Source organism: Coptis chinensis, chromosome 9, assembly GCF_015680905.1.
Source record: "Coptis chinensis isolate HL-2020 chromosome 9, ASM1568090v1, whole genome shotgun sequence".
NCBI lineage: Eukaryota > Viridiplantae > Streptophyta > Magnoliopsida > Ranunculales > Ranunculaceae > Coptis > Coptis chinensis.
Genome location: NC_141464.1, coordinates 49,012,762 through 49,073,709, shown reverse-complemented (window position 1 = coordinate 49,073,709; position 60,948 = coordinate 49,012,762). Strand labels below are relative to the sequence as shown.

General features: G+C 41.2%; 2 protein-coding genes, 1 long non-coding RNA gene and 2 pseudogenes across 4 annotated transcripts; 2 read left to right on the top strand and 3 right to left on the bottom strand.

The window, feature by feature from the left end:
- Positions 1-756: 756 nt before the first annotated feature.
- LOC147476452 (mechanosensitive ion channel protein 1, mitochondrial-like) lies at positions 757-10,958 on the bottom strand (annotated as a pseudogene). Its single transcript, XR_015208726.1, has 6 exons — positions 10,162-10,958; positions 9,767-10,044; positions 8,228-8,328; positions 7,018-7,125; positions 1,613-1,836; positions 757-1,002 (listed from the first exon to the last, which is right to left on the bottom strand). The product of XR_015208726.1 is annotated as a mechanosensitive ion channel protein 1, mitochondrial-like (transcript).
- A 170-nt stretch (positions 10,959-11,128) lies between these two features.
- LOC147476451 (uncharacterized) lies at positions 11,129-13,153 on the top strand. Its single transcript, XM_086583031.1, has 3 exons — positions 11,129-12,056; positions 12,265-12,807; positions 12,935-13,153. Exons 1-3 carry the CDS (start codon positions 11,214-11,216, stop codon positions 13,034-13,036), a joined length of 1,488 nt encoding a protein of 495 aa, XP_086439157.1. The 5' UTR covers positions 11,129-11,213; the 3' UTR covers positions 13,037-13,153.
- A 6,097-nt stretch (positions 13,154-19,250) lies between these two features.
- On the bottom strand, positions 19,251-20,672 carry LOC147476450 (uncharacterized). The gene is made up of 2 exons (XR_015208411.1): positions 20,441-20,672; positions 19,251-19,686 (listed from the first exon to the last, which is right to left on the bottom strand). It is a non-coding gene; the product is annotated as an uncharacterized LOC147476450 (long non-coding RNA).
- Positions 20,673-20,805: 133 nt separating this feature from the next.
- LOC147476449 (putative receptor-like protein kinase At5g24010) lies at positions 20,806-22,134 on the top strand (annotated as a pseudogene).
- A 10,168-nt stretch (positions 22,135-32,302) lies between these two features.
- LOC147476448 (uncharacterized) lies at positions 32,303-32,938 on the bottom strand. Its single transcript, XM_086585735.1, has one exon. It carries the CDS (start codon positions 32,936-32,938, stop codon positions 32,303-32,305), a length of 636 nt encoding a protein of 211 aa, XP_086441861.1.
- Between the last annotated feature and the right edge of the window lie 28,010 nt (positions 32,939-60,948).

Here is a 60,948-nt window from a genome sequence, read left to right as displayed (position 1 = left end):
GACATGTGGCCATTGAGAAAACTTGAGTGAGGTTATTTTGGGAATTTTAGGTGGGAAGGGGGTAGTGGTCGTCATTTAGGGGAAAAAAATTTAGGTTAGTTGGATTAGATGGGTGTGATGATGCCCGTGGCAATTAGATGAGTTTTGGTCTTGGGGAGTCAAAGGGTTAATTTGTCATTTTACGGTGAGGGATAGATGTGTAATTGCACATGCAGCAAGCAGACGGAATGTATTTTGGTGTGAAGTTAGGGGTGGAAGTCTAATATTGAAAAAAACTGGGGGGTGGAAATCTAATTGGCAAAGGGGGTGGAAATCTAATTCACTCGTTTTTATGCTTCGGTACCGAAAACTAAAAGCACCAGAGAATCAATTCTTTTGAGTTGGATTTGATTAGATCATGATGTTGGTTTCAGTTTTATCAATCATTTGGAAAGAGATTAAGATAACTGCTTGAAGGTATAAGCCCTTAATTGTGATTTGTGAGTATCCAACCTGTTCGCCCCAGTGAGGCGACGTTAGCTCAACTCTAAATTTAAACAACTCATTTAACTAGACACTTATACACGATATGGAATTTCCAATTGATTATCCATTCCGAAATGTTCGGCCCCAATACCAGACTACCTAAAAAGATTGGGAAACACCAGTAGTGGTCTCCTTCCTATTCTTGTTTGACCTACGGTCTATGGTACAGTTACTTCTAGTGGATACTCATCTCACTTCCACGCTAAAGTAAATAAAATGCTGAACTCAAAATTAAAGTACACCAAGAAAAGAAATTCCGTCATTGATGCTCCTGTTTTGACTTTTACATTGTAAAGATGCTAACCTTCAGTGTTCCAAAAAACAAGCATGCACCACGCACCCTATGACAAGATTTTACCGATTAACAAATTACTGATAGGACAGATCTTGCGCACCGAATGACACGCCATGTTTCTTAATAATCCGCACTGCCTCAAGTAGAATATCTTGTTCTGCAGAATATAACTCAACTTTGCTCTACAATCACAAAAGTCGAAAATTTAGTGCATGTAAGAGAAACGCATAAAAGATGAAATATATCAGATGATGCTATGAATCCCGCATCCAGTATTAAGAATACAGAAATTCCCATTCAATATTAAGAGTACAAAAATGCACTTAATTTCAACAAAGATTAAGGATTGATCATAAATAAAAAAGTGACAAGACACATTGGCCATGCCTTTATGGATATCTAATTGTCCTTTCATGTTAAAGAACCTTCTTAACTAGTTATAAGAACTAAAAATCAATAACGATAAAAAGTCTTGAAGTGGAGTGACTGTCACTTCCAAGTTTTAACCATTTAATGGCCTCAGCTGAGAGTACGGTCACAACACTGTTATGGAAAAGTGTCTTTCATCAATTTCTATCCGTCTTTTCCTGAGGGCTGTGGCTCTGTGGGAGGTTGAAAAACAGGTGAAGGGAGCATACTTATTCAAGAACTATTTTATATTAACCAGCTTTAAACACAGACCTTTACCATCTCACTCAATATGGCACCTTATTATTTGGGTTGAGCTCACTAGAACAGATAAGACTTAAAAGAAGTATTTGAACATACTCAGGTAATGGAAGGATAGCTTACCATCTGTTTAAGATTGCATCCAAGGGTCAGCTCTGCATATGAAGTTTCTATTCCAGAAAGGAAACAGTAAGGTACCTCTTTCCCCAAGAAAATCTTTGAATTCGATTTTAGCATGGACTTTATCTCATCCGTGATCTGGGGAACCTTTTCCAAACTATCAAACCTTAGAGGAATTTTGGTTACCATAGCTTGCACCCATTCGCTCGAGATTTGTTCACAATGACCTACAAAAGGTATGCGTCTTGAATATGACATAGAAGTTAATTAACATCACTTTCGGAAAAACATCACTTTCGGAAGAATATATCCACCGGAAGAATATGAGCAAAATGTGTGTAAAGTTTTAGTAATAGAGTGCGTGAAGGAGAGAAAAGTTCTTACGGTATGTATCTTTTTCGGACCGTGGACCCTTTTATATTATAGAAACAATAATGTTAAATACACCCACATCAATGATAGTTTCACCATACACATAAAGACAAGTAAATAAATAAAAGCAGAAAACTCATATCTCAACCTCCCCTCAAAGTTTGGAGCATACACATCAAACATGCCCGACTTTGAAGCGAAGGAGTTTGAAACACATGGCGAGCTAATGGCCCGTGAATATATCACCCTAATTTGGTCATTGGATTGAATATAGGGAGTAGTAATTTGTTTCTTCAATAGTAGGTCCCGCGAATGAAGTGGCAATCGACTTCGATATGCTTTGTCGTTCATGAAAGGCGGGATTGATAGCAATATAGATGGTCTTTGATTGTCACAATGCATTTGCATTGGAGTAGGAACATCGATACCCATGTCCCTCAAAGAGAGAATGAACCCACAACATTTTGAGCGATTGTGAGCCATCGCCGACGATACCTATATACGCACTAGAGCGAAACAACTACATTTTGCTTTTTACTCGCCCAAGTCACAAAGGTTACCCCAACGAAGGTGCAATAGCCAAATGTAGACCGTCTATCAAAAGCGGCTACCAGGTAATCAAGCATCACTATATCCCGTCACACACAAAGAAGGCGGTGGCTGGTACAACAAACCGCTTCCACGGGTTACCTTTCACATATCACAAAATCACGATAAATAGCATCAAAATGTGGTTGGCGTGGAGCATGCATAAAGCGACTCACGACACCAACCGCATAAGTAATATCACGGGCGAGTAAGCTGTAAGATAAATGAGCTTCCCAACTAAGCGATGCGTATGCGCCCACATCATCAAACAACTCCCCACCTTTCGCCATCAATTTGATGATAGAATCCATAGGATTATCAATAGGGGCCGAGCACCCAAAACTTTTGTCTCGAGAAAGCAAATCTAGAACATACTTCCTTTGGGATAGAGATACCACGGCGAAGCGAGCAACTTCAATCCCAAGAAAACCGAAGAGCACCCAAATCTTTAGTATGGAATTTTTGGCCCAAATACATTTTTCGGTGATGTAATTCCTTGAGAATCATCTCGAAATAATAATATCGTCAACATATACAATAAGAACAATGGTACCACCTCGAGGCGGCGCCGACAAAGGCGAGTGATCCACGGTTAGAAGCCGGAAGCCAAAGCCAATTACAACAGCACTAAAAGCGATCAAACCATGCACGAGGAGAGCTTAAGGCCATAAAGAGCCTTATCACGGTTTACAAACAAGGTGCTTCATTTGCGAAAACCACATAACCGGAGGTTGCTCCATGTAGACTTCTTCTTGTAAGTCACCGTGAAGGAAAGCATTTTTATATCAAGGCGATATAACGCCAAGAACGATTAGCGTTAAATGCGAGAAGAAGAATCCGCCGGAATTAAAGGCGAGCCACGGGAGAGAAAGTCTCTAAGTAATCAACTCCACATCGTGTGTGTATCCTTTAGCCACTAACCTCGCCTTAAAATCAATAGAACCATCGGGAAGGTATTTAATAGTGAAGACCAACGACATCCCATCGTATGTTTCCCCTAAGGGGGAGAGGAGTAAGTTCCCATGTAAGATTTTTTGTAAAGAGCACTCATTTCCTCATCCATAAAGACGTTTCCAAACCGGTGAAGACAATGCACATTCATAAGAGGAAGGAATAGAAAGCGAGGAAGAAAGAGTGAAAGCAAATGAGCGCAATGAAGAGGGAAAGGCGATGATATGACACAAAATTGCTAATGGGATGTAGAGTCAAGAGCGTGTACCTTTCCTTTTGCAATGGGCTCATTAATTGAATCGGGGGAGGAAGCAAGAGGAGCCTCGGCGGAGAAGTAGCGGGTTCGCGGGCATTAGAAACACCTTTGTCGATATTTGCGGCGTTGGTAAACACTGTAAAGGAGGGAGGATCATTTGGCGATTGCTATCGGCATCGGAAGAGTAGGTGAAGGAGGATCAACTGGGCGTGCTATATCGGCATTGGAAAGTAGGTGAAGGCAAGGAATGCTCCCCCTCACGAGATGATATAAGATCCATAGATAAACTTTGACTAGGTGATGAAAAAAAGGGCGGACTCAAAAAATAGCGTCAAAGACTCACAAAATAACGTCGATGCATCGAGATTTGTAACATCGGTACCCTTCGAGTCGCGAGTACCCAAGAAATATGCACTTGCGAGCGCGGGGAGATAACTTGTCATGACCGGGATCAAGATATGTACAAAGGCAACCCTGACCAAAAACACGAGGGGTTAGTTGAAAGGAGAACTATCGAATATAAAGAGAAAAAGGAGTTTGACTACCCGAGACTAGAGATGGCATCACGATTAATAAGGTGACAAGCGGTGAGGGCGGCATCAACTAAAAATATTTAGATGCATTACATATTAAACCTCGAGGTGCAGCGCATGACATCTAACAAATGGCCCGAAGCTTTCGTTCTGCAATCCCATTTTGTTGCGAGGTATGAAGCGCAAACTAGTCACGGTGAATGATACCTCAATCAACACAAAATGAATGCATAATAGATTGAAGGTGTATTCAAAGGCATTGTCGGATCGAATAACTTTAATTAAACGCTTACCAAATTGAGTAAAAATCTGGATTTATAGTATGCGAGAAAAATGCGAGGCAACTCGGACCGCTCTCTTTCATCATAAATAATCGAGTCGGTCGAGAAAAATCATCAACAAATATAACAAAATAAAGATATCCATTCATACTTTTTGGTTCGAGAAGGACCCCATATGTATGTGGACTACATCAAAAGATCGCGGCGGCGACTATGACTAGTACTAGGAAAGGAACTACGATGATGTTTTGCCTAAGCGGCAAGCCTCACACTCTAGACTCTTCGACACATGACCCGATTGAGGGATAGCTAGCCCTTGACTTTGCTAACGATGGGTGACTAAAGCCGAAATGCCGAAGAGGTGAAACTCTTGTTATTTCAATCGCAGATGAAGAAGTAGGGATTTCACCAAAATTTAGAAATTATAGCCCATCTTTCTCATGCCCCGAACCAATCGTCTTCTTCGTCAAGAGGTCACGAAATACACAAGAAGATTGAGAAAATGTTACTTAGGAGCAATTCAAAGTTTTGGTTAGTTGGCTTACGAAAGCGGTTAAATGGAAACTTGGGTACATAGAGACTAGATGGTAAAGACAAAGAAGAACTAGGGTGCGTAACACCTATCCACAGATCTTTTGGGGAAGACCCATCGACTAATACAATCACGGTGGTTTATAGGAGTCAAATCGAGGAAAAGGATCTGCGATTACCCGGATATGTGAGAGCTAGCTCTGAATCGATGACCCATGATGGAAGGAAGAATGGGCCACACATCAACATTACGAATTAACCAAGGTAGCGATGAGGGGCGATGAATGGGGAGCCACATTTTTCAATGTTTGAACTAGCTCGCTCAATTGAGTGGTAAGTGCATCACGAGTATCAGAATTAGAAGGCACATGCCTAGATGAAATGGGTGGTTGTGTTGGCTGCTGGGCGTCAGAAACTTGATGCACATATTCTGGCTTACCCCACTTAATCCAACAGTAGGGTTCTGTATGATTGGTTCCACCACAATGATCACACTTCCTGTCACCTCGTCCACCAGTACGTTCACCACGAGTACTACGACCTCCACGACCCCCACGAAAAACACCTCGACCAGCACTGCTAGAGACAAAGGCTGATGACTCTGTAAGATTAGGACTAGGAGTGGAACTTTGGCCTAGTGAAGATCTTAAAAGTCGTGAATCGCATTAGCGGTGGGTAAAGATTCACTGGCGAGAATCTGATCTTTAAAACCCTTCAACTCTTGATCTAGCCCGTAATAAAGTAGCAATTGTGAACTCCTCCCGGTGGCGCTTTTGTTGTTCCAAATCAGGTGTAAGGGTCTATCTTTGTAGTAGTTGCTCCCATAAATTTTTTAAGAGTACCATAGTACTCTGAAAGGGTTCTTCGGACTGTTTTGTAGCAAAAATTTGCTCATACAAGTCATACACCCGAGACACATTGCTTTGATGAAAACGACTCACTTAAGGAGTTCAAATTTTCTTTGAAGAATCGTGAGAACTCATTTGTGGTGGCAATGTGGGGCTCCATACTATGCCATAACCAACCCATCTGATAGTCTTCACACATCCAATCTTCATACTTCATGTCGATACTTGCGGGGAGGATTATCGGTTAAGTATTTTAGTTTCTTCTTCCCCAGTAAATAAACCCGTCATTGCATGAGCCCATGCTAGATAATTGGCGTCATTTTAGTTTTTAGCGATTAATGGATTTGGGCAAAAAATCATCATCCTTTATAAAGCTCTTGGCGGTTGTTTTCCTCCGTCATGAATAATAGTCACAAGCGACCAATCACAAAGAGTAATAAAAGAAAGTCGATAAAACAAAATTACCACGAGGAACTTATTCACGGCGACGAGACAACAACCAACACCAAAATATCAAAGACACACATCAAATAGCAACCGGATAAAACATCAAACACCATATAGGCATTTTTCAAACACCTAAAAAATTGTAAACATAGATGTGTAGATGAGTAGATGAGAGAGAGAGAGGATCAACCCTATGGCTCTGATACCATGTAAAGTTTTAGTAATAGGGTCTGTGAAGGAGAGAAAAAGTTCTTACGGCTGTATCTTTTTCCAAACCGTGGACCCTTTTATATTATAGAAACAATAATGTTAAATACACCCACATCAATGATAGTTTCACCATACACATAAAGACAAGTAAATAAATAAAACAGAAAACTCATATCTCCAACAATGTGAAAGGCTGCAATTGGTGTTGCTGAAATTAAATCAATTCACAAAAGTGACTTTGAAGAAATCAATGGAGATAATGCATGTATTACAAGTTCAAAATCTTTAGGAACAAGTACTTGCGTAATTCTGCAGTGGCAACTGCCAAATGGAGCCAAAGGTTTCAAAACAGTAAGCAAATGTAGATGATGAATATGAGAAACGTAAATACCTGACTAGAAAATAATGAATTTGGAACTATGACAGGAAATTTTTCAGCATTCAATAATGATGTAGTAGTAAGACCCATTTCTACCACTTGACCTTCTATCGATCCAGCCTGTAAAACAAAAATGTAGAGTTAATAAGCATAGCTCTTTCAAACTTTTTTAAATAAAAGTTGTAAAGTTGTATTAAATTAAAAGGATGTTGCAACATATCAAGATGATGTGAGTGAGAACCTCACGAAAATAATATATATGGTATAACACATGTATAGAAAAGTCACCAGCAGCCAAACTTTCCAAACAGATTATGAATAATAATGATTAAAACTAGGCAAACAAAAGATTATACGAATTGAAGCCTGTGTATCCCTTCAAAGAGCTAAGTATGTTATTGTTCTAAGCAAAGATTTTTTTTTTTGCTTTCGGTAAAGTTGAAATCTCAAATCTCATTAAAAGTGAAAAGAAAGTAGGCTGGGAAAGCCTACTATTACAAAGAAACAATAAAACTAAAAACATAGCCATAGGAGGCTAACCGAGAACTACAAATTATTCTACTTCTAAGCAGGGAGAAATTGCAAACGGAATGTAGAATTTGCTTGATTTTCTTCTCTAGTGTCTCAGTTTGTGGGGCAAGGTAGCCAAGGTGGGTGGACATAGTAGAACCTTTGCTATTGTTCCCCAAATTAATTGATGTCAAATCCCCTTGATCAGTTTAAAGGGACAAAAGGGGAATAGTTTCACTTCAGTGCAATTGGTAAGAAACCAACAAATGAAACAGTAAATTGATGAAGTAGGTGAAAATATATTTTGCATCTTGCACGTGGCAAGGTTTGTATAGTATATAAAGCATTATTTGCATGTAGCAAGGCCCATTATGAGCTGCAATTAGATTGGTGTCCTAGCGTACAGATAGTAGTATTCCATGAAGGCGAAGCAAAAATTCAGAAAAATGATCAAAATTGCACGAGTAAATTCTTGACAATATGCAACAAATTTGTGTGTGTGTGTGACACTTGCACATCATAAAGAGGGGGAGGGGCCTTAGTAGGGTATATTAAAAGCCAACAGGCTGTAGAATACACTTTGAAGGAATTGTTCTAGAAAGACATGGAGATGTTATAACATCAGCAAATCGAATGCAAAGATTTTTCCACAACTTCTTAGATATCAGTAACAGGTTTCAGGAATCAACAAAAAGAAACAGGTTCAACTTACTTTTATGGTATCACCCAGAGAAAAGGGTTTTGAAAACTGCATGGACAACCCACTTAGCACATTGCCTAGGATGTCTCTAGCAGCAAAAGCAGTGGCAACTCCTGTTCAACGATTACAATAAAAATTGATTAGACCCTATATGTATATCAACAAATATATTATAAATACGATTTATGTTTATCACTAAGTAATGAAATAGGAACTGACAGGAGAATCTTACGTTAAACAACAAACTCAGAGTTGAGGAGAGATGTGCACAGTAAGAGATCATATTTATCATTTTGCAATAAAAGACTATTAACAGATGTAATTCATAAAAAAGGAGTGGATATAGGCTTCATAATGTGCACGACCTCAGTGTAATTTAAGGACATTCATGCCATTTATGATCTGTCGTGTAAAAGTTTGGATCCTTAGAAGTACATTTCTTAATTGCTTGGGAATATGCTTCTCAATTCTGTTCAATGATTGGAAGATTGACATGGTGGTGCGGTTTATGAATGTCCTAACCAGTTATCAGCTAAAGGAACGCAGTGATGAATGAGAAGCAAAAGTGGAAAGACTGGAAAGTTCTAGGTGAAAACTTTCTCCCAGTTTCTTGTGAAGGAGAACAACCCAAAACTAGAAGCAGTCAACAACACCCAAGATTCCTTAGGCATAAAATTCTTTGTATATAGAGTCGTATTGGAGGCAACAAATCCACTTGCAATAGCGTCTGGAAGCCATCAAGTTATTTTCTTTCAGTGAACACATCTTGACAGCGGAAACATCCAAAACTGGGGTATGATCTTGAGAAAGAGGTGTACACTGTAAATTACATGAAGATTTACTCACAATTTTTCATTACTGTCCCTTCACTTCTGGTTTGGGATGAGTTATTAGAACGCATGGCAATCTCTACACAATCTCACAAAAAGTAGAGGTCCAAGTGCAGTATCTGATTGAAAATTGGCCGAAGGTGATCACCCCTAATTTCGGAGATCGTATGGTACTTAACGCCATATGATGTCCTATAGATTGTTTTGAAGACAGGTAAGTTGCATCTATCTATTGGAAAGTAATCACTACAACAACAACTAATAGCTTGATTGAGTTGATTCCCATTTTCCTTCGAAAGAAAATTATTACTTGAAACAATAATAAAATGTCTATGTATATCTCAACCTAGCTCTACCCATCTAGAACAAATAGTAAGATTACTAGAAGTACATACAATTTCTAAGCACTGCTAAGTAGTAACACAAAATTATGACTTGAGCTCCATCATAAACATAAATGCTAAACACAACCAAAAAATACGTTTATTAGGAAATAGTCGAAAGTTCTATGAATATGAGCAGTCCACACTCACCATCAACTTAAAGATTTAAGTTGACTAAATTTGGAATCTCAGATCAAGCTAAATTCGGGTATCATGTGGATGGAACACACATGTCTGCAGGTGTGTGTCTCATCATCATTAGCTTGTATGAAATATTTCGTTGGGTTAAAATTCACAATGTGCCATTGAACATTAAGCAATTGGCAAACAAAACTGACCTCCTATACCACCAACAGTCAAAATAGATTGCACTGCCACACCACATGCCTCAGCTAAAGCCATCAATCCCAATGTAAATAGGCCCACAGATGAGAGTTTGTCAAGAGCTAGCATCTTTTCTCGATCAAGTGCTACTATACTCTGAGTAGATAAAGCACGACTAAATACGTTTGTTTTCCACCGATGGAGAAACCAGACAAATGCAATGATCACTGCTCCCCTCCAAGTTTGTCCAATGTACTGAGATGCAACAGTGGTTGGGGCAATCATCATGCCTCTGCAATTAAGGCAGAGAAATATGTTGTCATGTATAAAAATCATATATATAAGTACATATGTAAGACTGTTTAAACTATAAACTAGACAACATCAAAAGAAACAAGAAGACACTCACATCTGCGAGAACGCCATGAAAGTCACAAGATATCGAACAGGATCTTCCATGGCACCCCAAAAGCTTTTTTCATAAGGATTTTGTTCTTGAGATAAATTCCCAGATAACAATGCAGCAGGTCCTTGCATTGAATACTTATGAAATTTCCTCAAAACCCTCGGCATAACCAACCAAACCAACAATGTACTAGTTAAAGTCAAACCAACAGGCATAACAACATTTTTCAAATAAGGATTAGCATCAAGCATATGTTGAACATGAGGACTAATCACATCCGACGCTTCCTTAGCCTTCTGTCCTGTATAATCCGCCGCGTCAACAATAGTCCCCCAAACTTTCTTCAAACTATCCACCCCATCACTTCCATTCGTATCAGAGCTACTAACATTCAATGCCTTCACCACAGAACCATCCCCTTTCCCACCGAAAAACGTGGAATAAGCTCGATAACTAGACACCCCATATACACAGCTAGGATAGCCAATAGCCCCAAAGCGCAACGACTTCAATAACCCATTCTTTTCTACTTCTTTTCTATCATACCCATTGATATGGGCAGTTGTTATATTGCTTAAAGTAGCTGAAAAACTAGTTGGGTATCTTTGATTTGCTCTTAAAGTTGGTATATGATTAGTTAAGTTCTTGTAATAAGAACAAGTATATGACCTTATAAACCTCATTTCACATCAACTAAAAACTAATTTTAATGACAAACATTTAATGAACAGAATGAAGATTTAGAGAAAATATACGGACCTCAAAACCCTTGTGTGTTTCTTGAAGAAAAAGCATTGAGTGAAAAAAAGCTTTGGAGTGTGAGTAACAAGTTCATTAAGAACAAATGGGCTCCAATTGGGCCGAAAGCCCACTTTCTTTTTTGGGCCCACGTTGAGTAGAGTCCTAGTTTTTGTACACTTTTACTATATAGTATATACGAGTGTGAAATGTATACAGACTTTTAGTTGATGAAGAACTCTTTACCTGATTTTCAACTCCAACTATAATCTGCTTCTACCTTTCTTTAAAACCCAAACTTGAACAGTTTATTGTAGATGGCCATGAAGAAAGGAAGTACAAAGCCGCATGGTGAGAAGATTTATTCATGTATTCCCAAGTTTTCAATATGGTTTTTGGTTATTCTCTTTGTTACTTACGTGTGTTATTACACTTGGAATCTAGTTTCTTACTCTTGGCTGCCTTATAGTAGTACCACGGTCGTTTTGAAAGCAGAAGCAATGCTGACTCCACAGCAAGAAAATCCTCCTACACTAGTGCGTGTCGAAAACAATAGGAAAACAAGTCTACAACACGTAGTTTTTGGTATAGCAGCTTCAGCAAAATTTTGGGAAAAAAGGAAGAAGTACATTAAGTTGTGGTGGAAGCCTAATGAGATGAGAGGTTTTGTTTGGTTGGATAAACAAGTTAAAACCCATGCTGGCGAAACCGATATTTTACCACCTTTGAAAATATCGGCAGATATAGAACGTTTTCCCTACAAAAATCGTCTAGGTGACCCTTCCGCAATACGTATATCGAGGATTGTTTCGGAAACAGTGAGGTTGGGATTGAAAGATGTGAGGTGGTTGGTAATGGGTGACGACGATACGTTTTTTGTACCGGCTAATTTAGTGAGAGTTTTAGAGAAATATGATTATAATCAGTTTTATTATATCGGTAGTGTATCGGAAAGTCATATACAGAACATTGATTTCTCTTATAATATGGCTTATGGGGGTGGTGGATTTGCTATAAGTTATGGTTTGGCTAAAGAAATTGAGAAAATGCAAGATACGTGTATTCAAAGGTATCCTCAACTGTATGGTTCTGATGATCGTATGCAAGCTTGTATGGCTGAGGTTGGTGTACCTCTAACTAAAGAAGCAGGTTTTCACCAGGTATTTTTTCTATTTTGTTTAATTTGGTTTTTGTTGTTTATGTTAATTTATGGTATACTAATTCGGTGATCTTTATTACCAAAGAAAAATTCTTTTGGTGATTATAGAATCTAGATGCATTTTAATCATTCAGATTGTGTTACTTATTGCCCTTGTAATATAATCCACTAATTAATCCATCTCCTGACAATCATTTTTGGTGTATCAGTTTGATGTATATGGCAGCGCATTAGGCCTGCTCGCAGCGCATCCAGTAGCCCCATTGGTAAGCATACACCATTTGGATATAGTGGATCCAATCTTCCCAAACATGACTCAGGTTCAAGGCTTGAGCCATCTCAACATCCCAATCGAACTTGACTCAGCTAGTATGATGCAACAATCGATGTGCTACGACAAAAATAAGATTTGGTCAATTTCTACCTCTTGGGGATACGTTGTTCAAATTTATCGCGGTTTCATATCACCGCGTGAATTAGAAAGACCTTCAAGAACATTTCTCAATTGGTATAGGCAGGCGGATCAGACTGGTTTCTCATTCAACACTCGCCCAGTGAGTAGGAATGGTTGCCAAACACCATTTACATATTATATGTCTAAGGCTTGGTATGATTCGTACAAGAACCAGATGGTGACAGAATATGTTCGGCATTGGACCAAGAATCCACATTGTAGGTGGAAAATATTGGACCCAGGTGTTGTAGACCAAGTGGTGGTTTACAAACGACCCGACCCACAAAAATGGGAAAAGGTGTGTCTTTTTATTTTCTAAATGGTTACCCAAAAAATGTATATTATTCCTATTCATGAACGTTGTTGTATTAGTTTTGAGCAGCTTCATTGATCTAATTAATTGTTGTGACATGTTATTTGTGTAGGCTCCAAGGAGAAATTGTTGTAGAATCCTGCCATCAAGAAACCAAAGGATCATGTTGGTCGAAGTCAGTTTGTGTAGGGAAGGTGAGACCATTGGAATTTAAGACACGAAATTTGTTACAGTCTCAAAGGCCGGAGAAAAAATTGCTTATCCAAAAAGAAGGTATATGAAAGAGCGGATTGAATATATTTGTACAAATGAGAATTTATGAAGTTCAATGTATATAGTTTTGGTGCAACTGTATAGATTCTATTAAGTTTTTATACGACTTCATATTTGTGAACGTTTGCATAAATGAGTAACTAACAAACTTTACACAAAATCTAAAGTTGGGGAATAAACCTTTTTCTTTGAGCAAATTTGGGTAATCAATCTTTAATTTGTTGCAACGTTAACTTCCGTTCAGTCCATTATTTTTGCATACTGTAAATTGAAAGTTCGTCACCCAAATTTACTAAAGAGAAAATTATGCCCAAATTTCTAACTTCTTATTTCGTGTAAAGTTTGTTACCTGTTTATGTACTTTGTGAGGTAGTGATATTCTTATTCTGGAATATCAAGCACGTGCTCAGCATAGTGGAAATACCACACTGACCTCTGACCTAGTTTTCCGAACTACATTCAGGATGACCTGCATCATCAGCTCACGTCCACGAGCTACGAGTTCACTCTAGAAACAGATCGACTCGCACAACACCACGCTCAGTGTTCTATATCATGATTTCGGCTCATCTTCTAGAAGCAATCATTATCAAAGTCAAGCACTTACACAATCCTGCCGCATAAGTTACTAACCATTGCAGAACTAATCCCCATCATTACAACATTCCTACCAACACCATTCTCATACTCCTTCTCAATCTCAACCATACATTTGTGTTAATCTTTACACGCGTTGGGTTGAGATTCAACTTAACCATCTATAAATACCTCTCATATGAACTACGCCATACGATTTTTCTCTCCCCTAGAATCGAGAGATAGATAGAGGCGGTTAAGCTCATCAACGAACTTCGGTCTTTCCCAAATTCAATCTAATTCTCCTTCTTCCTTTGTATGTAAAGGTGAACTAAAACTCCTTTTACACTTTTTACACTTATTTCTTTTGTGATCAATATAACAAAATGCAACCGGTTTTGAGTGGTGGCGGGAATAGTGTAGGAAAAGCTAAGTGGTGTTTAAGATTTTCTCCATTGTCTAATAATAAGGTCCATATTTTTTAAATGAAAAAATTGCAAATTATAGATGCTTGCAAAGAGGATTCTGAGAATGAAGAGATAGTCGAGACAGAGGCAGGTGTTCTTGAGGGTGAACAAGATATGGTTGAGACAGCATGCAGTTTTAAGGGTGCACAAGCAGTGTCGGCAACATAGGCCAGTGGTATTGAGGGTGCACAAGTGGTGGTTGAGGCAAATATATGTGGTATGGAGGGTGTACAAGTTGCTAATGTCAACTAAATTTCTGACATGGAATGCAAGGGGAATGGGGAATGAAGCAACCTGCATGAGTCTTAGGAAGCTTATTCTCAAAACGAAGCCTGATATTTTTTGTGTTCAAGAAACTAGAATAGAAACCTAGCTCCCTTTGTGGAAATGCGAATTTGGACTGACAATTGGTAGTGGATTGGACTCCCTTCTTGGGGTCAATCAGGGGGAATGATTCTTGCTTGGGATACAGATAAGGTGATAGTCGAGGACCACTTAGTAGGCGCTTATTCAATTACTATCACTGGTTCTTTGATAAATGACAACTTTAAGTGGATGGCTACTGGTGTGTATAGTCCTAATAAGAGCAACAAAGATCCGAGGGAGGATTTCGGCTTGAATTAGATGATATCGTGCTTGGTGTGAGTACCCCTTGGTGTGTAGGTGGAGATTTCAATGTGATCGGAGAAGGCTGAAAGATATGGAGGCGATAACGACAAAGAAAAATGGCAGTTTTTGGGAATTTATAGACCCGAATCAGTTAATTGGGTTCCCACTACAAGGTGTGATGTTCACCAGGTCAAAGAATCGGTATGAACCTCTTTTGAGTAGGTTGGATCGTTTTCCGGTTTCTCCAGTGGGAGGGCCACTTCGAAATGCTAAAGAAATTGCACTCGAGATATTCCTCGGACCATAAAGGCGTGTGTTATTGGATTGCCTTTGTCAAAAGAATCAAGCCCAAGGCCGTTTAAATTTGAATTGATGTGGTTTGATGACAAAGATATTCGGGGAAGATGGAAGAATGGTGGAACTCTTTTGTGTTGGTGGGTCTCCGAAAGTATTATTTGGTGGAGAAAATTAAAAGCACTCAAACGAAACTTATTGTTTGGAACAAAAGAGGTGTTCGTGTGGTGGACGCTCTTATTGATACAACAAGTCGTCAAAGATTATCATTGCTGATCTTGACAAGTTAGAAGAGGAAAGGGTCTTAACGGGAGGAATTTATAACTAAATAAATTGAGGCCAATGCAAAACTCCAAACTCTTTTGAAAAGGGAGGAGGTTTCATGGAGGGTGAAATCAAAACGTTGTGGGCTAAGGATGGTGATGGATGCACTAAGTACTTCCATACAATGGCCAACATGAAGATTAAGATCAAGGACATCTCTAAAATCCGGGTGGGTGAGAATGGTGTCGATAAAAGCTGAAATAAAACCACATAGTGGGGTATTACACTTCTCTCTATACGTAAAAGGAAGACTTTAGGTCCAACTTTAGAGGGCCTAGATTTTGAGACAATTTTAGAAGAAAGGAAACAGTGGCTAGAGAGGGATTTTAGCATCGAAGAAGTGGAGGATGTGGTGAAGGGTTTCGAAGGAGACAAGTCTCCGAGACCGGACAGCTTTTATATGGAATTTTACTGCAAATGCTGGCACTTTCTTAAGGATGATGAGATGGCTGTTCTGAAAATGTTTCAAGATTCAGCTTTTATCGACTAGCGTAACAATTCCACGTACATCACTCTTATTCCAAAGCATGAGGGAGCAAGGGAGATGTCAGATTTCAGACCTATTAGTTTAATTGGGGGCATATATAAAATCATCTCCAAGGTCTTGAATGTTCGCTTGAAGGTAGTATTAATAGACATAATCTCCAGATACCAAGGTGCTTTCATAGAGGGGCGGCAAATTCTTGATGGGGTATTGATAGCCAACGAGTGTATTGATTTCGAGAGACTTCATTCGAATACACACCGTATCATATGTAAGGTTGATATCACGAAAGTGTTCGATTATGTGAACCGGAGCTTTCTTAGATATATGTTATGCAAATTGGTTGGAGATAAATGGAATGAGTGGATTATGACATGTGTATCGACATCATCTTTCGGTGATGATCAATGGGACTCCCAGGGTAATTTCAAGAGCAATATAGGCTTACGCCAAGGAGATCCTCTCTCCTTTTTGTTTGATATAGTGATGGAAGCCCTCCAAAAATTATTCAAAAGGCGGTGCAAGGAGGGTGATTAGCTGGCTTTTCTTTTGGCAACAATAGTCCTCGGGCCGTCCCCATGTTAGAATTTTGAGATGACACTATCTTTCTTCTAGATGCTTCAATAGCTCAAGTCTTGGTGCTTAAAGCTGCTCTTCTTTGGTTTGAGGCATTTCGGCTTAAAACCCAATCTAGCCATAACCTCTATTATAGAGTGGGGGAGGTGCAAATTTGGAGCTACTTGCCAATGCTATGGGGTGTGCAAGGGCCAACTTCCTTGTAAGTACCTTGGGTTGCCACAAAAAACAAGCAAGTATGGGATCTGTACTAGAAAAGTCGCTAAGAGGCTTAACGGTTGGAAAAGAAAGATGTTGTCTAAGGGAAGTCAACTCACACTCATCAATACACACTTGCCGCCATCCCTATCTATCACCTCTAAAACGCTTACCATTAGATGGCGTAGGGAAGAAATTGGAGAGAATCATGAGAGATTTTCTATGGGGTTCTTCGAAAAGAGTAGAAAGTACCATCGATTGGCATGGGAGAATGCTTGTAAGCCTAAGGAGATGGGGGTTTGAACATCAGAAATATACACTTGACCAACATGTCCCTCTTGGGTAAATGGGTATGGAGATCTGGCGAGAGGGTGAACCGAATTATGGAAGGAGATCATTCAGGGACAAATTTGGTGCGCTTTGAGGTGGGTGGTTGGCCACCCGATCTTTTTTAGTTCCTATGGGTGCAGTTTGTGGCGTGGAATTCTCACTACAGAAGGTAAGCAAAAAAAAATGTCACATACCGAGGTGGGGCGGTCACAAAAGCAAAATGCGGAAGGATGCTTGGTGCGGATAAGCCTTTCCAAGAGAATTTTGAAGAGCTTTTTCGATATTCGAGTGACAAAGATGGGCTGGTAAAAGATCGTATGGTTAGGGAGAACAATGGGTTGACTTGGAACTTCAAATTGAGGCATGGTGTAAGGGGAGTGGCACATAGAGGGGTGTCATTGTGATGTTGGATGCTCTTGCGGGGGTTAACCCGCCCGATTGGAAAGAGGATAAATGGGTATGGAAGCAATCTAGCAACAGTAATTTCTGTTCTCGATCATACTACAATCTACTGGCCAACAACATTCCCTACCCACCACAACCTAGAACTCCGAAGCTCTTATCGATGGCGTGGCGCAGTGGTGTACCTCCTAAAGTGCAGTTCTTCCTTCGGTGTTTACTACAAGGAAAGATACTGACAACAGATCAACTGCGCACAAGGGGTAAGGAGGTGGAGGCAGAGTGTGTTGTGCACTCAAGTTGATGAAACTGCAGACCACCTTATGCTACATTGTAGCTTCAGTAAAGGCGTGTGGCAAAACATACTACAACCAATGGGCATTGATATCAACTAGGCTATCTGCCCTCATTCAATAGTCTCTTGCCTTCATAGTTGGGTATCGCCAAATACTACGGCCTATGGGAAATGCATATATTTGGCCTTTAGTTCCTTATGCCACGTGGTGGTCTATCTGGAGAACAAGGAACGATGCCATCTTTAACAGCAAGCCCGCATCTATTGAAACCACTATTCGTAACATTAAAGTGAACTTGTGGCTTTGGACATCGATGCTTTTGGAGAGAAGGGGATACTGTTTTGGGAACTTAATGTTAGAGTGGAGATCTGTTATTTCAGGTGTATCTCAGCTAGGATTTTCACTTCTAAGTTACTTTTTTGTTAAACACCTCCTTGTATTGGTGAGTCTCTTACTCACTTTTTCTTTCTTTCTTTTCATATGAATAAGATGCATATTTATTAAAAAAAAAATGAAAAAAATATACTATAAAAAGTATGATGCAACTTCAAAATGGAAGGTTTTGAAAATCCACTTAAGTTAGAACCTTCCATACCTAAAGAATATCGAAGAACTAAAGTGTTAGCAAGTAAATATAAATGAACAATTGAGTTATGTATGTGTACTTAATGAGCAATTCTTACAAATTATTACATTCTAAACTTGTAATGCAACAAAGTATATCCGTTTTTTTTTCGTATTATATGCGTATAAAAGACGAATTGTATGTTTGACATTTTTTTCGTTTTTTTGGCCAAATTTTTAAATGTATTATTATTCAAAATTTTAAATTTTTGACGAATAATTTATGTATCGAATTTTTGCTGTCCGCGAATTTACTAGCTACCCGCCGACCCACAAAAATGGGGGAAATGTCTTTTATTTTCCTAAATGGTTGCCCCAAAAAAAATGTACATTTAGCCTATTCATGACATTGTTGTATTAGTTTTGAGGCAGCGTCATTGATCTAATTATATGTTGTGACATTTTATTTGTATAGGCTCCAAGGAGAAATTGTTGTAGAATCCTACCACTGAAAGGATCATTCTGCTCGAATTGAAGTGAGTGTGTGCAGGGAAGGTGAGACTATTGGAATTTAAGATAGTAAATTTTTACTGTCCCAAAGGCCGAGTATAGGAAAGAATAGTTTATCGAATAAAAGTAGGTATAGAAAAGATCAGATTGAATATATTTGTACAAACGAAAATTTATAAAGTTCAGTGTATATGTTTTTGGTGCAACTGTAAAGATTCTATTAAGTTTTTATATGACTTCATATTTGTGATATTCGCTTCCTGAACTTTTTGTTTTGACTACACAAATGGTTTGGTATTTGATTCTAAAAGAGTGGTATGTTGTAATCTTTTTGTAACGAGATAAATACATGAATGGGTAACGAACTTTACACAAAATCTAAAATTGAGAAATAAATTTATTTTTGAACAAATTTGGGAATCAATCTTTATTTTGTTGCAACGTTAACTTCTGTTCAAAGTTTCATCCATTATTTTGCATACAACAAATTGAAAGTTCATTGCCCAAATTTACTCCAGAAAAATTGAATTGTTGTGTGATAATTCGTTTATTTATCTCTTTCTTACCAGTAAACAAATGACACTGTTTACTAACGCTAGTTTTATTCATCAAATCAAGAAATATAATAACCATTAATTGTTTTAAAAAAAATAATAATAACGAAATTTGACTGGGTATAAAGACACATTGCTAATTCATCTAGAGAAATGCAAGTTGCAAATCCTTATTTTCGCTTCACTAGCACTTTCAATTGCATATACGAGTGTAGCCATCTTAGTTAAGTGTTCCCGACACACACAACCATTGACCAATGAAAAAGAGCACTGCAATTGAGATTGGGATTGATAGCAACAAAAAGTTGCAGCTGTTGAATTGCTGCTCTGTATGATGCCGAAGCAAGTATCACCACTTTGTACTCCAACAACTTCATCACAGTTTGGAGTTTTCACTCTTCCAAATGTAACTGTTAATCACATCAGATACATATCGATTAGACTATCCATGTAATGCACCGTACACAAAATATGAATATATTGACGAAAGCAGAGTTGTGTATTCTCTAACAAAATAACGATACACTTTGTTGGAATGATCATCTCATGCTTGACAATCTTTTTGCACACGTTATATCATCTGCCACATTAAATTAAATAATTTGAAATCTACAGCACTGAAAGCTAGATAATCTCGACTCTAGGCTTCGTCTCGAAGAAAAATGACATCTATTTTTGCCAAATCCTCTTAAATATATTGGTTTTCTGAAGAAAAAAAATTTGGAACTCTTCTATCCATCTTTTATACATGCTTCAATTAGGAACTCTACTTAGAAATTGGCAGATCGAGTGCAACTGATGCAAATTCATTCTTTGGGAAATTCTCCACAATAATTGTAAACATCTACCCTTTGTAAAAGACACCTTTTGTTTAGGAATTAACCTGTGTCCAATATTAATTAATTAAGAACCAGTGACCACACAACATGCTAAATATATTCGGGCAAAAAAAAAAAAACTAAATATTGGTCGCACACTCGCACACATTTTTAATATTAAGAACTTGTGTCCAACGTTTGTGCACTAAATATTTAGTTCTAAATATATAAGCATTATAAATCTACTTAACCAAAAAAAACACTATATACACGCCCTCTCACATTTCACACTCATTTGGCTTGACGGAAAACAATCTTGTTTCAATATACTAGGGTAAAAACTTACGACCAAAAAACCTGCCCTCTGCAGTGGACATGATGAGAAGAAGTGAGAGCATGAAAACAATGTTAAACATGGCTACTTTGTTGTTGATCTTAGCCATTATATAACTCTCTCTTTCTTCTGGCTTTTCACTTTGCAAAAATGGTCTATATATAGTGCTGAATCAATTGTCCAGACCAACAAAAATCAGTAAAGATTCCATTGTTTATCTGATTCTACCAATGGCCGGCTTCTCCTAGGATAGGCGAGTTACTGTAGACAATATTTTGGAATGTTTCTTCCCCCATGCAGGCCAAAACGTGAAAACAAGCGCTGGGTATAGGCTTGTACACCGCGGGCCGAAAGCCCATGACCCAGTCGACCACCTACCGCTAACTTGGATATACGCGTACAGCGCAACACATCTGACATCTGACCCCACCAAACACGGAAACTATTTTCAGTCAGATCCTCAAAACCAGAACAGCTCTGAAAACTGAAATCATTTCTCTGTAATGGAGCTCAACATTCTCTTCTTCTTCTTCTTCTTCTTCTTCACTATTTCAAATGCAGTGACACAATTCTCACCAACAGACAACTACCTTATCAATTTGTGGTTCACCCATCACCTCATTTCCCTCAACAATCGTTTCTTCATTACTGATACTTCCAAACCAGGTTCACTTTTCTTGTCCGCCAAGTCATCATCTTTTCCACTCATTAACAATAACCCTTCTCCCCATCTCTCTCAATTATACCACACAGCTAGAATTTTCAATAAAGAATCATTTTTTTACTTTTGGTATCAAGAAAAAGGGCACTCATTTGGTACGTTTGCATTTCTATCCTTTTTTGATATTAGTAATGCTAACTTTCATGTTTCAAGTAATGGTTATTTGTTGTTAAGTAAGTTTAATGGGTTAGAATTTGAGAATGGTGAAAAGAACCGATTTTTGAAAGAGTATTTGATTAATGTTGACAAGGGGTGGTTGAAATTGTGTTTACACCGTTTAATGAATCGAGTTTTGGGTATGTGAATGCGATTGAAGTGTTTTCGGCACCCGATAGACTTATTGCTGATACTGCAATGTTGGTTGGTTTTAATGTGAGTGAGAAAATTAATGGATTGAGAAATCAGGGATTGGAAACTGTTTATAGACTTAATGTTGGTGGTCCGAAAGTTACTCCGTTTAATGATACATTGTGGAGAACATGGATTCCTGATGATGGGGGTTTTGAGAATGAATGAAACGTCAATGGATATTCATTTCAGTGGGAGAATTCAGTACCAAGAAGGTGGTTTGAGTCGAGAAATTGGACCGATAATGTATATAGTTCATTTCGAGTTATGAGTAATCTGAAGAGAAATTCTAACATTACGTGGATTCTTCCTGTGAGTGTTGGGTATAAGTATCTTGTTAGAATGCATTTCTGTGATATTGCTAGTCTAGCACTTAATGAGTTGTATTTCAATGTTTTACATCAATGGGCATTTGGCTACTGAGAATTTGGATCTGTCAGACATTACACGAATGCTGGCTTCTCCTTACTATGCTGACTTTGTTGTCCAATGCTAATGAGTTGGGTGTTATAAGTGTAAGCATAGCTCCTTGAATCTAAGTAGTCCAGAGAGGATGAATGCTATATTGAATGGTTTGGAAATCATGAAGATGAATAATTCCATGGGTAGTTTCAATGGAAAGATATCTGTTGCTTAGATTTTGAGGAGTCGTGGTGAGAGGAAATAATGGTGTTGGAGTATGTTCACTTGCTATTATAAGTTTGTTGGTGGTGGCTTTTGTAGTTATGCATAGGAGAAACGCTGTGGCACAAGACTCTGTGGGGTGGTCACCATTGCCTTTGGATGCTTCAGAAGGCAATTTGAAATATAAGAATCAATCAGCGTTAAGTAAAGTTCTTATTCTTTTGAATAATTAATTAGTATTTGTACTATGTAATTTTGGTATGATGAAGACAAGATGCTAGAGACACCATATGAAGATGTAACTAATGAAATTGTTTGAAGCTTTTTGTATTATAATCATGTGTATTTTTTCATTTTATGCGATTGACTAAGCATCAACTACTGAGTTTAGAATAAGAACAAGTCTTCACTTGTTACTCTTATTGCCTTAATGAGCCATTTTGTTTTTGAAGTCTAAACCTGTCTAAACAAGCTGTACCTTTCGAGTTGATATTGGAAAATGACATCAATATGGAACCTTAGCTATTGCTGCAGTTCTTATATTAATGGCCATTGTAACCAGTCGGAGGTTATATTTCTGTTTTGTTCGGGAGGGTGGGTGTTTATGTTTTTTAGTGAGTGATCTGCATGCTCCTGCAAATTTTAGCCATAGAAAAGGTTACAAAAACAAAGAGAAAGGTAACAGAGTGATCTCAATGTGAGTAAAATAAGATGATCTGGGATCTTAGCATCATAAAATCATTTTACACTGTAAAATAGAAAGCGCACTGAGATAAAACATTCCTATGCCCTAGCCAAGTGGTGGTGCCGCAGTATATTATGCTTCAGTCTCCATATTTAAGGGCACAAAAACATTGGGCAAGGAAACATTAAATACAATGGCCTGTTTTATATCCTTTTATTTTTAGGTTTTTGCATACAAGTATGGTACAGAATAGTTGGTTTTGTTACATACCACTTCTTTGCTGCAGTATGAATATAATGACTCCGAGACTCGAAGAACAACCCTTCTTTGCTGCAGCATCCGTGCCAAAATCTGCCTCCCTAGAGTATGCGGAATACTCCAAAATCTAGCTTGTTAACTGCTCTCATCCACCTTGCTTTTAAATTCCATAGCTTCTGTCCCTTCACAAAGCAACTATAGCGACCATTGAGTGGCTGTCAATCCATAGCTTCCTCCAATTGTTCCTTACTGCTGTCTCTGTTGCAAGGACTATAGCAGAAAATTTAGCTGCATAGTTAGTGGTCACTCCCATTCCATAAGCTAGGAACTAGTAATACTGGGTTTGCCATAGCAGAGCCATGCATATTTCTTTGGCCACCCTAGTTAGGAGAAGGTTCAGGTCTTCAATGGTAGTGAACTTCCTGTACAGACTACAATATCATTCTTCAGCTAGTTGAACAATGTTAGGCCTTGTTTCATCAAAGAAAATTCTGTTTCTAGTTTTCCATATTTGAACCATCAACCATGAGATGCTTCCTGATAGGACTTCGATTCTTTGCAGCATGCCTGACATGTTGAAGGTGCAACCGTGCAAACTGCTTAAAGGAAACCTTACACAGCCTCAGATATCCATGCTAATATGAGCTTAGGGATATCACCGTCCTATATCATGTGCTGAACACTCTGTACTTCATTGTTGCATACACATAGATTCATTTAGAATGAATCCCTTTCCTATGTACCCTGTCATAATTAGGGACTAATTTGTGCATTAGATTCCACACTATTCGTGCTGCTCTTGGGTGGATATGCTTGTTCCACACCCAACTGCACCAGCTGACCCTGCTATCCTTTCATTGATTGACTGCAAACTTGGAGAACGCTCTATGCGTATGATGGGTACAATATATAGGTTTGCAAGGGAAAGTGGAAAAGTTATAAGTATTTCTGCTAGTTTGACTTTTTTCGACAACAAACTCTGATATTACATGGACTCTTCCTGTGAGCGTTGGTTATAAGTATCTAGTTCACATGCATTTCTGTGACATTGCTAGTATGGCACTTTATGAATTGTATTTCAATGTTTATATCGATGGGCATTTGGCTTCTGAGAATTTGGATCTGTCATACATAGATTAAGTGAGTGCTTGCTTCTCCCCTGTTACCCTATATGATGACTTTGTTGTCGATGGTGATCACTTGGGTGTTATAAGTAGGAGCATATCTCCTTCCAGTCTAAGTAGTTTAGAGAGAAGTATATAATAACTTTGTCATGATAATAATGAAATATACAAAAGAAATTAAGACAAACGCACCAAAAAGTACTTTCTGGGACAGCAAGTCCCACTTCAAAACAAAACTCGTTCAGCATTCATACAATATTTTGAGTAACTCAACGAATTGTAATGCTAAGAAACCAAAAATTTCAAAAAAAAAAAAGAGAGAGGATAAAACAGCGTTGGTTAGCCGTACCAGCTTCCTCGTGTATGTCCCCTTTTGCCGGTGCTGCGTTTGCCTCGTCTGGAAGGCACCAGTCTTTCCCTTTTTTCGTTTTTCTACTCATATTTCATCCTGCAAATGGTCTCTCGATCTCACCCAAATCGACAAGGCTATTGAAATGAGCAAGACCATTCCAAAACAAAAATTCCGAACTTGGAACTTAATCTCTCATTGATAACCGAATCTCCATCAATAAAGTCCCAACAGTATCTAAATCGATCTTTGTTGCAGTGTGCAGACTCCATTTCGAACACTGTTCATGTTTCTTTTCGTAGAGTTTGGTCCATATTTGTTTTGTCCCAGTCTTCTAAAATCCAAATAATGTAACAATGTTGAGCATTATGGAAATTTACAAGATACAAATCTTCTTTAATCACTATTAAACTTAAGTTAAGAACCATTGCCCCTGTATACTTTTGCCTGGTTTGGCAGTTCAATTTTTCTGACTTCCCCATCTTCTATTTTGCTAATGCAAGACCTTCCAATTCCTGCTATAACCTATTCTCGCCAATGCAAGATAATCCAATTTCCTGCTATAACCTTCCACGATCCAATGCATGCATCCTCCCAGCAACGCTGGTTTCGAAACCATAGGCACAAAGTTCGAAACGTCTTCCACTGTCCAGTACAGCTCCCATTCCAGCCATCTAAGGACAATACATAGCAGCAGCAGCACAGAAAGACCACGATCTTATACTGATTGATGATATCGTCATTGTAGTAGCATAATGTGGAAAAGATGACTGGGTCAATGGTGCAGGAATAGGATGCAGAATATGAAGAGAAAAGGGAGTTAACGGGATCAGAACCACGGAACCCTAGGCAGCCAGATGTGTCACCGGTGCGGAGGAGTAGGACATAAGAATATAAGGACGGATGAACGCCCCACAAAAAGAGGAGCCCGATATAAAAGGAACAGTGTGAAAAGAGAAGGAGGAAAAAGGAAGAAAAAAGAGAGGAAGAGAGAAAGAGAAAGAGAAAGAGAAAGATATGTTGTATAAGCTCATACATGGCGCCGTCGCGGGGAAGACAAGAACAAGAGAGGAATGGCACCCGAAGAAGAGAGTAGGTAGACCTAAAAAGGTGCTTTGATGGAGAAGCATGTTGCCGGATCTGGGCCGGATGGTGTGATTGACGGAGAAGGTAACCAAGAGAGGAACGGAAACAAGAAAAGCGAGGTCGGATGAGAGAGGAGATCGGCAAAGCCGAGGGAAGAGAATGAAGAACTGAGAAGCGGAGAGAGAAAAGGCGGAGGATGAGACCGAGGAAGAAGCGGAACGAGGGATCGGACGGAGAGAAAGCCGAGAAGAGATGGTGGGACCGGATTCGGTGGAAAATCCCAGAGTGGTTGACTATGGAGCAAGTCCAGAGATGATAGACAACGATAGAAGGAAGCAAACGACAAGAGAAAAATCAAGGAGGAGCGACCGGTCCAGTGGTGGTAGGTTGAACCATGACGTTAGCGCATAAAATATGGCGTCGAGGGTTTGACGGCGGTTCGCCAACCTAGATTCAAAAGGTATGACGGTAAAAAGGAGATCCGATGCATCCATCATCCATCCGTGGCGAGATGCCTGGTGGAGGAAGCGCGGTATGATGGTGCGACGCATGATGTCCCGGCGAAGTCCGGGGAGGAGCGTCGACGGGTATTCTGTGTTGACCGGGGGGAGCATAACCGATTTCGGTTAGACAAGCATTTATAGATCACTTCATACACCGAAGAGACGGTGGTAGATATCGAAGCCTCTATTCAACGTGAGACAACTGGTCCTGGAGTCGTTAGAGAGTTTTTTATGTCGATTCAAGAGAGACATTGAAAGTTGAAAACTCTGGATAAACGGATGTGGTGATAACATTTGGAGAGATTCGGGAACAGAGTACATCAATCTGTGGCGAAAAAGAACGAGATCGCCGACCTTACATGAACTTTATCCAGGGTGGAGAAATACATAAGGTATGAGGATCTGATGTAGAAGGATTCTAGAAAGTCGGAAAAGCGGTATTGTCATTGGAAAATGGGAGGAGTCTAGGAGAACGGAACCAGGGAAGGAAAGTGGGGGATACCACGTAGATCGCTGCACGGGTAGCGGACGGACGGAGGGTGCCCGCGAGCATCGGGAGAAAACCGCTGAAGAAAGACAGAGCATAATGAACAAACCGTTGAAGCCAGATCTTACCCCAATCAAGAATCTACCAGGAGTACGAGGGGCGCCGAGTACACCAATAGAGATACCGAAAACCGTTCTGCGACATTATCGTGAATCACGGAATCACGAGACTAATGACTGCTATGCCTTGAAATGGTTGGTCTGGAGGATGGTGGAGAGAGGTGTGATGAGAGAGTTTGTGTGAGAGGAGAGCGAGAATGGGGGACGATCGCCGTCGTCGGGAAGAATATTGGGAACTATCATGTGATTTACAGCGGTGAAGTCCTAAGTCACAATGCTCATAAAGACAAGATAAGACGGACGAGCATCCGGCAAATCAGTGAGAGGGTGGATGACCGCAGAATTCAGGAGCGACATCGGAGAAGGATAGGATAGTTGTTCAATTGCAGATCTACGGCGATGGACTTCACCGCGCATGAAGATGCTCGGTAATTACAAAGAGCTAATGGGAACTACATGGTAAAGAGGTCTTCATTGATTGGGGGCGTAAGTGGATCTTCTATTGAATGGCGTTGGAAGAGATGGGGAGTAGATCCTAAGCAACCTGCGGCGCTTCGGACAATCTATCTGATTCAATGGAAGTTTGACCGAACCCATGGGAGAACTTTTGTTGCCGCGAACAACGGGTCCGTGACCATTTTCATCGCGATTCATGGTGATAGGGATTCGGCCAAGAGTACAATGCGATTTTAAGGGAGGCGATGGATCCATGAGATGGCCGGTACCATCTACGTGCACTATCAAGTGATACGGTTTCCAACACCTAACGCGCCTCGAGGTTTACGGTGACCAAGACTGACCAAAGAATAGTCTTGGGCAATCAGTCGAAGGTTATTGATCCGGACCGGAGGAGAGGCCTCGATCCTAGAAAGAGGCGAGCATAGCAATTACAATGCTTTCGGTGGAGGGGGAGTTGAAGGCGTGAGGGACGAAGATGATTGGACGAAATCGAGATGGTAAATATTGGGGAAGTAGAAGAGGAGAAGTTCCGGCGGTGGGATCGGCTGCGAGAAGAATGGAAAAGATAAGTTGATACAATTTTATCAAGAATAAAGATGTTTAAGCAAACGATAGGGGATGTCACGGGTTAGATCACGAGGATTTCGCGTGTCACCGGTTACATGAAGGAAAAACGTGAAGCTGAAGTTGTAGCGGCATCAGAACTAATGGATAATTATTTTACTATAAAATATTTTTTGGGTTATTATATTTTTTGAAAACATATGTAATGAAGATCTAACATGCATGCATGATTATGATTACACTATGATTGAAGAAATAAAAAGTGTGAAATGGAAAGTAGATAAACAACTATCTATACAAACACATATGAAATGTGTGTGTGTGGGGGTTTTTTTTTTAGAGTAATTGTTTTTCTCAATCTAAAGGTATCTCTAACCATATAGAGATTTTGACAAGAAGATAAAATTATACGTGAATCCGGTATTATTTTGGTTACTCTGGGGCGTATAATTTTTATTTTTATATCATCTAGTTTTGAAAACTATGGGGAGATGTTTTAAGATACTCGTACTTAAAAAGCTATGATTCTAAACGCTCAGCTTTTGAAAACAAATCATAACAGGTAATCTCTGGAAACTTTCGTGTCGGCTATTTATTGAACCCAATCTAGTCAGACTGTGGCTTCAGTTATGTGTGTTGGGGGGGTTTACTGCGTAAGACATAACAGAAGGGTTTAGCTGATTGGACACTAGTGGTTGGTAGAACTAGGTCTCTTTGGTAGATTTTGGTAGTTCTGGTTAAAATGGGATGGAAACCAATGCTCTGTTCTGATTGTTGTAAGTACCTTGTCCTTGTCTAAATGTATTTGATGGTTGACATGAAATGTTGGTCGCAAAGGGACAATTGGTATTTATATGGTTTAAGCCGAGATGAAAGTGCATGGTGATATAGGCGACCCTTAGTAATACATAACTAATCCTCAAACCGCCCTTAGAAGAATAGAAGTTAAATGCTTCTAAAGGTTAGTCTATATGGAATCCATTGCCCGTTTTATTTTTAATAAATCACATAACTATTGATGTATCGAGAATCATCTATTATGAGAGCGGAGAAAAACAACTATTTTGAAAAGAATTGTAAAAAGAAAGAAAAAAAAATTGTATACTCACTCCCACGGGTTCACACTTACTCAAACAATGAGTAAAAAGTATTTTACAAAGAATATGCGAGGTATACGTGGACTAAGATTCCGACACTTACAACCTCACACTCCAAGTGGAGTGGTCTGGTTACCTTAATGATTCACTCCCATGGAATGCATCGAGAAAACACGATGTGTCTTTTATAGTCAAGACTATATGTGGGATCATTTTAAGTCAGATTCCCCAAGACTATGTATAAGATGGATGATATGTTGTTAACTATATACTAATAATCTAAACAGTTGGAGATCTTTATAGAAAAACATATGAAAGCATAAACCCCCAAACAGAATGAAATGATGCATTTGGATAGTAAGATACAGAATGATAAGAAAATGTTTATGTAACCCATCATGGAACTTATGCAATAACCCGTCATAGTTGACTTGTCCAAAAGAGTGAGAGGTTGGTAGTATATGTCCTTCATGAGACTCAAATGATGGGAAATCGGACATACCGGAGTTTCTCGACTACTGAAATGATGGACTCTTGCATTTGTATATCGGGCAAAATCTCTTTCTTGGGAAGGTTTAGAAAATTATGAATGATCTCAAAGGCAATTGGCTTAAGTCTTGGTGAGCTTTCTTTGAAATGGTTTAGTGGTGCAGTCCTCGAGAAATTGGTGGATTTTTATGAATGGAGGTTGGATTTTAGGAGGTGTTGATTTGGGATTGTGATGGTTGGATGGTGGTTCTTCACATGATCTTAAGGACTCAAAAATTCTTCATCTAGTTTTGGCATTTCCACAAGATTGTGGTTCATATCTGCAATAGTAAGGATGTCAATTTTGTTCCATCGATAAGTCTTTAACGACCAAACTAAATCGAAGTCCACTTTCCACCATAGAATTTATTCCCTCTTTTCTAAGCACTTCATTTTCTTTGTCCTCTCTGCCTAGATCTTCATAATTTTCTCAATGCCATTTTCTAATACATGCTCTTGATTTTCTTCTGCCAGAGTTTTCTCATTTATAGGTGATGCATTAAGGTATGTGAGAGAAACTGTGACTTCGAACATACAATCATCATCATAAGATCTGGAATTCACACGATTGTCAGGTGGAGGATGATGGCTTTTTAACTGGTCATGAGTATTAGGATGGGCTTTAGCAATTGGCTTTGTTATAGTAACACCTTGTTTCTCTTGTTGGATGGGTTCTGGACTGATGGAAAGAATATTAGTTTCAGATGTGGCATCATTTGAATCGGATTGGAGAAAACATAAGGTAGTTGCTATTTGCTGAGTTAGTATAGTTTGCTTGGCCATTTCCTGGTAGAGTTGGTTTATGATGGATAGTGTAGTGGAATATGAATTTGATATGGATGGTGATGTGAATGGTAATGTGAATGGTAATGGGTTTTGGGTAAAACCATACTCTGACTGACCATATAGATAGATGAATGGTGGTTGACTATTTGTGGTGGAACTTCATGAATTGTTGACATGATTGGAAAACTCTTGAGTGTATGGGGTACTAGGGAAGTTTGGAAATTGATGTTCGTAATTGTCAGGACTTCTCGTAGTAGACTCGAATTTGGTATATGATGGACAATGAGATAACCAGTGATAAGGACTACCACAAAAAGAACAAAGTTCTGGTTTTGCATTGTAATTCCTTGATGGTTGTGATGCATATTGATAAGACATGAATGCTCAATCAATGATGATGCACAAATAGTAGAAATTTATTTTTTTTGAATTTTTGAAAATATTTGCTTGGTCTTTCTTTTTACCTATGCCCCCGCTCAAAAAGAACAAATTTAGTGAGACTAGGATGGCTCTACTACACATCTCGAAGAGTAGGCGGTCCGAGTTCACCAAGTGGTATGCTACCAAGAATCTCACTCACAATGAATCTGGGAGAGGGGAGTAAGGAAGGTAGTTGGTCCACCGAAATCTAGTAACTGATTAATCTAAATCCTCGTGGCTATATTTTTGTCCTTTTTTGGAGGAGCGTGACTACTTTGGGCTCTAGTTGATTGATTTTAATTCATTTTTTTGGTCTAGGGTTTCAAGAATCAAGCAACGTCCGTTTTACCTACATTGGGGAAACACTTCCCAATGGTTGTTATGTGGCTCAGGTTCAGCCTTATGAGCGAATGTAAATTGCAGTGTTGAAATTAAATTTCAAACAATCACGTAAGCATGCTTGAACACACAAGGTATCCTCTTACATGGGCTTCGAGGAAGTTTAGAATTTACCTCTCAAGCCATGCTTACACATTTGCTCAGGGCCTAACCTTTAGAGTTTTACCCTGTTTTAAGTTATAATAAAGGTCCACAAAAAAGCCCACAAGTTGGGGTTTTGATAATTAAACAATTTTGACTTCAAGGGCCCAAAATATAAAAGTAAACTATTACTAAACTAATCTAATAGATTAACTAGTTTAGATTGATTATCTAGATTAACTAGAGTTAATTCGACTTAGAGTGTTGATTACCAAGTTGATTCAAAGTGTGTGAGCTATAATTCACAACTTGCCTCACACACTTGAACTTCCCAAGGCAATGAAAACTCTAATCCCTTGGTAAGTATACAACTTCAACCAAGTTCAACTCATGTTCATCCATAAAAATCAATCAAACCATTTTTCCTAAATTTTTTTTTTATTTTTCTTTTTATCTCTAACTATTACAAACAAGTTCTGCTAGTTTATCCTTCTTTATTACAAAATCCAGGTTCGGAGTTCAACTCAATATCGAAAAACATTTGGGCCGAGAAACTGGATGGTGGTGTGTTGACGCTGCACGGGCGGATTTCATGATCGCCCGTAGGGCTCCGACCAAGTTGTGTCATCTTATGTCGACAAGTTCAGCTCCTCTCCATCTGTTGATTGCTGAACCTGGTATTGCAAAAAAATAAGTCAGTGATGAAAAATAACCAAATAAATCAACGAAAAATAAAAACAAGAAGTGAAAAAGATGAGAAGGATGCTTCCCTTCTTATATGTGAAGTTGTTAGAACAGTGGTGTGTTATTTCAAAAGAGTTTGTTTAGAAGTGAGGTTCATCCTAAATTATTTAGAGTTTGAGTGTAGGAGTTGTGAGAAAAAAGGTAGACTATTTTTTTTTTTGCTAAAAGGTAATTGATTAACTTGAAAGAATAAAGGTTACAAGGAGAAAAAATAAGAGCATTATGACATGATTGGACTAAGAAGGATAAATCATATGTGTACCCTTCTCAATACAAAAGTTCTTAATGAGTAAATCTAATGTACATAGTATTGTGGTTCTCAAGATGTCTCATGAATGGAGGACGAGTCTGCCACCATACACTTTGTCCTTTAGTTAAACTTGCTCCATGTCTGGTACAACAATCTGCTCCCGAATTAGTTTCCCCCCAGATTGAGGTGATATTAATCCATGTTGCTTGCAAGTTTAGTAGCTGCCATCGTGCCTTGACTCTCTAGTGCATGTTACCTTTTTGAAAAGCTTGGACTATTGCAGAAGAGTCGGATTCCACCCATATATGTCTCCATCCCATTTCCAAAGCTTTTGTGACTCCTTCCACAATCGCATAGGTTTCAGCCATGTAGTTGGTAGTGATTCCCAAACCACCAAATGCTGCCCCAAGGAAGGCCCCATTATGGTCTCTATAAATAACACCACACCCTGAGTTACCTAGGTTACCCCTAGAGCTTCCATCTGCATTCATCTTTAAAATTCCAGGCGGGGGAAGATTCCAATAACATTCGAAGATTTTTGGAGATTTTTGAAGTTTTTGGTGAAGTTGGAATGCTTGGAGTATCTTCAAATCTTTCATCAAATTCTCCATGTGTCCCGAGGACTTGTGATAAGCCCTTACTATTGCCCTTCGAATCAAGAAACAATTTTTTTTGAAGTTGGAAACTTTGTTGTCATATAGTATCTTGTTCCGATTCTTCCATAGACTCACTAGACTTGTCAGGGACCATGCCTTCCACATATCTAGAATTAACGAGCTATAGTGCTTACCCTGTTGCTGGATGTCGTTTAGTGATTCCATGCTCTTATTGAGATCAAAGCAATAACACGGATAATCTTGCCACACCCTCCTTGCCATTTCGCATTGAAATAAAAGATGATCCAATGTTTCTTCCTCGCTTCCTACGATGCAACATCATCGCAGGCCACCGGAGTTTTCGTTTTCACCGCTCATCTATTCTTGTGGCACCATGGGCCAACTTCCAAGTTATTCCTTTAGTCCTTGGTATGATATGTGCACCCCATATGAATTTGCACCATCACGGGCTTGTGGGCCTTGGTTCTTATATCTTCATGTCTTTGAGACAATGAATTGTCCAAGATTTGTTGAAATCCATATTCTTTCATCCTCTCTAGAGCTATGTTGTTCTTTGAAGTTCTGCGACTTCAATGTCAATGTGATTTAGCACTTGAGTCATCTTTGGTATAAAAATCCAATCTTCTCCATGGATGCAATCAGTCGAGTTGCTTGAAGCTTCATAATATCATTTACGTCCTCCCCGAAAGAATTCACGCGATAGGTTTCCTCGGAACCAATTCTGAAATAAGAAAATATCATCCAAACATTAGGTGAGAAGGGCTACAATACTTGGCATTGACCACCATATACTGAATTTTTTTATCTTGAACCATTTTCGATATAGCTCTGCTTTGAAACAATCCTCTGCAAATGCGAAGAGCATGGGAGATAGTGGGTCACCTTGCTTTATACCCCTCTCTGCAAAAATATGGCCAATAGGACCTCCATTGAGCATGATACTGGGTCACCTTGATCCAGTTCTCACTGAAGCCGACCTGTTGTAACACTGCCCAAAGAAAGTTCCAATTGATGTTGTTGAAGGCCTGGGAGATATCAAGTTTGATGCATATGCTACCTCCATATCTGGGTGTTTGCAGTTCATTCACTAGTTCTAATGCTAGCCCAATGGCTTTCTAAGAATTTCTGTTAGCGATAAATTCATATTGTTCCTTGTTGATGCTTTTTTCTGCAATCGGACACAACCTCTTAGCCCGAATCTTAGTAATAACTTTAAACACAAAGTTAGATAAGCATATCAGTCTATACTTATTGGTGATTGGCATTCTTTTCTTTTAAGTAATCGACACTATGAAATTGGCATTGAATCCGTTGGGCAATCTAGCTTTCAGAAAGAAATATAATACAGCTCTTACTAGATCATGTCCCACTATATCCCAACAATGATGAAAGAAATAGCCACTTAAACCATCTGGTCCAGGAGAACTATCTGCCTTTAGGTGGAAGACTGCTGCCTTGACTTCTTTAAAGATGGGATGGTTTGGGATAAAATTGTATTATCTTCCTCAGAGATCATTTTCGGCATGTTCAGTATAAGGTCCCAGTCCATCTCATGTTCAACCCTTTTAAATTTATCAAAGTAATGCTTGACTATATACCTGCCAATCTCTTCTTGTGAAACCAACTTGAGACCATCCTCATTTTTCATTTATGAAATTAAGGATTTGATCTTGTTTCTGTTAACCATAACATGAAAGAACTTTGTGCTGCGGTCATTATCATTATCCCACTAAGTTTTCAAATTCTGTCTCCAAAACATATGTTCTTGCTGCAGAAGAAGTTCCACTTTATTTTCATGTTCAACCATCATCTTAATGAATTCCTCTGTCACTGTTTCCGTCTCGAACTGTTCCTGCATGTGTTCCAGGAGCTTTGATTCCTTTTCTACTTTAGAAGTAATGTTTCCAAACACTTCTTTATTCCATTTCTTCAGAGTAGCCTTCAATCTTTTCAGCTTCTGTGTCAGTATATAGATTGAGTGCCCTCATATGGGAATATCCCAGCTTGCTTTCACAATGTCTTTGAAGTTAGGATCGGTGCACTACATGCTGAAGAATTTGAAAGGCATGTTGCTGGGCTTTGGAACACTGATGCCACATCCCATAATCGGAGAATGGTCTGAGCATATTCTACTACCTGCTTTATAACTCCATCCCTGTAATTTAGAGCACCACTCTGCATTATATAACAATCTATCTAGTTTCCCTAGGATTTTGAAATTGCCCACTTGTTTGTTTCACCAAGTATATGAGGATCCCTTGTTTGGGAGCTCCATAAGTTGAGATTCACTTATGTAATCTCGAAAATCATTCAAAGATGCTGCTGATGGTCAATTTACTCCACACTTTTCCAAAATACTCAAATAAGCATTAAAGTCTCCCAGAACTAGCCATGGCAGTTTGAGTGAGCTTAATTGCTTGAGTTCAGTCCAAAGATGTCTTCTCTGAACATATATGCAGTGGGCGTGGACTATTGTGATTAGACAACCCTCCACCTCTACTGTGATTTGTTGAAAGGACTGATGTAAAAGAGTAGGAGTGGATGTTGTGGATTTCCAAAGAAGCCAAATGTTTGGAACTTTATTCTAGCTATAATTGGAGTAAAAAGACGTACCCAAAGACTGGAGATAAGCACTTGAAATGTCACTGGGATTTATCATAGGTTTTGCGATTCCAACTATGTCGGGATCCCATTTATTGATGAGCTTCGAGAGCCTGTTCTATGACTTGTCATTTGTAATTCCTCTAATATTCCAAAATATGCACCTCATTGAGAATATAGAAGTTTTATTGTGAGAAATGGTGAAGACCTTGATTTGGACCTGGTCGTTGGGGTTTTTTACTGTTGCAGTTGCCATTTTGGTTTACCATATTTAGAAGCCTGGGAATTTTCCTCTTGTTCTTGGGAGTGGTCTCCACCTTGATCCTCCTCTGCCCATGCTACTATATCAGCCCAGCTTGTAGATTGTGGCGATGCTGGATCAGGTGGTTTATCCATTTCTTCTCTAGCTTGTTACTTGTATCAAGATGAAGTTGTAGCCTGATCCTAGGCCTCTATTTCTCCATTGTTCATTTCCACCTAGACTGTAGGGTATGTAGGACATGAGTCTTTGTCTTGTGCTAGACTATTTCTCAGGGTCACTACCTCCTCCTCATGTGTCTCCTCCTGTACTCCCTTTCTTTTTGAAGAAGACTTCTCCATAACTTGTTTGTGGTTCTGTTCCTCTTGTGCTTCCATGCTCATGTCTTCTTGTTTCTCAGCATTAAAACTTTGTTCATGTTCCTCTAAATTGATTGGCTCCTTAATAGCATTCTTTTCCATGATTGCACCATCTCCTGATGCTTCCTGATTTTCACAAGGATCCAGCTCATGGATTTCCTCCACTTCCAGTGAGAAATCTATTTTTGTACTTGAGTTTCCTTATCTTTGTTCAGTCTGTTTCGTATCCATATTGCTTCACCTTGCCTACTGGATTCCCCTTGTTTCTATTGCCTCCCTATTTTCCTTCTGGTTTTCTCTGCTACATTTTCCGCTGGGGGATTGGAGTCAGTTATCACCTCCTTGTCCTTATTCATAGCCCCTTTTCGCTTCCTACATTCTGTGACCAAGTGACCAACTATCTTGCAATGTGTGCACATTTTAGGAAGCTTCCCAACCTCTACAGTCTGCCAAAATTGCACCTTTTTGGTCTTGTCATATATTTGATCCGGTATTGCTTCTGATAGATCAACATCCACTAGGATTCGAGCATAATACCCATATTCCTTGTTAAGAGTTCCCTCATCTATTTGCATAGGGTAACCTACACCTCTAGCAATTGACATCAAAGCTTCAGGCTCCCAAAATTCCTAACTAAGCCCTGGGAGTCTGATCCAGACCAAGGCATGAGATTGTCTCTGGCTTTCTGAGCAAAAGTTAGGAGTCCATTGGTGATGCGCATAACATTCTTCTTAAAGTCCCATGCTCCTATTGACCACACCTTATTTAGATCCTCTGCATTAGAGAATTTCATAAAGATATAACCCTTGCCGATGGGGGTGATAAGCCATTCCCCTGTTGGCTGCCAGATTTTCTTTGCTAGTATTCTAACTCTTTCGATTGGGACCTTCTGCAAATCGATTCTACCCACCAAACAATGTTTACAATATATCAACCCCTTTTCATAAACTCTTTTCGGAATGGTGATGGCTGGATACTCACCCATCTATTCAGGCATAGGTAGTTCATGAAATTCCATTGGGTGGTGGGTTTGTTGTTTCGCTGCCTCTGCATAAGATAGTGTTCTACTACTGGTTACCATTGCAACCGGTTCATTTCCTCTTTCCTCTATCACTGCTTGTGGCTCCAGCAAAACAACTTCGATGTGTGCCATAACTCTTGGTATTTCAAACTCAGAGAGATCCATTGTTTATCCCTTCCTGTTTCGAAACTCACACTGTTTTCAATGTAGGATTTTACCCAAACAGGAAGTAGGCATGAAGAAGGACGAAGATAAGAATTCCAACTTCAAAACTCACACTGTGAAGAGTATTTTACCTGAAGAGGAATTAAAACTTTAATGTGAGGATTTGGAATAGTTTACCCAACCTTTTAGAACTCTCACTGTATATCAATGGAGAATTTTACCTAAAAGGGAAGGAAATTTGAGGTTTGAGAAGATAGGAAAATTTCACCAAACTTTTTTTTGACTAAAAGCAAAAAGATAATGGAGTACCGGATCATTTAAATAACTTAAGTTATATTACACCCATTCGCCCAAAACATGGTCCCCATTACCTCTTTTCAGTTGTCTTTTCTTCATTTTTTTTTTCAAATATCTCCAAATATCTTCAAAAAAAAAAAGGTAGACTCTTGGTATAGATTGGATTGGTTTTAAGCTAATGAAAACTTGAAAGCTTAGTTGTTTGTATTGAAATGACTTGAAAACTTTGAAATAAAGGTAGATTGAAGATTGAAATAAAAACAATTAAATAAGATTGAAGATTGAATAAGAACAAAGGAAAATGACAAGTTTTAATTAAAAGGAAATGAAGAACAATAAAGTAAAAACTTAAATTGAAAAACTAGACAAGAAATTAAACAAACCAAATTGTTTGGATCCTAAGACAATGGACGATTTCTCTCTCCCCTACTTTTAGATTATATACTCCTATTTTTGCCTTTTATAGATTTGCCCTTCTCTATTACAAATGAGACACCTCACACTTCACTTTTTCTTTTTCTTTTTGATTTCTTCTTGACCAAGGTAGGTTTTAGGAGAATGTCATATTTTGAGATAAGGGCCTCCATCTCTGGTCTTATGAGTTGAGGACTTTGACCTTTGACTTTGACCGTTGACTTTGACTTTTTCAGCACTTTTCCATAGTAGCTTCTGGTCTTCATAATAAGCCTGATTAAGGCTCCTTTTAGTGTTAAGACGCAGCTTTTATGATAAGTGGTCGGAAATACTTCATAACCTGAAAAAGGCAATAAAAACTATGAGTTGTCTTTTCGTTAAGCGTAAAAAAGGCTGTAATGTAGTAATATATGGGTAATGAAACGCACATTTGGGAGTTGATCACCACCCCCAAATAGCATCTTGCTTGTCCTCAAGCAAGGATGAGAGAAAAAACTAGGATCATGAGCTGGTGAGGGCGAATATGCCACATTGGATGAGAAGTATCACCTCATGAAGAAAGCGACTGAGGGCGAGGAGCAGGGGCGAGGTATGCGTGTGATGCTGAGATCTACTCGTCACACTGCTTCTACTAGTGCGGCCCCGAAAGATAAGCATGTCTTGACTGATGTTTGATGGTGCAATCTATCCTTGTCTATTTCAGCTATGGAAAAAATATCGTGAGTGTTCTTTACTTCTCCTCTCTTATATGAGAGTTAACAATAGAGCTGTATCTTCAGGCTTGCCTGAGCAGTTTGTCACTTTGGTACAGAGAACTGGTTTCCACGAAAGTGGCAGTTCGGTGTCTTGTTAAATTTGTAATAAACACCGATCTGGATTTCCTGGGTAGACCCAGCAGATCGGTGGATCTAGTTGTTACAAGTTGGCGAAATATTGCTTCTTGATTAGGTTTAGAATGCATGTTTCTGCTTAATTGCTTGTAGTTAGCATCCTGCTTCTTATTCATGTGGCTTGAAATAACTGAGGAGCTTGAGACTTAGATTAAAGAAACGGTTTGCCTATGATTATGGCTTTCTTTTGTGGTTATCATGTTATAAGAGAAGAAATGCTGGGAGCATTCTAGATGATCTGAGTCTAGAATTAATACTCGAGAGAGGGTTTTGCTAAGGCAGAGCGTGTTGGCTTATAGAAGCGTAATGCTCACGAAGAGCGTTCTCGTATGGTCGACCCTAGAAGTATAGGTTCTCGACGAGTGAGGTTCGGAGAGGCTGGAGCCTGTAAGCTCCAGAGAGTTGTCTGCTCATGGAGAGCATTCTCGTTTGGTCGATCCTAGAAATATAGGTCCTCGACTTAACAAAACTTGGAGAGGCTGTGGAGCCTGTAAGCTCCAGAGAGCTGTCTGCTCACGGAGAGTGTCACACCCTGAATTTCGACAGAATTCGGAAAAAACATTATTTGTCCCCGACTCTTCGATCTCCGAGGTGTGACGCACTCTCTACTCCCAAAAACCCATAAACAGTTTTAAAATATGCGGATAATTAAAAACCAATAAAAATTTTAACTTAAACAACAGTCATCTTTATTACAAAAACAATTTACAAAAGAAAATGCAAATAACCTTATCTCAACTGAAAATCTATATCACCTCAAAGGAAAAACAAGGCCTATCTTGAAAATGCAACGCTTAACGCAAAACCAAACCACAAGAACCGATCTTCTTCAACACTAAACCTGTCAAAACTTATCAACTATGTTCATTGAATGAACACACCCGATAAGCAAACATGCAAATCGGGCCAGCATTATAAAAATGCTGGTGTGAGTAGCCCTAAAAACAACATATACTTATACAAATATATACATAATCCATAATGGCAGTTAGTTCCTCCACCGAGAAGCCTTAACTTTCAAATCGACTAATCTGACATCCTTAAATTCAATAACTAAAGGCGGATATAGTTCCTCCACTTTGGCGAGCCTTAACTTCCCCACAACCACCACAACAAACTATACTCATAATAAATAAGGCATGTAGTTCCTCCATCGAGTATTTTAGGTTCTAACTAAACTATAACCAGCCAAGCATATACAATCATCTATATAAAGATACGTCATTAACCAACATATTACCATAATTAGATTATTTCAGACTTTCTTTGCGTGTCCCTAAAATCACGTCGTATCTATGTCTTACCTAGTTTCCCTGGCTACCCAATCGCTACCCAACGCCGAACATGTACATCCACATGCCTCCCTTACATAATGAGCCACTCCGTGCGTAACCACCCTGAGCGGGATGCCGCACACCAGGTAAATCCTCACACGGAAGCCAAATCTATGTAAGCAGTGCCACTATTCGGCATAAAATATTGCGCATCATCGTTCTATTTTGTGAACGGAATAATCAAGCCACTATTCGGGTTTCGCCGGGGAGGGCGCCGAAGGCCATTCAGATTAACTGAAACGCCAGAAGGGCCGCCCGAAGGCCATTCAGCTTAACTGAAATGCCAGAAGGGCCAATCACATGAGTTGTGGTAGTTAGGTTCTAGGATTTTCGTTACGTAATTTATTCAGGTGTCATACATTAATGACTCATAAACATTCCACTATATCACGTACAGGTGAATTACCTTATTGCACTAATCCATAATATTTAGAAACATCTCAATTATATCTCATAACCACTTTCATTCTTTCACGTGCCAATATATTATTGCACTACACCACACTCCCGTGGGCAAATATTCACCGATACTATATTAGCATCTCACATATAAAATAATGGAGTGTATATACACTTCTCCAAGATATTGCATTAATATAACTATCCCAAAGATATTATATCATGTCCGCAATGCTTCAACGTGTCGCATACATCTTTATTATAGCGTTATTAGGAATATAATGTCTCCTAACATCTCAATATCGTCGCGTGTCAAAAATACACAACATCAATGTCACATCTTTCTTAGATAATGACAACCAAATATATACTAGCTTCCACAACATTTTATTACTATATGTGTCCATATAACATACAACATAAAAAACGTAGAAGCACAATTAGGCGGGTCCACGTCCACAATCAAAGCCCAATATATATATGTTTTACACACTACTCTCCGTCAAATCTAAATTAGATAATGACCAACCAAGTTATATAATCTCGACAATATTTTATATAATCAAATATGTGAAAAACTAGAAAAGTCAACCTTCCACGATCCAACGGTGAAATGTCAAAGTCAACGGTCGTGATCAAAACCAAAGTCGAACACATCATGGTCAAAGTCAACACATCATGGTCAAAATCAAAGTCAACCCATCATGGTCAAAGTCAACACATCATGGTCAAAGCCAAAGTCAACCCATCATGGTCAAAGTCAACACATCATGGTCAAAATCAAAGTCAACCCATCATTGTCAAAGTCAACACATCATGGTCAACGTCAAATCAAAATCAATGGTCATGGTCAAAGTCAAACTCATTGTCAAAGTCAAACCCGTCGTTTCAGTGTTCGACCGGGTTCATGGTCTAGCCATGGTTCATAGCTAAGGTCAAAGGTGCATGGCTCGTGGGCTCATGACCAAGGTAATGGTTCGGACCAATAGCCAAGCCCAAACCTTAGAACCGAAAGTCTAAACATTGGAAAACCACATAGATCTATTTTAAGTCCAATGGACGGTCCCCAAACAATATTAGATCTTGGCCCAAAACTTTAGGATTTGGCTCGCCCAAAACACAACTGAGTTCGGCCCGAAAAATTAAAATGAAACCGGTCCATAGGCTAAGCCAAATTGGTCCAAAACTTAATATAAACCGAGCCCAACAACTTAAAATAGAATCCGGGCCCAAACAAAACAAGCTAGGGCCCAAGAACTTAAAACAGTTCGGCACAAATGAACTAATTAGCTTTTGGCCCAAAGACCGAACTTCGGCCCAAGCCAAAGTTCGGTCATCTTCTCAACAAAGACCACCACCACTTTCGAATTCGGCCGCCTCGTCCACTCCATCATCCTAGCGGTTTTGACCCAAATCAAAACCCCTATAGCTTTAATGAAAGCTCCACCTCGATTTGCTAACTCCATCTCCTACCTCCAAACTAGATCTAGATAAAATTCGGCCACCATTAAAGCTTGTTTCAAGCTTAAATCGACAGCCCCCAACCATCCCCACTACCACCAAACATCATCCCATCAACCCACCATACAAAAACACAGTTTAAACAATTGTTAACAACGATAAACCCCAAGTCCCAAGAATGGCGAACGCCATTAGCGCCTCAACCAAGCTTTGGCAGCCCCTTTCGACCGCCTCCACTACTACCCCACTTCAATCACCACTAACCAACATCACCACAAAACAGCCCAACCACCGGTTCAATACCGCCATTCTCGGCGTCCTTGAAGTTTCGATCCTAAAGTCGGAAGCATAAGCGGGCTATAAGGCATATAATCAACGGTATTTGGTGCTACATCCCCCGACATCCCGTAATGCACACACACAAAAGAGGGAGCCTCCATTGGCGCTCTCTTGAGTTCAACCCAGTTCAAAAACGCAACAATCCATCACTTAACAAAAGATACCCTAACATTATCTAGTTTAAATCAATTCGACAATATCGCCCGAATAACTTCTGAACCGAACAAACCGAAAATGAATAGAAACAGGTTGATGGGGTAAATTTTGTCGGTATACCGGAAAAAACTATAAATCGGTGAAATAGCAACAATAGCTACTCACATGCGAACAGCTCCTACTGAATTCCTCCAGTCCGAGCCGTCGGCTCCACCCTCGAAATCCAGCTTTTTCCTCTGCCTCCATTTTCATTATTTTATTATTCTCTGAACCCTATTTTCTAGAAAAATGTGTTTATAACCCAAGCCCAACACAGACTCGGTCCCAAAACCAGGCCCACGTATCCCGAGTCCAATCCGACGAATTTTGAAAATAATTAATTTAATTAATTAATAAAATAGAAAAATACGTGATTTAAAAATCACGGAATTCTGGAAGGCGTTCTCGTTTGGTCGATCCTAGAAATATAGGTCCTCGACTTAACAAGACTTGGAGAGGCTGTGGAGCCTGTAAGCTCCAGAGAGCTGTCTGCTCACGGAGAGCGTTCTCGTTTGGTCGATCCTAGAAATATAGGTCCTCGACTTAACAAGACTTGGAGGGCTGGGAGCCTCAGAAGCTCTAGACAGCACTGTCATGCGCTCACGGAGAGCGTTCTCGTTTGGTCGATCCTAGAAATATAGGTCCTCGACTTAACAAGACTTGGAGAGGCTGTGGAGCCTGTAAGCTCGAGAACATGCCTCCGCGGAGGCGTGCTAGCTTATGGCAATATTGCTTTCGCTAAGAGCGTTGGACCATGTAAGTGTACTGGTCGTTCTTCCGGTGCGAATTGTATGACTTTTCGATGCAAGTAAATGGAGTAGATTGTAATAAGCAACATAAGAAATTTAACCTTGAGTTTATAATAAATGAAAAACGGAATATACAACATCAGTGGTTTTACTGATAAATTTTTTTCAACATATAAGTATTCCAAGGGCGAGGCAACAATTTCTCCTCTTAGGTTTTTATCCAGTATGCTCCATTGCCTACAACGCATTCCACAATGTATGGGCCTTCCCACGTAGGTGCTAATTTGGAGTCGTCTTAGGTCTTTTTTAGCACTAGATCGCCATGTTGAAAAGATCTAGGATGCACTCGTTTATTGTAGGAGTTCTTCAGAGTTTGTTGATAAAATGCGACTCTGATGGCGGCTAAGTCACGTCGTTCTTCTAACAAGTCGACCTCTCATGCTAGAACGGAGTCATTGTATCCCGTCTCTACGAGCTCTGACCGAGTCGTAGTGATTGTCAGTTCGGTGGGAATTACGGCTTCTGTGCCATAATACAAGGAGAATGGAGATTCGCCTGTACTGGTGCGATGAGCCCACAAAATGTTCTCCAACCCGACGGCCATTGGCTCTTGTTCTTTTCAATCTTTTTTCTTCAAATTTTCTAAGATTGCCTTGTTCTTTGGCGCCTTGACCATTACTTTGGGCGTATTGTGGAGTAGAAAATGCATGAACGATCTTCCACTTGGCTAGAAATTCTTTAATTGTTCTGCCTTTGAATTGGGAGCCATTGTCCATCACTAGTGTATGTGGCAAACCAAATCTGGTGATGATGTGAGTCCAGATGAAGTTTCTGACATGTGATTCTTTGGCATGTGCTAAAGGAATGGCTTCAACCCACTTAGTGAAATAGTCGGTTGCAGCTAAGACGAAGCGAAAACCAATACTTTTCTGTGGGATGAATGGTCCCATGATGTCCATGCCCCACATGTGAAATGGCCATGGGCTTGCTATACTGATCAGCTCGCGAGCAGGTTGGATGATGTTTGGCATTTTATACACTTGAGGACGTATGCTTTGGCGTCGATCTGCATACGGGGCCAAAAGTATCCTTGGGAAATTGCTTTGTGGGCTAAAGAGCGACCTCCGACATGATTTCCACATTCTCCTTCGTGGATTTCCGCAAAAATCAATTGACCCTGTTATGGAGTAATACACCGTAAGTGTGGTCCACCAGTAGATTTCCTAAATAACTTGTTATGAAGTAAGCAATAACGACGTGCCTGATATGGGATTTTCCTGGCCTTGGTACGCTCTACAGGGAGCGCGCCATGCTGGATGTAGTCTATGATGGGCTGCATCCATGTTTGACTCAACTGATTGCCAGAGAGAGGGAATAGATCGCTTATTGCTAGGGCGTGCTCGACTTGGTACGTAGGTCTGTCGACTACTTCAATGAGTAGTTGTCTTGGAACGCAGTTCAGTATTTGAGTGGCTAAGTAAGCTAAACTGTCCGCGTGATGGTTCTCGTCACGCAAAAAATGATGTATGGTAGCTTTCTTAAAAGAAGGCAGTAAATGATGAACGACTTGAAGATATTTCGAAAGGTTACCTTCATGGGTAGTGTACTCTTTTTCAACCTGGCGAACAACCAGTTGCGAGTCACTAAAGACTTGGAGTTCCTTTACACTGAGCTGTAGCGCCATACGAAGTCCCATGATCAATGCTTCGTACTCCGCCTCGTTGTTGGAAGTTGCGAAGTCGATTGAGCCGACTTCTCTACCATAGTTCCATCGGGTGACACTAAGACGACCCCGATGCCACTCCCGCCAGGGTTGCTAGAGCCATCTACAAAGAGAGACCAGACTGATTTGATACGTTCTTTTGTGTCTGCGAGCTCCGTTTCTGGTTCCCTATTTGGGTCATCGATAGGGAAATCTGCTAGGAAATCTGCTACGACTTGACCTTTCACGAGAAGTTCGAGGTACGAACTCCATGTGGTGTTAAGCCCGAGCTCTTCGCCCATCTTACCATCTGAGTTGTCTTGTTTTCTTTGTGGAAGATTTTCTTCAAGGGAGGTCGGTAAGTACTTTGATCGGATGTGCTTTGAAAGTGCGGCTGAATTTTCTTGTCGAATACAACAAAGCAAGTACGGCTCTTTCAATGAAAGAATAATTCTTTTCAGCTGGCGTGAGCATCTTACTTGTAAAGTAGATTGGTTTTTCTGAGTTGTTCTCCTCTTTGAAGAAATGAGTTGATGGCGAAGTCTGATATTGCCAGATAGAGCCCCAGTGTTTCTCGGTCTGTTGGTTTGGCTAAGACTGGAGGCGTGGTGAGGTACTCTTTGAGAGTGGCGAATACTTGGTGACATTGATCGTTCCATGAGAACTGCTCACCTTTTTTGAGGAGTTGTAGGAACGGTTGGCACTTGTCTGACGCCCTGGATATGAATCGGTTGAGTGCAGCAACCATGCCTGACAGCTTCTATATCTGTTTCTTTGTCTGTGGATCGGGCATGTCTAAGAACGCTCAGATTTGGTCTGGATTTGCTTCGATCCCTCGCTGTGACACCTGATATCCTAGAAACTTTTCGGAGGACGTTCCGAAGAGGCATTTCTCTGGGTTCAGCTTCATTCGAGTTCGGCTTAACCTGGAGAACGCTTGCTCAAGGTGAGTGAGGTGGTCGCCTGCTTTCTTGCTTTTGACGACCATGTCGTCGATGTAAACCTCCATGGTATCTCCTAACATGTCCTGGAACATGTCAGTTACCAGACGTTGATACGTCGCTCCAGCGTTCTTAAGGCCGAATGGGAGGACGTTGTAGTAATAAATTCCTTGCTCTGTAATGAACGAGGTTTTCTCTTGATCCCCCTCAGCGAGTGGGATTTGGTTGTATCTATTGTACGCGTCCATGAAGGAGAGAAGTTCATGACCATAGGTTTGGTCGACAAGTCGGTCAATGTGAGGTAGGGGAAAACTATCTTTCGGTGTTTCTTGATTTACATTCGTGAAATCGACGCATAGGAGAACTATTCCATTCTTTTTGGGGACCGCGACGATGTTGGCAATCCAGTCTGGATAGTCTACCTTTCTGATGAAACCGACTTGCTTGAGTTTGTCGACCTCGTCGTTGATGGTTTTCTGAAATCGCAGGGATAGTCGGCGAGGCCGTTGGCGAACTGGTCTAGCATTGGGATTTATATTTAATCTATGACATGCTACATTAGGATCTATTACGGGCACATCTACATATGACCAAGCAAAAATATCTTTATTCATGGATAAGAAGTTTACAAGTTGGGCCTTGATTGTGGGGTCAAGATTAGCCCCTACATAGACGAACTTGGTGTCGTCTTCTGTTCCTAAATTCACACGCTTTTTTTCTGCAGCTGGGGGTGCTGCGTCTGATGGTGATGTGTCTTTTGGCGACTTGATCTCTGGGAATGCTTTATCGCTCTGAGAGACGGTGTGATTGACAGCTGAGGTTGGAGCGACCTTTGTGGCGACGACAACAGTGGCTGGGGTGGCCTCTGTGGTCATAACAACAGAGGTAGGCGTGATCTCTGGAACTGGGGCTGGTTGCATGATACTTGATGGTGCGCCTTCCGGGGTCGTAAATGGTGGCACGACAATATCTGATGCGACCTCTGGGGCTTTGACCGATGGAACGACAGATACTGGATTGATGTATGAGGTCTTGGCTGGTGAAATGCGACTCTTTGGGCGATTCACCGGCGTCAAGCGAGGAAAAGAAGGTCTTCTTCTTTGGAGACCCGAGTCTTCTTTGTCGCGGTTTGGACTTTGACTCCGGCAACTAAGTCGTTCGCTATTGTATAACTGGTAGGCTCGTGCTTTGTGTGGATTGGTACACTGGCGGTCTTGCTTGCTGATAGGATTTGATTACAATGATACGCTTTGAGATGATTGCTGCGAAGCTCCATCATTCCTCTAGGGCCTGGAAAATGGAGAACTTGATGTAATGTTGATGGTACAGCTTGCATTTGATGGATCCAACGCCGTCCTAGTATGGCATTGTAGGACGACTTGATGTCTAGAACGTTGAAGCGTGTAGAAGCTGACTTTGTCTTCTCTAGACCCTACCAATACTGGGAGTATGATGTCACCAACGGGGTCGGCCCTGGAGCCATTGAACCCGTAAAGGGGGGCAATCGGATCTCTGAGGACTGATTTGGGTAAGCTCATCTCTTGAATGGTGTGGTAGAACAAAATGTCGCACGAACTCCCGAGTCGATCGGGGCCAATTATGCCCGATTCGCTAATCTTGACATGGACGACAAGTGTGTCGTTGTGAGGGAGGCAGACCTTGTTGAGGTCGGCCTCTGTGAAAATGATATCTCCTATGTTGCGACCTGAGCTTCGCGGGGCATGTGCTTCCTGTGGAGTGAAATGATACACTTCCTGAAGAGCACAGACACGACGTCTTTTCTTTCTAGAGGAGGTTACAGAATCATCTGGGAAAGTAATCATATGAATGGTTCTAGCATTGTCGCGATCTGTCGAGTGCTGTCTTCGCAGATGGAGAGAACGGTCTCTGGGACGTCCTCTACTTTGAGGGCGAGCTTGAACCTCTTGGTGGTTATGGCGAAGTAGAGATCGACTGCGTACTCGGCGAGCCATAAGTTTATGGTGCAAGTCTCCGTCAGGAATGTTGGTGTACTGTTTTATATGACCAGCTTCCATGAGGTCCTGGAGATAGTGCTTAAGCCCCCAGCACGCATTGGTTTCGTGGCATTTTGCTTTGTGGAATGCGCAGTAGGGCTTGTCAGGTCGATCTATTGGTTGCCTCACATCTGGTCGGAAATATGAGGCTCGCTGGATCTTGTCCAGTATGTAACTGGGGGAGTGTGTCAGGACAAATGAACTCTCTGGCTTTGTCGATGCATTTACACGCCTTTGGTGCAAGCGACTGGATCGGATTTTGGCACGTGGATCCCCACGGCGGCCAAATGTAAAGGTGGGTTTTGGTTTTTCTTTACATACAATGGAAGAGAGGAAGATGGGTTTGGGTTTTGGAGAGACCGAGTTCGCTAATGAGCGAGCTGCCTACGTATCCTCTCTTGATTTTAAGGGGAGAGAAAAGAATCGGGTCTCCGTGTAGTTCAAATAGGTGGTATTTATAGGACTAAAGGGAGTGTTGATCCTTGAGACACGTGTACTCTCTTGTACATATGTAGGGTGGAGATTATGAATGTGTGTTAGGTTGGTTTTAGTAGGAGTTGTGTGCTGATTGGGAGTTGGTGCGGTAGTCCATATTTCCCGGTGATGGGATGTAAAGGTAAGATTTTAGTGATGATTACATTTGGTGGTGTTTTTATCTGAGGCGTTCTATCTCCAGTCATTTATTCGATCTTGAGATATTCTTGAACGAGCTTAAGCGTACCACCTACATGAAGGGAGCTGCTCACAGATCGGTCTTGGAGGTCGATGTCACGAGTTAAACTTATGCTTGCTGGCGTGTGCAATATTCCTTAATGAGGATATTACTCCCCCACAAAGTAGATAGGTCCAACAGGGTGCCTAAAGGGTGCTTGCCACTCCTTGAGAAATAAAGCGATCCAACAAAACTAGTTAAGGCATTTGGAAACAAGGTAGGCATCCAACTTGTCATTCTCCACGAATCTGAGTCCATATAATCATGTGGATCGGGCATGTCCTCATTTTCCTTTTCATACTCCACTGTCCATTTAACTATGTTCCTCTCCTCCCCTGGAATAACTTGAACCTTAAAAATGAAAAGTTTATAATAATTCCTCACATTTCCTTCATATACGTTGAGAACTAGCAACATCTTTTTATCATCGATTTCTTCTATCTTTTCCGTGCAAGTGAAAACTTCAGAATTTCCTGTCGTGATTATCAAGCATAAGTAAATTTTTATTATTACGATAAACAAAAACAGTATCATTACAAATTTATAATAGATTGACACTATGAGGGCTTTTGGTTTAGGGGTCTTAAAATATTTTGACTGCTGCATGTCCTTGTCCTGGTTGTGTGTGTTCCTCCCCCTTTCTTCAATTCTCAATATGTTTCTCCTTAAGACAATCTCTCCTTTTTCGATCTTCCCCTACGAGGGTTGATCGTTTCACGCTATACTTGTTATTTGTTAATATTGGATAATTCTAATCCATAGCCAGAACACACACAGATACACTTGTTGTATCTCACTCGTCACTCTCTATTTTTCTCCTCCTTTCTCTACGACTAGCCTCTCTTTAGATAATGCCTCCCCCCTTTCTCTCTCCCTACTCTCTCTTTTTATATCACTATTCCCTCTCATCTCAGCCATCCATATGTTTCTTCATCTCACACCCTTTTGTCTTCCACGTGTAGGGTTGCGGTACAGGAACTAAGTATCTTTTGACTGATCCTATGCTCCACCGCTCCGCAGCATGCATTTCTTCGGGTCCATCTCACCATTGATCTATGACACCTCAAATTGTACCACTACAGATGCCCCCTCTCGGGGTCGCGATATGCATGCCATCGGGGGCTCGAGAGTCCATTCGCTCTCCTTCCTTGTCATCCGTGATACCTTGCACCCACACTATAACTTGAGCCACATGCGTCCAACACGCGCAAAGGCTCAGTGCCGCTTCGATTTTTGTGCATCCACGTGTCGCCCTTAATGGTGGTCCTTTTGGTGTATCCTCGATTTTAGCACCTTCAACTTACGGTTTTACCCCTCTCCTTATAAGACCCCACTCAAACTTCCTCCTCTCCCATTCATACTCTTTCTCTTGCTTTTTGCTTCCCATCTCCTCCTCCTTTCCCCTCAGATCTCGGTTGGTGTTTCTTGCTACTTAGCGCTCCAATACGGGGCTAATTTTAGCATTCACAGGTTGGTCTTCTACCCGAGATATCTCTCTTCTACTTGTTTTCTTTAATTAGCATTACTCCGATTTCTCTTTCCTTTTCTTAAAACTGCCCATCTTCTCCTTCGATGTCTCATTCTGATGTCAGACTCCGATTCCGGCCACTCGTGCTCCTCCCCTTCTAATACGGTGGACTCAGCCCCTCCCCTTGACCCCTCCAAGGCCCCTTCCATCTCAGGGCAGCAATTTGCTCTACCTCCCCCGTCGTCGCGTAGTCGTAGACCTAATTTAGAAGCGGTCAAGGCCGCTTACGGCATCCCTGCTGATGTCATCCTGGAATACGTGCCTGACCTCACCTACTTCCCTCACTTAGTCCCCTACAAGCCGGGGTATCTTGTAGCCACGGTCGGGTAGATCGTCGTCGTCCTTCGCTTCCTTTTAACTCTCTTAGATGTCGAGGTATGCAATCACTTCAATATCCCTCCTTGTCAGGGCATCGATAATCTTTGGCGAGTTATGTACGCCACGAACCACTACAATATCTCCGGTGTACCCAAAATAACATGCCGCGACATGATCGCTCATTATTATATAAAGAAAAGCACCAAAGATGTCAGCGTAGGTTATCATTCTTTTTGTGTTCACCACTAAGAAACATCATTCATACTCGCGTCTCCTCTTCCGACAAAACGTGGCACCATTATCCGCTGTACATATCTGGGAACTTCCTATCTGCGGATCTCCCCCATGACTTGACTCTAAATCATCTTGCCTTTCTATCGAGCGGTGAGTCCCTTTGCATTTCTCCCCTTATATGTTTAGTTCGCTGAATGAACCTAATATTCTGGTTTTCTTTTTGTTCGGGTTGGAGGCGGATTCAAGTCGAATTTATCTTTGGCATGAGCTCTTCCATCTTCCGAAACTCCACGATTTAGGTCCCTCTCAAACCGCAAATGCCGGAGTTAAACCCTCACACTTGCACTCCACTCTTGTCGGACCCTCAACTGCAAAACCATCGGTACATACAACGCCCATTTTACCGCCCCACCTCCCCCAAAGAGCGAAACCTCGGGACTCTCCTCCAAAGCACCAGGGCCTCGCGCTAGAAAGCATCGATCACCTCCCACTAACACTAGCAGACCAGTCGTCCCACTCCTCTTTTCTTCCTTTGTCTGCCCCACATCTCGGCTCTTATCGATCGCTAACCACACAGGAGGACCAATACCCTCCACTCACTCTCTACCCGCGCGGACTCCTCTGCTTTCGATATGAGCGTCTCTAAGAGGAAGCTATTTGGGCAATGACTCGATGATGATGTGGTAATGGAAGTCCCCCCTGCCCCTCCCCTTCTCAATCTGGATTGCTTTACAAAGCCCGCGGACCTCTGCGTCCGATGAACCGGTCTCCACCGTCTAGGCTTCCATTCCCGCCCTTTGCTCCTCTCCCGCCGCCATATGCAGCGGCTTGGGAAAGAAACCCCAGGAAAACCCTCACGCCTTTATTACACGTTCAAGGTCCACTTAACCGTATTGTCAATGTTAATGACTTCGGCCTTGGATAATCCTTGGGTGTGGCTACGCTGCTTCTATGGGTCCCACCTCCCAAGGACATATCATATGTAGAAGAAGGCTCATTTCATCACCACCGGACCTCTTTCTACACCGGCTGGGAGAAGGTGCTCTTCCCTTTCACCCTCCTTTCTATTTTTGTCTTTACTCTGGAATGCTTTATCGCCTGGTGAGACGGTGTGATTGACAACCGAGGCTGGAGCCAATTTTTGGCGACGCATAACAACAGCCGGGTGGCCTCTGCGGGTCATAACAACAGAGGTAGGCGGATCTCTCGAACCGGGCTGGTTGCATGATACTTGATGGTGCGCCTTCCGGTCGTGAAATGGTGGCACGACAATATCTCGATGCGCGTAATTCCTCCGGGCTTTGATCGATGGAACGACAGATACTGGATTGACGTATGAGGTCTTGGCTGGTGAAGTAACGACCATCGAGCGATTCTTGGCGGCCCAACATGAAATAAGGTTTTCTTTGCCGAGACTCCGGCCGTCTTCAACAGTTTGACTTTGACTCCGAACTAAGTCGTTCGCTATTGTATAACTGGTAGGCTCGTGCTTTGTGTGGATTGGTACACTGGCGGTCTTGCTTGCTGATAGGATTTGATTACAATGATACGCTTTGAGATGATTGCTGCGAAGCTCCATCATTCCTCTAGGGCCTGGAAAATGGAGAACTTGATGTAATGTTGATGGTACAGCTTGCATTTGATGGATCCAACGCCGTCCTAGTATGGCATTGTAGGATGACTTGATGTCTAGAACGTTGAAGCGTGTAGAAGCTGACTTCGTCTTCTCTAGACCCTACCGATACTGGGAGTATGATGTCACCAACGGGGTCGGCCCTGGAGCCATTGAACCCGTAAAGGGGGGCAATCGGATCTCTGAGGACTGATTTGGGTAAGCTCATCTCTTGAATGGTGTGGTAGAACAAAATGTCGCATCGAACTCCTGTGGTCGATCGGGGCGACGCCATTGACCGGCCCGCTAATCTTGACATGGACGACAAGTGTGTCGTTGTGAGGGAGGCGGATCTTTGTTGAGGTCGGCCTCGTGAAAATGATATCTCCTATGTTGTGACTCTGAAGCCAAGGGGGCATGTGCTTCCTGTGGAGTGAAATGATACACTTCAAGAAAACGCATTACCACGCTTTTCTTTCTAGAGGAGGTTACGAATCATCCGGGAAAGTAATCATATGAATGGTTCTAGCATTGTCGCTGACCGTCGAGAAAGTGTCTTTTCAGCAGATGGAGAGAACGGTCTCGGGACGCCCTCTACTTTGAGGGCGAAGCTTGAACCTCTTGGTGGTTATGGCGGCGGTAGAGATCGACCGCTGCATCGGTGAGCCATAAGTTTATGGTGCAAGTCTCCGCCGAATGTTGGTGTACTGTTTTATATGACCAGCTTCCACGAGGTCCTGGAGATAGTGCTTAAGCCCCCAGCACGCATTGGTTTCGTGGCATTTTGCTTTGTGGAATACGCAGTAGGGCTTGTCAGGTCGATCTATTGGTTGCCTCACATCTGGTCGGAAATATGAGGCTCGCTGGATCTTGTCCAGTATGTAACTGGGGGAGTGTGTCAGGACAGCGAACTCTCTGCTGTTGTCCGGTCTGTTACCTGCCTTTGGTGCAAGCGACCTGGATCGCTTTTTGGCACGTGGATCCCCACAGACGGCGCCAATGTAAAGGTGGGTTTTGGTTTTTCTTTACATACAATGGAAGAGAGGAAGATGGGTTTGGGTTTTGGAGAGACCGAAGTTAAGCTAATGAAGCGAAGCCCTCCTACGATCCTCTCTTGATTTTAAGGGAGAGAAGAATCGTGTCTCACGTAGTTCAAATAGGTGGTATTTATAGGCCTAAGGGAGTGTTGATCCTTAAGACACGTGTACTCTCTTGTACATATGTAGGGTGGAGATTATGAATGTGTGTTAGGTTGGTTTTAGTAGGAGTTGTGTGCTGATTGGGAGTTGGTGCGGTAGTCCATATTTCCCGGTGATGGGATGTAAAGGTAAGATTTTAGTGATGATTACATTTGGTGGTGTTTTTATCTGAGACGTTCTGTCTCCAGTCATTTATTCGTCTTGAGATATTCTTGAACGAGCTTAAGCATACCACCTACATGAAGGGAGCTGCTCACAGATCGGTCTTAGAGGTCGATGTCTTGAGTTCGCTTATGCTTCGCGCGTGTGCAATATTCCTTAATGAGGATATTACTCCCCTACAAAGTAGATAGGTCCAACAGGGTGCCTAAGGGTACTGCCACTCCTTGAGAAATAAGCGATCCAACAAAACTAGTTAAGGCATTTGGAAACAAGGTAGGCATCCAACTTGTCATTCTCCACAGAATACAGGTCCATATAATCATGTGGATCAGGCATGTCCTCATTTTCCTTTTCATACTCCACTGTCCATTTAACTATGTTCCTCTCCTCCCCTGGAATAACTTGAACCTTAAAAATGAAAAGTTTATAATAATTCCTCACATTTCCTTCATATACGTTGAGAACTAGCAACATCTTTTTATCATCGATTTCTTCTATCTTTTCCGCAAGTGAAAACTTCAGAATTCCCTCGTCGTGGATTATCAAGCATAAGTAAATTTTATTATTACGATAAACAAAAATAGTATCATTACAAATTTATAATAGATTGACACTATGAGGGCTTTTGGTTTAGGGTCTTAAAATATTTTGATCTGCTTTGCATGTCCTTGTCCCGTTGTGTGTTCCTCCCCCTTTCTTCAATTCTCAATATGTTTCTCCTTAAGACAATCTCTCCTTTTTCGATCTTCCCCCACGAGGGGTTGATCGTTTCACGCCATACTTGTTATTTGTTAATATTGGATAATTCTAATCCATAGCCGAAACACACACGATATACACTTGTTGTATCTCACTCGCCACTCTCTATTTTTCTCCTCCTTTCTCTACGCCTAGCCTCTCTTTAGATAATGCCTCCCCCTTTCTCTCCCTACTCTCTTTTTTATATCACTATTCCCTCTCATCTCAGCCATCCATATGTTTCTTCATCTCACACCCTTTTGTCTTCCACGTGTAGGGTTGCGTACAGAACTAAGTATCTTTTGACTGATCCTATGCTCCACCGCTCCGCAGCATGCATTTCTTCGGGTCCATCTCACCATTGATCTATGACACCTCAAATTGTACCACTACAGATGCCCCCTCTCGGGGTCGCGATATGCATGCCATCGGGGGCTCGAGAGTCCATTCGCTCTCCTTCCTTGTCATCCGTGATACCTTGCACCCACACTATAACTTGAGCCACATGCGTCCAACACGCGCAAAGGCTCAGTGCCGCTTCGATTTTTGTGCATCCACGTGTCGCCTTGCGGCTGGTCCTTTTTGGTGTATCCTCGATTTTAGCACCTTCAACTTACGGTTTTACCCCTCTCCCTATAAGACCCCACTCAAACTTCCTCCTCTCCCATTCATACTCTTTCTCTTGCTTTTTGCTTCCCATCTCCTCCTCCTTTCCCCCTCGTATCTCCGGTTGGTGTTTCTTGCTACTTGCGCTCCAATACCGGGCTAATTTTAGCATTCACAGGTTGGTCTTCTACCCAAGATATCTCTCTTCTACTGTTTTTCTTTAGTCGCATTACTCCGATTTCTCTTTCCCTTTTCTTAAAACTGCCCATCTTCTCCTTTGATGTCTCATTCTGATGTCGGACTCCGATTCCGGCCACTCGTGCTCCTCCCCTTCTAATACGGTGGACTCAGCCCCTCCCCTTGACCCCTCCAAGGCCCCTTCCATCTCAGGGCAGCAATTTGCTCTACCTCCCCCGTCGTCGCATAGTCGTAGACCTAATTTAGAAGCGGTCAAGGCCGCTTACGGCATCCCTGCTGATGTCATCCTGGAACACGTGCCTGACCTCACCTACTTCCCCCACTTAGTCCCCTACAAGCCGGGGTATCTTGTAGCCACGGTCGGGTAGATCGTCGTCGTCCTTCGCTTCCTTTTAACTCTCTTAGATGTCGAGGTATGCAATCACTTCAATATCCCTCCTTGTCAGGGCATCGATAATCTTTGGCGAGTTATGTACGCCACGAACCACTACAATATCTCCGGTGTACCCAAAATAACATGCCGCGACATGGTCGCTCATTATTATATAAAGAAAAGCACCAAAGATGTCAGCGTAGGTTATCATTCTTTTTGTGTTCACCCTAAGAAACTGTCATTCGTACTCCGCGTCTCCTCTTCCGACAAAACGTGGCACCATTATCCGCTGTACATATCTGGGAACTTCCTATCTGCGGATCTCCCCCCTGACTTGACTCTAAATCATCTTGCCTTTCTATCGAGCGGTGAGTCCCCTTGCATTTCTCCCCTTATATGTTTAGTTCGCTGAATGAACCCTAATATTCTGGTTTTCTTTTTCTGTTCAGGTTGGAGGCCGGATTCGAAGTCGGGAATTTATGCTGGCATGAGCTCTTCCATCTTCCAGAAACTCCACGATTTAGGTCCCTCTCAAACCGCAGTACTTGGAGTCGACCCTCACACTTGCACTCCACTACTGTCAGACCCTCAACTGCAAACCATCGGTACATACAACGGCCCATTTTACCGCCCACCTCCCCCCAAAGAGCGCAAACCTCGGGATTCTCCTCCAGCACCCAGGCCTCGCACTAGAAAGCATCGATCACCTCCCACTAACACTAGCAGACCAGTGCGTCCCACTCCTCTTTCTTCCTTTGTCCGCCCCACATCTCGCTCTTATCAGTCGCTAACCACCTGGGAGGACCAATACCACTCCACTCACTCTCCTACCGCAGACTCCTCCTGCTCTGATATGAACGTCTCTAAGAGGAAGCTATTTGACAGCGACTCTGATGATGATGTGGTAATTGAAGTCCCCCCTACTGCCCCTCCCCCTTCTCAATCTGGATTGCTTTACAAGCGTCCGCGGACCTCTGCGTCCGATGAACCGGTCTCCACCGTCTAGGCTTCCATTCCCACCACTCTTGCTCCTCCTGCTCGCCATATGCAGCGGCTTGGGAAAGAAACCGAGGAAAACCCTCCTGCCTTTCGGCCCACGTTCAAGGTCCGCAACCGTATTGTCAATGTTAATGACTCGGCCTTGGATAATCCCGCGGTGGCTTCTGCTCTGTTCTATGGGTCCCACCTCCCTAAGGACATATCATATGTAGAAGAAGGCTCATTTCATCACCACCGGACCTCTTTCTACACCGGCTGGGAGAAGGTGCTCTTCCCTTTCACCCTCCTTTCTATTTTTGTCTTTACTCTCAATTGTGTAACTCCTCTCATCTTCTTAGGTGAGCTTGGACATCTCATATATGATCTGCGACCTATTTGGCGCCCGCTCTAAGGTGGACACACTGGAGGAAACCTGTGCTCAACTCAAACGGGACCTAGAAGCCACTGCCCAGGATAAGGTTAAGGTTCAGGACGAGCTCCATTATGCTGAGGCTTCCCACTAGGCCTACATGGACACGGTCAATGATCTCCTAAGCAATCAGCGAGAGGCCCTCCTCCAGTAGCATACCGAAGCTCTGGCCACCCTCTCTCAGCAGCACAAGGATGCTACCGTGGCTTTTCTCAAACAGCATGAGGCGGACATGGACTAGCTTCAAGAGCGCTTCAAATCTCTGGCCGACAAGCGGGTGGCCAAAAAGATCAAGCAATAACATGACCACCATATCAAAGAGGGTCGTCTGCTTCCCGAACAACCTGCCCCCACTGATGGGTCAGCGGTGGCTTTAGCACCCAAGGGGCCCATCCATCCTGCTGAGGACTCAGAACCTGGAACTCTCACTGCCGTTGTATCTGCGGCTATTGAGACCGCTGTTGATGCGGTTATTAAGGATGTGGCGGACGCCATGATCTCTGAAAGTGTTTAACCACTGCCCCATCTTTTGTATTTGACTGTGATCTCTGCACTTGTTAAAATGTTGCACATTTTTGTATGTTAATCCATTGTGTCACAATGTATTAAGGAAGTGTCAAGTTTTTTGGTCTTTTCTCGCACCGCTGTCTCTCTTCTGTGTTTAACTCTTTTGATGCAATGTAAATTCTCTCATGTTACTTTTAGATATGTTTTATGAGCTTCCAGGGCTCTACCAACTAGGGAGATTGTACTGTGTTCTTTGCCTTAAGAGGCGAGGGGGGTAACTCGTCTTGCACCCCGCCCTTTTTCTCTACTCAGACCTCACATCCATGAAAGGGGCAACTAACTTTGCCCCTAGTTCGCCTCAGACCTCATGTCCGAGGAGGGACAACTCGTCTTGCCCCCGCTGGTGATTGGACCTCTCGTCCGTGAATGAGGAGACTCCTCTTGCCCCGACTCGATCTAGACCTCTTGTCCACGAAGGGTTCATCCCCCTCGCAGTCTCCGTCCTGACGCTAACTCGAAACTCAAAGCAATATTGCCCCCTCAAAAGTGCTATGGTTAATGTTCACCTTTTGCGTATCTTAGAGATTTGAATCTCTTATTAGACAAAGTGCGAATTCAAAGATAAGTCCTTACTCACGATCTTCGTGTGCATATAGTTTTTGAGTAGGGATTCGAACCAACCTAAATTCTAGGACCACTTACAACTTGGTTTTACTCTTTTAGGAAACTAGTGAGTAAGTTTAGCTATAATTGTATTAATACTACTACTTGGTTTCTTTTAATGCACAAAAAATGAAAACATTAAGTTACGTAAACATGCAACTAAGACAAGGTAAAAAAATTGACTAAGACAAAAGTGGAGAGTTAATTTTCCTCATGTGAAGATAACCTTTATTGTGTGATTTTAAGTTCTTGCATCTTAATCTTCCTAGAACTCATAGACAAGTCCTAAAAAAAGATTAACTTGATCCCTAACACTATGACTTATCTCTAAGATCATACATGCTAGTATTTAGAACCAAAGCAATGGCTTATCTCTAAGCTCATCACTTTGATTCATAACTAGACTTTACACCAACTACCATTTTGGGATAGGATGTAGGTCTAGTTGTTCTTCCTAAACAAACTTACTAAAATCAAATAACAAAGGTTATCCCTCACATGAGCATGCATCATTAAGCCCCCACAAAGGGAAGGTTTAGTTCATGATCCTTGGGATAAAAGAAAAAAAGTGCATAATATAAATATCAAAGAGAGAGAGAGAACAAAAAGAAGAAGAAAATATATATATGAACTCACTTGCATTTAGATTTATTTTGAACTAGAAGAATACAAAGTTTCTTCCATTAAAACTATTACAAGCTTTCTTTTCTAAAAACTAAAAACTAAATAAAAACTAAGACTAAGGAACTAAAATAATGCATGGTAAAGGAAAAGAAGTCAAGGGAGTAAATGGAGTGTCCCCCCCCCCCCCTTGTTTTGTTTTCTTCTCCATTTGAGAGATATCTCCTTTCCTCCCACGTGAAATACCAAACCATACTTACTTCCTTCTTAACCACACAACCCACAACAAAGTGACACCTATCTTTTTTCACTATTAACACCTAATCTCATCTAACTTTATTAACTACATGAAAGGTGTTACTTTTGCACCAATTATTTGCACCTTTGTCTTGACTTGTATGATGACTCATCAAATCTTGCGGCCCGCATAGTGGATCCACGTGCAGTCCAGTGGCGGTCTGGTTTTTGGCAATTTTACAACTTCTTGCCTATGCGTAGAGTTCATCGCCCTGATTGTCTGAGTAGCTCACTTCCCGCATTCGGAGTCCTGGTTCAAGAGGTAGGAGCTTCGAAAGTTTGATGCTTCTGTGCGAATTTGTTAAGCTTGACATGGATGATTTGGAAGAATTCATATATACATCGTTCCCCGTGCTTTAATGCAGGTTTAATCAATATTTTCATGTTTACTGCGAATACCTGCAAAAGTACAAAAATATACTCATTTCATGATTATTAAACACATAGTTAACCAAATTTATGTCTCAATGGGGTTTCATATTACAGTTTTGGGTGCTTATCAATGGTATTATATATTTACAAATAACTTAAGTCTTTCATTACATTCACGTACTCATGAAATTTCTTCAACAGTCTCACGTTCCAAGGTCTCTCAATCAATTTTCCTTCCATGGTTCTCAACCTGTAGGTGCCTGCTCCTCCTGTATCCACCATAACATAGGGCCCCTCCTAGTTCGGACCTAACTTCCCCTCAATCGCTTTCCTAGTGTTGGGGGTTACCCTACGAAGCACTGAATCCCCCACTTTGAATCGCCGCGGCTTAACCCTCTTGTTGTACTATCTTTGAAGGCATCGATGATACTCTTCCAGCCTTATGCACGCGGAATCCCTCCTTTCTTCAGCTAAATTCAAGTCCCTAGACAATATGCCCCAGTTCAACCCCTGTTCGACAGCCCTTGTGCGGGTTGTGGCCACCACCATTTTCGACGGTATCACTGCCTCCACGCCATATGTTAACGAGAATGGAGTCTCCTTGGTGGTGGTCCGTGGTGTAGTTCGGTATGCCCAAAACACATGGTTCAACTCATTGGCCCACGCCCCCTTTTTATCTTCCTGTTTCTTCTTGAGGTTGTTTAATATGGTTTTGTTGGAGGATTCGGCCTGTCCATTACCCTCGGGGTTGTATGGGGCCGAGAATCCTTGTTTCACATTAAAGGCTTGTAAAAAATCCTTCACCTTGGACCCTGTGAACTGGGTTCCATTGTCCGCGATGATAGGATATGGTAATCTAAACCGACATATAATGTTCTCCCATAGGAACTTGATCACTTGAGCCTCCTTCACCTGTTGTAGTGGTACAACCTCAATCCACTTTGTGAAATAGTCCATGGCAGCTAACATGAACCTCCTCTTGCCACTTGCCATGGGCAGCGGGCGTACAATGTCCAAGGCCCACATCGCGAATGGCCATGAACTAGACATATTGTGCAGCGGCTCGGCTGGAGCGAATATTAACTGGGCGAACCTCTGACATTTCTCACATCTCTTAGAAAATTCCACAGCATCTCTCTTCATGTGCGGCCAAAAGTACCCATATGTTATTAGCCGATGTGTCGTGGTCCTTCCCGCTGAGTGACTTCCATAATCCCTCTCATGTAACTCTGCCAACACCTCCTATGCCAGCTTCAGCCCCAGACATCTCAATAAAGGCCTATTGAAATTTTTTCTGTACAACTCCCCATCCATCAGTGTATACTTTTGCGAAGCCTGTTCCAATCTTCTCCTTTCTTTTTTCTCACTCACCTCCTGTCCAGCCAAAAAGCGCTTGATGGTCTCTATCCATCCATCATCTTCTGCTTCGGTATGCATCACTTCCACCGATCCCTCAGTGCTCGGTCTGGCCAACCTCCCCACTTTGATTGTTCTTTCCTCTGACCTAGGCATGGTCACGGCCACGTACGCCAAGGCATCTGCATGCCAATTCTCCCTGCGATTCAAATGTACGAATCTGACT

What these genes read in the sequence shown, in the direction of transcription:
- LOC147476448 (XM_086585735.1), bottom strand. Translation starts at nt 32,938, where the DNA reads ATGGCAAGGAGGGTGTGGCAAGATTATCCGTGTTATTGCTTTGATCTC.
- LOC147476451 (XM_086583031.1), top strand. Translation starts at nt 11,214, where the DNA reads ATGGCCATGAAGAAAGGAAGTACAAAGCCGCATGGTGAGAAGATTTAT. An exon ending in AAGAAGCAGGTTTTCACCAG is followed by an intron (nt 12,057 to 12,264) that starts GTATTTTTTCTA and finishes TTGGTGTATCAG; the next exon opens with TTTGATGTATATGGCAGCGC. An exon ending in ACCCACAAAAATGGGAAAAG is followed by an intron (nt 12,808 to 12,934) that starts GTGTGTCTTTTT and finishes TTATTTGTGTAG; the next exon opens with GCTCCAAGGAGAAATTGTTG.